Here is a 72,089-nt window from a genome sequence, read left to right as displayed (position 1 = left end):
GCCTCGGAGCGCCAAAATGTACCTAAAGACCCGCGAGATGATGCCCTTCAAACGTAAGGATGAGAGAGGAATTGTCTTAAGACGAGAAAGCATGCATACACAAAGTAACAATTTGATCAATCTTTTTCACAACAGAAGGTCCATTTCCTGGCACTAAAATAGAATTCCACAAGTTAAGAGTTACTTGACGTACATTAATTGCCAAATCCTCAATGCATTGGTCCGGTAGTGTTGGCTAGGAGCTGGCCCGAGCTGGCCTTGAGAACTTAATACTGAGTCTCTTTGCCATCCTATGCATGTTACATTAGTACAACGGGCCCCACCGGTGCACATACTGTATTGGTACTGTACCCCCCTGAGCAAACAACTACTGTAGTCTACACAAGTCACTCCCTTATCAGTCACCTGACTCACTATCCATAAAAGATTCTATAACATCCGCCCAGCTTGCGTCCATTTTCCACCCTCCTCACCCCACTACTCTAGGATTGGCACAGTCTGACATATCTGATAAGGTAGTGGCGTCAGGGACAAACAAGCCATTAAGGTCACATGAGAGTGAGACTATTAGTATTTCAGTAGTGGGCGTAGTTTGGTAACTGGAAACCACTGCACGTGAATTCTTACGGTGGAAAGTTAGAGGAAACCTTTCACGCCAATTGGAAATGCTTCTGGCACTGGCTTTGAATCTAGGCACACAATAATATCTCTGTAGTTGCATAGTACACTGTAAAACCATGAAGCATTTGACACATTTATAACCTAAACGTCAGTGTTTCAAACTTAAACATCAGGCATTTAGATTTTCCAATGAGTCTTCTCATCTTAAACACAGGCATTTAGAATGATAGATAGTCAGCTTTTCCAGTTTTAATATCTATGGTTCCTCATACACATTAATTTATTGATCTTATTATTATTATTTATTTATTTTTACCCCCTTTTTCTCCCCAGTTTTGTGATATACAATTGTGATCCAATTACAATCTTGTCTCATCGCTGCAACTCCCCAACGGGCTCGGGAGAGGCGAAGGTCGAGTCATGCGTCCTACAAAACATGACCCGCCAAACCTCGCTCCTTAACACCCACCCCCTTAACCCAGCTGCACCAATGTGTTGGAGGAAACACCGTTCAACTGACGACTGAAGTCAGCCTGCAGGCGCCCGGCCCACCACAAGGAGTCACTAGAGCGAGATGAGCCAAGTAAAGCCCCCCCCCCCGGCCAAACCCTCCCCTAACCTGGACGACGCTGGGCCAATTGCGCGCCGCCCTATGGGACTCCCGGTCACGGCCAGTTGTGACACAGCCCAGGATCGAACCCGGGTTTATAGTGACGCCTCAAGCACTGCGATGCAGTTCCTTAGACCGCGGCGCCACTCGAGAGGCCTTATTGATCTTATTCTATACAAATATAAATAACTTAAATGTTTCTAAACTAATCCAATCTCCAAGGGGTTGGACTTATTGCACGCGTTACTGAGATGGTTGTTCCAGTTTAGATGGTTTGGGTAGTCTTGATTGTTAAGTTCTTCACCATAGCAGACATTCTGAGTGCAGGTTGTGGGTGATAAAATATTCAAATTGTTGGATATCCTCCCTCTGGCTGGATTCTGATAGGAATTACTAATCACTTCACAAACCAGAGGACGGTGACTTGCAGGTCTGATGGGGCCCATGAGCCAGGATTTTAACTAAAGGCCTTATGAAGTGTATCAAATGTGGTCATAAAGGGTTTTCTTTTAATTGAAACACATTCACTTAGGCAATCACTTGATGAAGGCTTCAGGAATATAAGTTATTGAATACAACAACCATGTCTCTGTTACTAACAAACACAGACATGGGTGGGTATCCCTCACATTCACTCGAAAGGCATGCTGTGAAATATGCAAATACGGCTTTACACCCTACAGTGTTAAAACAACACCCCCAGTGTTTAGTGTTTAAAACCTAGACGCCTTGTGCTGAATAAACATGTTCATGTTTTTTTAAAGTGTTACAGCGAATAAACATGTTCTGGTGTTTACAGTCTAAACACTGTGACACATTTTCATTTGATATTCTAAATGCCTTGATGTATTTAAGAAGTGTTACAGAAAAGTGTTTAGTAATGTGTTCAGATCCTAAACACTTGGTTTTACAGTGGAAGGAGTGGAAGGTCGGACAACTTAATCTGAAGCTAAACACTGTATTTTCTTTCCCTTAGTCACACAAAGGCAGTATGTGGATCGATAATATGGTTATGTAAAGACAGGTCTTAAGCACTGAGGTACTACAATAGTGTGTGAGCAGGGATCTTTAGCTCAAACTGTGGGCGTCAGTGATGGGATTATGTCCACATGCCCCAAACACTTCAAACTGTCGGAGAATGTGTCTTAACTGGGCAGACTGCAGGTGTTTCCATAGGAAAAAACATACTCAGGGTTTCAGAGGGCAAAACCTTCTCTGTGACACTCGTCTGTATGTGGCATGGTTCTAAATTAAGGTCTCTGTCATTCTTTCCACAGTTTTCCATTACCAAGTGAAGGTGCATTTCTTCAGCAGTGAGAAACTGGCCTACACTGAGCAGCCCATGAAAATCTCTCTGTACGGAACCCATGATGAGAAGACAGATATTCCTTACACCATGTACGTATAGTCTGATATGAAAGAAAATAATAAAATAAGGAAATTATAGGAAATACAAAAACATTTTGTGCAATACTTTGTCCAGAAATGCTTGATATAATATCTAAACCAAACGTACAAATATAAAACACTGACATTGTAGCTCATAATGAACCCTAGAAATGTCACCTCGCCACCCCACCTCAGCTGGGTACTATATACAGTACAGAAGGTGAACTGATCCACTCACCTTTGACCTGTGTGTGACCCCTCAGGCCCTTTCTGAACACCAACAGCACTGTGTCATTCCTGCTGACCACCGACGTGGATGTCGGGGAGTTGCTTATGGTCAAGCTGCGCTGGGAGAAAGATGCCTATTTCAGCTGGTCTGACATTTGGGGCAACAAAAACTTCCACATCCGCAAAATACGTGTCAAGGCTGGGGAGACTCAGTCCAAGTAAGTCATGATAATAATGATGAGCTGCATTTCTGTATGTAAACTCAGCAAAAAAAGAACGTCCCTTTTTCAGCACCCTGTCTTTCAAAGATAATTCGTAAAAATCAAAATAACTTCACAGATCTTCATTGTAAAGGGTTTAAACACTGTTTCCCGTGCTTGGTCAATGAACCATAAACAATTAATGAACATGCACCTGTGGAACGGTCGTTAAGACACTAACAGTTTACAGACGGTAGGCAATTAAGGTCACAGTTATGAAAACTTAGGACACTAAAGAGGCCTTTCTACTGACTCTGAAAAACACCAAAAGAAAGATGCCCAGGGTCCCTGCTCATCTGCATGAATGTGCCTTAGGCATGCTGCAAGGAGGCATGAGGACTGCAGATGTGGCCAGGGCAATAAATTGCAATGTCCGTACTGTGAGACGCCTAAGACAGCACTACAGGGAGACAGGACGGACAGCTGATCGTCCTCGCAGTGGCAGACCACGTGTAACAACACCTGCACAGGATCGGAGTTGACAGTGAGAGGACGTTTCTTTTTTTGCTGAGTTTAGAAGGGGTATTCAAATTCACGGGCCTCAAGGTCAGCAGCATTGCTGGTTTCACTCTAAGGCCAATTAATTACATTCATCAATCAAAACCCAACAGTACTGTGGACAGTATTTGAATACCTTTGACACAGCACATCACCTTTCACATTGCCAGTCTTTGGGGTTATACGTTAAAGGTGTCGAGGGTTTTATTGATAGTCTTTACTGTCTGACTCCAGGGTGATCTTCAGCGCTAAAGATGGAGAGTTTGCCTACCTCGTCAGAGGAAAAGACGACGTAGTCTTTGTCAAGTCAAAAGAGGACAACATGAGCCGGAAAGAGAAAATGTAAGAAAACCTGAACATTTGGCAAACTTTGAAACTTTGGTCATTTGAATATAGAAAAATCTATTAAACCAAAGATGGGATTCAGAACTTATTTTCTCATGTTCTTCTTTTGATTTATCTTCATCTTCAGGATGCACAGACTCAAGATGCAGGGAAGCCTCTTCAAGAAGAACATTGCATGAAGCAGCACTTGAATAGAGTTCACACTGAACCACACAGCCAAAGCTGAGCTGGATGGAGCCTGGGAGAATACGCTGGAGAGAAGATAGGGGATTTAAGTCTCTGACCTGTACTGTATGTTCTGCCTCCCAACCTGTGTCATCTCATCTCCACCCCCAAGCACAATCACTTTTCTTCTATTAACCATCATCATGGAGAGTGTTACAATTGCTTTTTTATGGTTTTGACTTGGTCTAACGTTGCTACATTATCTTTTTAATCCTTCATCTCAACTGTGTTTATGTATACCTACTATATCAAATCAATTAATTTCTAACCCTATACTAGGTAGTTCCGATTCAAACTTCCGATTCAAAGAGATTGACGTAGATTCCACTTTTATAAAATATTTTTGCCACATTCAGTATGCACACTATAATAATCATGTCACTAATGCTGTCATGCCTAAACCACTAATTGCCACCATCACAGGGACGAAAGATGGTGACACTGTCTACTGAATTGAATATTGCAGTGATCCGTGTAAATAGCTTTTCGATCAGTATTATATATATGAGTTATCATTGTAGATTAATTCCCTGCTTGTTCTTTGTGTGCATTTGGTTATTGTGTTTGGCACTGGTCACTTTAAGGGCGTTAGTCCCTGTCAGTCAATTTGATCATTCATCAACTAGTTAAACTGGATTGTTATGTTTAGATCATTCTTTAATTGGTCACTGGACTTCTGAAGAATAGAGGTCACAAGCAGAAGTTAGTATGTCCTTAATACTTCTATTACTTCCTTTATAGGTCAAAAATCATGTGGAAACAATGACCTTAACCCTATTGGTCAAGCATGCCCTCTAAAACATGCCATTTTCTTTTAAAAGGTCAAACAAAATGCTACACTAAATGTATAACTTATGTGAGACTTTGCAAACATGGGTTGGCAGCCCTACATAATAGCCATAATACATCCCAAGAATGTTTCATATTCTATTTATTGAATGTACCTGTATATATTTGTATATTAACCTGTAATATATTTGGGCAGATTTCCATAGCTGTCACTGTTTTTATAGATGAAGCAGTGTGATTTTATGTGTGTGGCTTTGGACAGACTGATCAAATTGGTCTCCATGCCAGCTGATGAGTGCATTTATTTTTCTGAACTGAAATGCAGTGCACTCTATGAAGACAAAAAAATTATACTTTAATCAAGTGAATACATTATACATTTTGGTATTCTTTGATTTTTTTTACCACCCTAAACTACATATTGTGTTCTTGAATTCCTTCGATATTATTCTAACCCTAGAACATATAAACAGTAAATAGATACAACATGTAGCTATTCTTAGGAATTAACCTTTCTATATGACCAAAAAGAAGACATTATTCAAATCTCTGTCAACATAACTCAATAGCATGGTGTGAATTACAGTGGAGCCGGCGTGGGGGGAGGGCTCAGCTCCCCTGAATGAGATGTTAGCTCCCCTAAATGCAACAAAAGTACAACTTTGGGGGGTCTCTAAATAATGCTAATTCAACCATTCTCCTATTTGTTTAACATGAAGTGTTAAATATGTTTTACAGTGGTAAATATGAAATAAAATATTCAAATGAAACGTGTGGCAACGCTGTCCATCCAGTAGTGCTGAATTTTGGCCTTAGATGAGCTCCTTTATGCATAGATTTTCCTTTGTACTTCCTAATTTTCGCCATTTGTTTGAAATGTGTCCTCGATAAAAATAGCCTTTATTCCAATTCATTAGATATATCCGTTGATTTATCATTGTTTGCTTTTGGCAGTCAGCTGTTTGTGTAGGTACTGGTGTTCTCTGTGCCAGAAGTAGTAGACTATTTATTTGGCTTTATTATTTTCTATCAATATTTGATTCAATGTTATGTAGGCATAGTTACACTTACAGTGCATTTTCCGAGATCTCCAAGATCCATGATTCTACAGGGTTTAAGTTCAATGTTCTAATTCGATTGTTAAATGCTTACTAATTAAGTGATAATGCCAGAGAAGCCGGTGTTTGGAGGATATATTGACACAGATGTTGTTAGGCCGGAGACGAAGTCGAGAGCCGGCAAACAGTGCCAATATATCCAACAAACACCGACTTCGAGGGCATTATCACTTTTAGACAACGGGTTACCAACATATTAAAATAAAGATTTACATATTTTCATTAAAAAAAGTATTAACTATTGTAACTATTTCATCCTTCCACAATATACATTTCCGACACAAATCTAGGGTTGCTACCCAAGCCGGCTGGTCGTTCATTCCCTATCGGTTCGGTTGCCAGAGACGCGACCCAGTCGTTCAGTCTTTTTGTTCTTTATCTATGGACGCGACCCAGTCGTTCGTTCTAAATGTTCCATTGCCATACTGGCTGGCTGGCATTGTTTTTATCCCTTGCTTGCTAGCTAGCCAACTACGGCTAACTTACAGTCACGTAAAACAGTGCTGCCAGAATAACAACAGTAGCTGCATTTGTTTAAGCTGTTTCCTAGTGACATTTAATTGGATACATCCATAACAATGAGTTAATGAGGCGCAATTTCGCCTGGCATAGTAAATGTGCTCTCTCATCAGGAAACTGTTGTTCAGAGGAGCTAGCCAACAACACAGCCAACACAAGCACTTCATTTCTTTTTTTTTTGCTTTTTCAATTGACATTTCTTTGTATATATCCATAAACATTTTGCCAACTGATTCATGATTTTGACTGGCTGAGAATGCTGCCTGCCTGTCCCTTCTCGACTCCCGACACGTTCATTACTATCGGACAGCTGGAGATCTAATTTGAATATTGAAACAATGTTGCAAATGTCTGAGAGACAGACAGCAAGGTTTCTACAAATCTCTGCTGTTGAAAACTAATGTGAGATAATTTCTAGATGCTTTTTATGGTGGAGATCAAGTTTATAAATTGCCTGGCTGGGCTGATGAGACAGTGGATTGCGCAGTCAGATGGAACAGTATAAATAGGCATTTTAATGTCATAGATTTAGCCGGTGGTAACTTGTGGAATAAACACCGGCTGGAATGTGGTTTTAACCAATCAGCATTCAAGATTAGAACAAATAACACTGTCATAAATGTCATTAATGTAAGGAAAGAAAGGTAGTGTTTTATGTCACATGATCTGTGAAGCATTAACTCATGAATTATGGACAACTCATGGACTAGGGTGTAAAACATGTTTTGATTAAAATCATGTATTATTTTTTTCTTACTTTAATTTTTTTTTAGCAGACGCTCTTATCCAGAGCAACTTACAGTTAGTGCATACATTTTCATACTGGCCCCCCGTGGGAATCGAACCCACAACCCTGGCATTGCAAACGCCATGCTCTACCAACTGAGCTACACGGGACTATTATATTGAATGTAGGCTTTTCTGTGTATGTTAATGTATTGAAAATTGCCTTGGCTGAGAGGGTAGGCTATTTCAAGTTCATGGTAACACACATTTTAGCCTAGTCTAGTAAGTTTACTGCTTGTGTTAGGGCGACCATCCCGTTTTTCCGGGGACAGTTTCAGCCCCATTTCAGGTGTCCTGACTTTTCAGGCTACAAAAAAGGTCAATTTGTCAGCAAGACGCATCAATTAATGTAGGCCTAATCAATGGCAATCGCTGAATGTCATTAGGCACACTTTTGGTGTTTTGAACAGATGTCTATTTCCATTCATCAAATGGCGCGAGTATACATGCTGGAATTATGTTGGAGTGGACAAACAGGCCTACTTTTGAAGTGACTTGTTTGACAATCAGATGAAAATATCATGACTGGTTGTGTTCATGCCACATTAAAAGGTAATACGCTTTTACCGTTTAAATTACGTCATTATTATTAGGCCTATAAAAAAAATACAGAGACCCCCGAATGTCATGGTGTAATTCGCACTCTGCTCAATAGTGTATATAATCGTTGGAAATAGAAATCTCTTTCAAGACAGACCATAAGCATATGACCACATTCTGAGCAACATGCCATCAATATAGAGACAGTTGTCATTCACAGGTATCATCAACATTTTCCTACTTGTGTAAGAGACACATACTGTAACACTAATATTGTTTGACGTGGATGGCTACTGCTGTTCTGCCCCTGACTGGTGAATTGCTGGCATAACTCATAACATTATTATTACTCCTGTGCTTTACACACAGTGGTCTCATTGTTCCTAATCTGACACCTGACATGTACTAGTAGCACAACATACACATTAGAGCCTATCATCACAAAGCCCAGTACACTAAAATACCAAAACAAGTTGTGTAACACACAGTGGCAATACACTAAGATAACAAATAGCTTTGTGATGATTCTTGGAATTTGGAGCGTCAAAAAAAGAGGAGGGAAACATGATAGGAAAGGTATTTTTTTTATATTACTCCCTACTGTAATCACAGGATAGTTACTGTACAAAAGTACATGAGATACCTAGCACATTTTGTCAACATTAATTAAAGTTGGTCAACTTTAATTAATGAATAAATAAATATTAAGAACATATATCTTAAAAGTATTAGGGAAAAACAAGAAAACCATCGGTCATCCACATTCAGCAAGTTACAGTCAATCGGGTAATGTGAGGGTTGAGGAAATACACTGTGTTTCAGCAATCCGGTCCTCAATTGCCTGTAACTTGCTGAATGGGGATGACAGATGTTTTTACTTAGACCAGGGGTGATGGGTCTAAGTAAGTACTGGACAGAGATATGTTGTGTGTGTTGGTGGGGTGAGTGTTGCCTGACAGTGGAAGGGTACTGTGATGTGTCATCCCATGAACTTGCTGGTGTTTGTGTTGGTGGATGATCGCTGACCCCACAAAGATGACCTTTAAAACTGTACTGTTCACTGACCCTATTGACCCAAACCTGATGTCCCCAGAATGCCTCTCTATGATGTTATTGTAATTTTCCACAAGAAATCTTATGAAAAGCTCCCAAAACAAAACAAACAACATGAGATTAATTTGGCAGTGAGGATAGAAAAGTTAAATGATGTTCCTCATGGGAGAAAGCTCCACTTCCTGGTAATTTAGTTACACAACACACACTGTACATCACATCAGAACCACACGTGTTTTTCTTAGAAAGAACCCTAAAAAGAAGCCTCGGAAACCCTTGGAAAAAACATTCCAGAACAATGTGTCACCTTCAAAACATTGGGGAGCAGCTCTTGTTACGTTGGCTTCCAAACCAAATCACTGTCTCTTGCAAATCTCTACAGTACAACTTCACTGTTTCTCTAATCAAAACAAACTGAATCAAAATCCCACTTAATGAGATACTTCCCTCCAAAAGCGAATCAGTTTCTCTTTCAAAAGCAAAGAGAATGGCAGCACCGTAGCGATGGGGAGTGATTGCATCTGTTTAATCTAATACTGCTGTTCCTGCTTTACAGGGAAACTCTGTTATGTTCCTAGAAAAGCAACATTAGATTGGATGCCAACTGGACCGCTACAAGAGCTGCTTCTTCTGGTGGGAAGCAGCAGGAGGGATGTGTGTGTTGAATCTGGCAACAGTGCAATAAGAGAACTTCCGCTATGTTTTTTTTTCTCCCCTTGTGTCCCACCTGTCACATAACAACAGCGGCAAATACCAGCATTGGAGCCAAACTTTGTTTCCATCTCATTCCGAGCAACCAGGGGGACCAGGGGCCTCTGATAGGTTTGTCAGGGCGTCCGCTGTGGACTTTTCCTTGGCGCTCGACATCAGTGGTCAATCATAGAGGCTAGACACACTTGATGTGCACATTCCTGAAGGAAAGCATGTGACCGTAGCAGGTGACATTATTCTTAGTCCTTCACACTCACTGGTGCACTGCTCAGATAATGTCGCTTGCAATGCCAGGGTTCTGGGTTTGATTCCCACAGGGGACCAGTACGAAAATATATGCATTCACTACTGTAAGCTGCTCTGGATAAGAGCACCTGCTAAATGACTAAAAATCTATATTTTTTAAATATGTAAATGTTGGGAAGATCAATGATCTTAAGTGAGGAAGAGGGTAAACTAGGCCTATGTCATGTTGGTTGTAGGCCTATTCCTCCTTCAGTAGTAATACTAATGGATCAGTGGAGGCTCCTCAGAAGAAGCAGGGGAGGACCATCCTCCTCAGTGAATTTCAGAAAATAAAAATAGTGAAACATAAAAAAAGTTATAATTCTTAAATAAAACTATACTAAATATTTTCACGTCACCAAATAATTGATTAGAACACACTGTTTTGCAATGAAGGTCTACAGTAGCCCCAACAACACTCTGTAGGGTAGCATCATTGTGTAGCCGGAGGACAGCTAGTTTGCATCCTCCTCTGGGTACATTGACTTCAATACAAAACCTAGTAAGCTCGTGGTTAAGGAGAAGCAAGAGAGAGAGAGAGAGAGAGAGAGAGAGAGCTAGCTATATTTCATATTTATTTCACTTTTCACTTAGCTAGCAAATGAAGATAGCTACCTAGTTTAGCCTACTCAAACACCCGGCTCAAACAGAGAAGGATGCTATGTTACCTAGCTGGCTATGGCTATCCAACACTGAAACTCTTCCAAGTCAAGGTAAACTTTTGGTTTGATTAATTTATTGCCACCGGGGCCCACCGGTGTAACTGCTAAACTGCTTGCTAACTTTACACTGTACTGCATGATTGTAGCAGGTTTACTAACGCGTTAGTTCTAGTAGCTATGTTGCTGACTTGACGTTAGCTAATATGGTGACAACGATGTAGGCTGTGTGTAGCGGTTAGCGGTTATGATATGAAGGTTTGGCTTGGAAAGTTATTTTTGCCTGGTCACAGACAGCTGATGTGTTGTGCACTGAAGTCCATAAGCGAAGGGAAAAGGTGAGAGGAGGAGAGCGCGTAGATGCGAGAAGGAATTAAACAACGATCTGGCAGCTATGAATGTAAACTGTGTTTGTGTGTGATCAGGGGTGTATTCATTCCACCGATTCTGTTGAAAAACGTTTCTTAAATGGAAGCAACTGGAACGAAACGGGGATAACAAAATACCTGTATTTGTATTTGGCTTCTAAACAGCTTCTATCCCCAAGCCTGAACTTCTAATCAAATGGCTACCCAGACTATTTGCATTGCCCCCCCACCCCTCTTTTATGCTGCTGCTACTCTCTGTTTATTATCTATGCATAGTCACTTTAATAACTCTACCTACATGTACATATTACCCCAATTACCTCGACTAACCGGTGCCCCCGCACATTGACTCGGTACCAGTACCCCCTGTATATAACCTCGCTATTGTTATTTTTACTGCTGCTCTTTAATTATTTGTTACTTTTATTTCGTATTATTTTATATAGTATCTTTTTGTGATTTTTGGGGGGTATTCTTTCTTTAAACTGTAAGGTCGACACCTGTTGTATTCGGCGCATGGACAAATAAAATTGGATTTGATTTGATTACACCAGTCAAAAGTCTGGACACATTTTTTTACATTGTAGAATAATAGTGAAGACATAAAAACTATGAAATAACACATATGGAATCATGTAGTAACCAAAGAAGTGTTAAACAAATCAAAATATATTTTAGATTTGAGATTCTTCAAATAGCCACCCTTTGCCTTGATGACAGCTTTGCACACTCTTGGCATTCTCTCAACCAGCTTCACCTGGAATGCTTTTCCAACAGTCTTGAAGGAGTCCCCACATATGCTGAGCACTTGTTGGCTGCTTTTCCTTCACTCTGCCGTCCGACTCATCCCAAACCATCTCAATTGGGTTGAGGTCATAGGATTGTGGAGGCCAGGTCATCAGATGCAGCACTCCATCACTCTCCTTCTTGGTAAAATAGCCCTTACACAGCCTGGAGGTGTGTTGGGTCACTGTCCTGTTGAAAAACAACTGATAGTCCCACTAAGCCAAAACCAGATGGGATGGTGTATTGCTGCAGAATGCTTTGGTAGCCATGCTGGTTAAGTGTGCCTTGAATTCTAAATAAATCACAGACAGTGTCACCAGAAAAGCACCCCCACACCGTAACACCTCCTCTTCCATGCTTTACGGTGGGAACTACACATGCAGAGATCATCCGTTCACCCACACCGCGTCTCACAAAGACACGGAGGTTGGAACCAAAAATCTCCACCGGTCTAATGTGCATTGCTCGTGTTTCTTGGCCCAAGCAGGTCTCTTCTTATTATTGGTCTCTTCTTATCCTTTAGTAGTTGTTTCTTTGCAGCAATTCGACCATGAAGGCCTGATTCACACAGTCCCCTCTGAACAGTTGATGTTGAGATGTGTCTGTGACTTGAACTCTGTGAAGCATCTATTTGGGCTGCAATTTCTGAGGCTGGTAACTCAACTGAACTTATCCTCTGCAGCAGAGGTAACTCTGGGTCTTCTATTCCTGTGGCGGTCCTCATGAGAGCCAGTTTAATCATAGCGCTTTTTTGTTTTTGCGACTGCACTTGCAGAAACGTTAAAAGTTCTTGAAATGTTCCATATTGACTGACCTTCATGTCTTAAAGTAATGATATACTGTCGTTTCTCTTTGCTTATTTGAGCTGTTCTTGCCCTAATATGGACTTGGTCTTTTACCAAATAGGGGTATCTTCTGTATACCCCCCCCCCCCCCCCCCCCCCCCCCCCCTTGTCACAGCACAACTGATTGGCTAAAAATCATTAAGAAGCAAAGAAATTCCACAAATTAACTTTTAAGAAGGCACACATGTTAATTGAAATGCATTCCAGGTGACGACTACCTCATGAAGATGGTTGAGAGAATGCCAAGAGTGTGCAAAGCTGTCATCAAGGCAAAGGGTGGCTATTTGAAGACTCTAAAATATATTTTGATTTGTTTAACACTTTTTTGGTTACTACATGATTCCATATGTGTTATTTCATAGTTTTTATGTCTTCACTATTATTCTACAATGTAAAAAATAGTAAAAATAAAGGAAAATCCTTGAATGAGTAGGTGTGTCCAAACTTTTGACTGGTAGTGCACATTTACATTTTATATTTTAGTCATTTAGCAGACCGCTAATCCAGAGTGATTTACAATTAGTGCATTCATCTTCAGCTAGCTAGGTGAGACAACAACACATCACAATCGTATCAGATACATTTTCCCTCAACATAGTATTTATCAGCAAAGTCAGTGCTAGTAGTAAAATAAAAATGCTAAACATCCAGTTGATATTTGCATTGCAACAGAAAGCAAGTTTGGATTAGGTCAAAGACAGCTTTTCTTAGAGAACTGGGGAGAAATGTTATTGATACAATCTTGCATCATTACTAGACCACAATATCTCTCTCTAGGTCTAGGGGAAGGGTCTATGGATGTATAGAGTGGTGAATGGTGGCTAGGGAAAGGGGCTTGGAAAAGGGGGTAGAGGGGTGGTTGGTTAGGATTTGGACTATGATTTATACTGGCCCATCTGGCCTCCTCCACTCAGGGCAGTCTTCTGGAACTAAAGCCAGTAATGTTGATGACATCACAGGTTCGTACGCAGCTTCTCATAACATGATGTTCCACTCTAGTTGTGCTCCTAATCCCCACATGACCCACTTAACACATTCTGTACCTGCTGTGAGAAACAGTCCCCTCTAGCTGACCTTAGGTGGGCTGAGGTGCCCCTGGCATGCAAGTACCATAAAACCCTCTGAAGAAGAAAAACATGATCATATGTCCAATAGTTATGGTGTCATGTTATCATGTCATCAATGTATCAATTTCAAGGTTTACTTTGCATTCTGGCTGCAACTACTACTACTCTAATAGCCTAAATATACTGTAAATTAATTGACCAAATAATGCAAAGTGTTAAGTTAACATAATGTAATGCAGGCATGCTAAAAAACCGTTATGCTTAAATATCCCTCACTCATGCATTCAAGAGCAAGGCCATTTGTTGTGATAGGCTACAACAAAATCAATCTAGCCAGATCAGACTCAACATTTGACAGCCTGGTCTCATAGACTAGCCATAACATTGTAAATGTAAATCCGGCGGCCTCAAATTAGTATTATATGTTATGTTTGGTATGGTTACATAAGACAGAAGGTTACTTAAAACAAATACTAAGTAGGGTGGTTAGTCGGGGTCGATGGGTAGGCGTATAAAGCGAAGATTTAATTGTAATTCGTAACATGTCATACAAAATGGATGATGGACATCCACAAATTAATACATACCATACGAAACATGACATTCATAATAAATGGAAGGAGACAGATGTATATGTACTATGTTACGTCTACCGCTGAGTCCAGGTTGCATTTGAGAGCAGATTCAATCAGATCCGCTTTAGCTTGGAGATGTCCGCATGGTCCTAAAGCACACCATCGCCTCGTTTTGTATCACATGGGGGACATATCCCCCCCAGTGAAAGTTGTGCCCCTGTCAAATTCACAAGCGGCTCACTATACCTAAAGCCGGCACTGAATCACTGTTGTCGCTAGCTTCCACAGCCACAAAATCATAAAATCCGCCTATTTCTACAATTTATCTTCTAAAATTTTGATTATTAACCTTAACCACACTGCTAACCTTATGCCTAACCATAACCTTAAATTAAGACCAAAAAGCTAATTTTTGTTTGTTTTCATGAATTCTTACTATTAGCCAATTTAGACTTTGTGGCTATGGTAATCTCACACATTGTAAATAAATAACACTAATAACGTGAATACAACTCATTGCCAGTTATCAACGTGATGTCTTATTATAATTAACTTTAACCCCCCCCCCCCGTGAATAAAACTCATTGCCAGTTATCAACGTGATGTCTTATTATAATTTACATTAACCCCCCCCCACCACCATCACCCCACCCCGTCCACCAACCCACTATCACCCCACCCCGTCACCCCTGGGGAAAGGGAAAACAACCAATGGGTTTACGACAAAGGGAGAGGTCCTATTTAAAGAACTGGGCAGTTCAAGGTGGCTCAGATATCAACACTACGCGCCAGAGAACGCACGGGAAATATTCTAACCGGTGGAAAATTGTCACGGTTTTACGTTAGATTTCTTTTCTGGGCTGAGATTGCAAACTTTACATACATTTTCCAAAAATACGATTTATTACCTAGAAAAGAAATGAAAGGGTTGCAAGTGCAATGTCTTTACTTTCTTGTGTTAAATGCAGTATTTTATGTGACGTCTTTGGAAGAGGGGAACTCTGTTTCTACGCTTGGTGAGTAGCCAATTGACAAAAAAACGTTTCTGCATTGTTTTGCGGTCTGATAAAATCTGTTTGCATTTGTGCTGCTTAAGTGAAATATTTTTTGAAGAATCGAATCTTTCAAATAATTCATTAATGTAGTTGACAGCCTACATATACTGCCACTTATAGTAAGGCTACTATAAACAGTACATTTTCGGGAAGTGCTATAATAACAGACTACAAATGAGTTTGTGATGACTTAGACTACATTGTTAGTATAGGATATGATGACTAAAGTATAAGGCTGAACGCCCATTCATTCATACTCTATTTGAGTAATGTTACTATAGGGATTGAAGAAACGTTGTGTTCTAATGTTGATGCATATTGGACATATAAGAACAGACAAAATTGATAGGCTACATAATCTCAAATATATATGTATTTTTTCCCCTTAAAAAAAATAATAATCTAGGTTTTCTTCAGCAAAGCTGAAGTATGACATAGATGTAGTCAGTTTATGCATATGAATACATAGTCTATTGTTTATTTTCATTATTAGAAATATAATGTAGTTATTATGTCTGCTTTAACCTTCATGGAATATGCAACCTCCATTCATTACAGTGCAGTAGCCTTGGTTTAGGAGTCAGCTGACCCATTGGGAACACAGCTACTTTGAATCCATGTGGGATTTTTCAGAGCTAGAGGAACAAAGCTGGGAAAACTTGTGGTTTCTATAGGGTCTGTCTGACCGACTGAACCCTAGTAGCCAGGGCCTGATTAATGCAGGGGCTTACAGGGGCTGAAACCCCGGGGCCCAAGCCCGGAAATGTATATGATTTGTTAATCTGACCCTGCTAGTAACCCCCCAGTCAGACGTTCCCACCACCACCTATGTGGTTAAAGATTAGAAACAGCACGGATGGATCTAAAGATCTAACAATCCATTGGCCGTCAGCTAGAGGCTTCCATTCTCTCTTTACTGCAATAGTATCTTCAAACACTTAGTAATGAATTTTCCAAAATTTCTTAAGCATATGTTTTGTTTACTTTCCTCTCTCAGATAATTTCATGGACAACCTCAAGGACTTGATTCAAAACAAGGAACCCACCCCTCATGCCCATGCCAAATTCTCCCTCCGGAAGCCTTTGATGCCGGAAGATGACATCTGCTACATCATCCCCGGCAACCCGGAATCTCTCAAAGAATGCACTTTCAACAGCACCTCCAAAACCTTCCTTGTGATCCACGGCTGGACGGTAAGCCCCTCCAACCTGTAGCAGCATGTCTGTGACATTAAGTCCTTAACAACTATTGCTCAAGGAATTGGATTCCCCCGTCAATAACACCATTCGTTCTTTCCATCTGCCTCAACAGGTGAGTGGCTTGTTTGAGAGCTGGGTGGCCAAGCTGGTGTCGGCGCTGTACAAGAGAGAGCAGGAAGCCAATGTGATCGTGGTGGACTGGCTGTACACAGCCCAGAACCACTATCCAGTAGCCGCCCAGAACACCAAGATGGTGGGAGAAGAGATAGCTCGCTTCATTGACTGGCTGGAGGTTTGTACAATGACTCAACATCTAAGACACTGCAGTGTTTCTCAGATAAAGCATGAATAACATATTTTAAACAAAAGGTATAAAGAGTTACAGTATATTGTTAATATGGCAATGAACTTGACACTTTACTCCAATGTGTTTCCAAGGAGGCAACCAACATCCCTCTTGAAAACCTCCACCTCATTGGCTACAGTCTGGGTGCTCATGTGGCAGGATTCGCTGGGAGCCACGCCTCCAATAAAGTGGGCAGAATAACTGGTAAATATAACGTCTTATAGAGAAACATAGACAAGATGATAGCACTGTTGCTAATCATTGATTGACTCTTTGGCCTGTACCAACTTTCATTCATTGGCCCTTGGCTTGTTCTACTCCTCACTGATTGGTCCCCTTCTCTTTACAGGTCTTGACCCTGCCGGTCCAGACTTCGAGGGGGAGCACGCTCACCGCCGCCTGTCCCCAGATGATGCCCACTTTGTGGATGTTCTCCACACGTTCACGCAGGGCTCTCTGGGCTTTAGCATCGGCATCCAGCAGCCTATAGGCCATGTGGACATCTACCCCAATGGAGGCAGCTTCCAGCCAGGCTGCAATCTGCAAGGCACCCTGGAAACAATATCCAAATTTGGCCTCTTTGGTGAGAATCACATCTTGATATTTTAGTGTGTCATTCTATACAATTGGTTAAATATTAGACATATAACAACATTCACAATCACTTTCCACACAATGACTCTGTTGTCAATCTGGGTACTGAGTTATCATTGGCTAAGTCAGACATGTAATTGTCTGCTTGCAACTTATTCGAAGATGGCAGGGCTTGTGAACAAGGAACAATAGTGTGGTCAAGTCGGTACAACCTGACGTACATCAACATGACATCAGTTGCAGTAACTGTGCAGCTAGTCACTAATCTGACTTTACGTCTAACATCAGCCTGACAAAGGCCTATTCAGGACCGCAAACATCACGGCTAGAGAAAATCCCTTCAGAAGGTCACCAACAACATCACTCCTATTGTAGCTCCCCAGATAAAAGGTTGATATAACTCTATCTATAATGGTAATGCTAGGGAATGGAACTTTATCAGGATTAGTGATATACTACTAGATACATCTACTTGTTATCATTTGATTGCCTGTCCTCCAATTGAGATAATCTCAACTCTGGTTTTTAATGCGGACCAGTGATGCAACTATCCCCTTTATGTTCCTAGCTATCAATGATGTTCCCAGGTGTTCCCACGAGCGCTCCATCCACCTGTTCATCGACTCCCTGGTTAACGAGCAGGAGGCCAGCATGGTGTACCGCTGCGGGAGCAACGATATGTTCGACCGAGGAATGTGCCTCAGCTGCCGCAAGAACCACTGTAACACCGTGGGCTACGATATCAGCAAGGTCCGCAAGACACGTAGCATCAAGATGTACACCAAGACCAGGGCCTCCATGCCGTTCAGAGTCTATCACTACCAGGTGAAGATCCACTTCTCCAGCAAGGTGAACAGGTCTGAGATGGAGCCTTCACTGACAGTCTCTCTGATTGGAACCAAAGGAGAGGTTGAAGACCTCAAACTGACACTGTGAGTACCTGCTCCAACAAGCAGTTAAACCCTAAACCATACAACAAACCACATGCTAGTACATCAACATGATAAGACACCTGATACAATTTCTCATGTTTATGATAACATTAATCTTTACGGTCTATAGTTCAAGTTCTAGTGCTACTGTAGTCTATGCTTAGACATGACACCTTCACTCAGAGAGGTAAATGAGTTCTTATGAAGTGAGTTGACAATAATCAGTTGAGCCTCTATGCTCTTTCTCATTGGCAGAAAGGAGAAGATAACAACCAATAAGACCCATTCCTTCCTGCTGGTAGCAGAGAAAGACATTGGTGACCTCCTAATGGTGAAATTCAAGTGGGAGGAGTCTACTAGCTGGTCTGCCTCGTTCATGCTCAACATGGTGTCTTCCTGGTGGTCAGGTGACAATGCGGAGTCTGAAGTGGAGGTCCACAAAATACGCATCAGAGTCGGGGAGACGCAAAAAAAGTTCGTTTTAAGAGGCCTAATTTCTTTAATATCATGAAACAGAGACAATTTTTATCCATACAAACATCAGAAATATAATAGTTTTTGAAATAAAGTGCAAAACAATTATCTATTATTTATTAGTTGACTTGCCTTTTAATGTTGTTTCTTGTTTGACCCTTTTCCAGGATGGTGTTCTGCATTAAAGATCCTCATGCTCTGAGCTTACAACAGGAAGTTACGTTTGTAAAATGCAAGGACGAATGGAGGAAAAGTTCAAAAAGGTGATTTTTTTTTTTTTTTATCTAATCAACTATTATTTTCTTCGTGCAATACTTTTTTCCTGGATTATTGCCAGTCGGGTCCATTGATTAGACAAATATTAACCCTGTGTTTGCTTTACAGAGTGAACCTGGGGAACCACTAACACTGAATGTACGGAGCAACAGACAAATGTCCTCCTTCCACTTCCGCAGCTCTTAGAGAAATTATTTTTACAGCTGTAATTTATTTTGTCTTTCAAACTATACAAAGACATTATCACATTGTATATCGTGTACAGAACTAGAACTGTGTGTTATTTAAAAATGTTTGTGATTATGTGAACAATCTTTTTTGTAAGCACTGCTTTTGTGGCACATCAACTACGGTGTGGTGCTAAAGGATAGTAAATGCCATCGTCTTTGCTGGTTTTCTGGCAACCCCAAAGAGATGGTTCTTATACAAAGTCTTTGGTGCCTCTGATTGACAGAGACCCATTGACAGGCTGAGTAGAGGCCTCGAGGTACCTGCAGTTCAAACCTCATGTGTTTCCTTACTTTATGCTTAACAAAGCATTCACCATTGTCGTCCTCAATACTATGTGATTGTAGGATCGGACTCCGTGTGCCTTAAAATAACTTGTTGTCAATGAACTTGTCTTAACCTACTGTATGTATTTTTTGTTGTTGTTGATGACAGTGTACGTTTTTTTTTATAGTGAGTTGTATCTTTTACCTGGTCTTTGAGACAGTAATATTCGTGAGGTCCGAAGTGCACATTATTTCCGAGAACTTTGTGAATTTAGTCAAGCACTTGAGCAATAATGCAATGGCTGCTATTTTTACACAGTATATTAATTTGAAACCAGCAATAGTGAGGCCTTTGCAGCAAAATACGGTGCATATCAGTGAGAACCATTATTTTTGTAGTTATTACAATGTTATAAATATGTTATACTAGATTTTTTTTTTTTTTTACAATGATTCATATGGAACTGTTACCTCTAGCAAGTGCTTATGTGATGTATTTTGACTAACATATCCATGGTTGCTGCTAAACTATAAAACTATAAACTAACTATAATGCTCATTTAGCTGTGGATGTCATTTTATAATTGTGACCAGGTAGCTTCACTCAAAGAAGTCAATGAGTGGTTATTGTGAAGTGAGCTGACATCAGCAATAGAAACATGACAGCCTTCTTCAGTAGACTGTGCACAGTGGACTTGCATCATCGTTACAGTTAATAATTGCCTAGTAATATATCTGATTGTCAGACTATTTTAACAGCAGTAGAGTAGGCTATTTATAACTAATATTATACATTTAGAGATCGGTATTGTAATCATTGTGACTTATTTCATTTCTGCCTGTTCTATTGAGCCTGTAGAAAAGGTGGAGATGTAAAACTTTTGCACTGAAAACAGAGGAAAGGGTTACTAAACCAGTTGCTAAGTGCACCATGTGTAAATATCCTATTAGCATATGATTCTATGGTAAAGAATATTACAATATATTTTTTACCCTCTTATCTTTTTTTATTATATCTGCAATCGGTATACTGTATATACACCTGTAAATATGTGACTATATACATACTTTAATAAATTGGAACTGCTATTTTGAAGTTGAATGAGTGTTTTTAATGGAAACATAGTTGTAAAATTGTCCAGGATCATGCTTAGATATACTATACAATTTTAACCCATTCACACATTCAAGAAGAGACAAACTCAGCAATGTATTATCCATGATACACAATCTACATTCCATTTTAGAACATACAGTGCCTTCAGAAAGTACTCACACCCCTTGACTTTTTTCAAAATTTGTTGTGTTAAATTGAGATTTTGTGTCACTGGCCTACACACAATACCCCATAATGTGAAAGTGGAATTATGTTTTTAGAAATTTTTCTAAATTAATTATAAATGAAAAGCTGAAATGTCTTGAGTCAATAAGTATTCAACCCCTTTGTTATGGCAAGCCTAAATAAATTCAGAAGTAAAAATGTGCTTATTAACAAGTTGAATGGACACACACTGTGTGCAATAATAGTGGTTAACATCATTTTTGAATGACTACCTCATCTCTGTACCCCACACATACAATTATCTGTAAGGTCCCTCAATCGAGCAGTCAATAAGTATTCAACCCCTTTGTTATGGCAAGCCTAAATAAATTCAGAAGTAAAAATGTGCTTATTAACAAGTTGAATGGACACACACTGTGTGCAATAATAGTGGTTAACATCATTTTTGAATGACTACCTCATCTCTGTACCCCACACATACAATTATCTGTAAGGTCCCTCAATCGAGCAGTGAATTTCAAACACAGATTCAACCACAAAGACCAGGGAGGTTTTCCAATGCCTCGCAAAGAAGGGCACCTATTGGTAGAATAAAATAAAAAAAAGCAGACATTGAATATCCCTTTGAGCATGGTGAAGTTATTAATTACACTTTGGATGGTGTATCAATACACCCAGCCACTACAAAGATACAGGTATCCTTCCTAATATGAGGCCAATGGTGACTTTAAAACAGTTACAGAGTTTAATGGCCGTGATAGGAGAAAACTGAGGATGGATCAACAACATTGTAGTTACTTTACAATACCAACCTAAATGACAGAGTGAATAGAAGGAAGCCTGTACAGAATAAAATGTTTCTAAAACATGCATCCTGTTTGCAATAAGGCACTAAAGTAAAACTGCAAAAAAATTGTGGCAAAGAAATTAACTTTATGTCCTGAATGCAAAGCATCATGTTTGGGACAAATCCAACACAACACATCACTGAGTACCACTCTTCATATTTTCAAGCATGGTGGTGGCTGCATCATGTTATGGGTATGCTTGTCACCGGCAAGGACTAGGGAGTCTTTTTGGATAAAAATAAACGGAATAGAGCTAAGCCTAGGCTAAATCCTAGAGGAAAAGCTGGTTCAGTCTGCTTTCCAACAGACACTAGGAGCCAAATTCACCTTTCAGCAGGACAATAACCTAAAACACAAGGCCAAAAATACACTGGAGTTGCTTACCAAGACGACATTGAATGTTCCTGAATGGCCTGGTTACAGTTTTGACTTAAATTGGCATGAAAATCTATGGTAAGACTTTAAAATGGCTGTCTAGCAATGATCAACAACCAACTTTTTTAAATATAATAATAATGTGCAAATATTGTACAATCCAGGTGTGCAAAGCTCTTACAGACCTACCCAGAAAGAATCACAGCTGTAATCGCTGTCAAAGGTGATTCTAACATGTATTGACTCAGGGGTGTGAATACTTATGTAAATGAGATATTTCTGTATTTCATTTAGAATAAATATGCAAAAATGTCACTTTGTCATTATGGGGTATTGTGTGTAGATGGGTGAGAAACAAAATCAATTTAATCCATTTTAAATTCAGGTTGTAAGACAACAAAATGTGGAAAAAGTCAAGGGGTATGAATACTTTCTGAAGGCACTGTACAACAATCACAAAGCTTTCAGTCACTTCCCTCTACTCAATCTCATTCAAGAAGTGGTCATCACACATTTTTACTGGAACTTTCTCTCGACAATAGAAACACTGCCCATTGTGTTCTAATCCTGCACTCAAATAAACCTGACTGACTCCATTTTGTCCCTGATGCCATTCCATTTGGCTGCCAAGGGCAAGGTGACCCACCAATATCAAATGGTCTCTTGTTTTTCAATGGCGCTCTCTTTTCGAGCTCCAGTATAATGGCTGATGAACAGCAACAGCCCCAAGTAATACTGGACTATTCTGCCTGGTGTACCATGTCTGTCTACACAGCTTATTTTAGTCCTCACCTCACCTAGATACCTCAGTACTCTAGTGGACAGACATACACAATACAGGTAACTAGAGGCAATCCTTGTGTCCTTCAAACTGGTCCAAGCTGGTCCATTGTGTCAAATGAGACACAATGCCACTACGGTGGAAAACTGGATGATTGTTAAGGATCACATTAGCCTTCAGGTTCAAATTGCTGAGTGAAGGTCACTGATGGAGGGCCATGGACAGAAGGAAGAATGGTACATTAAGTGCATGAATGGACAGGTGGTTCTAAAAAAGAACATCCCACTCGTAGATCAGTGAGGGCAAAACAAACTTGGCAACACCCCCTTTTCCACCACACGTGCATTGAGGAACACGGCACAGAGTTGTGACGTACTTGTTAATATAGATAGATAGTTAACGGTTACAGTCTTTGTCCTAGTCAGAGACAGAAATGGAGCTACGGCGGGTTACTCTGGGTCCCCCATGTCCAGGGTGCATTCACACAGACACACAGTGCTGACCATCACGGCAGACAGAGTCATGATGGCCAGGAGAATAGCCTATCAGTGAGCCTGCGGACGACAAGAGCACAAGTCAAACATTTGCCCACTCTAGTTCAAGTCTGCTATAGTCAGCTGTTTAATAGCCAAAACACCTCCAATTCCATTTACTTTCATTCACATTGACTTGAGGTGACATTATCTTTTCTTCAGGAAGCCATTTGCTACAGGATGTTAGTCAGCTAACATTCCAAATGTGTCACACTCAGTTAGATGGAACCAATGGGCATGCAATAGTGGTTCAGCTGTGGTGTGGAAACACTACTGTTGCCATACCACAGCCTAATAACCTTTACCTTAGCTGGCATGGCTCCCAAACCAGTTATGTGTAGTACTGTCCTCGAATTAAATAAAAAATAAGACATAAACTATGAGCTGGGGGCCTCCGGAGTGGCGCAGCGGTCTAAGGCACTGCATCGCAGTGCTAGAGCCATTTACATTACATTTTAGTCATTTAGCAGACGCTCTTATCCAGAGCGACTTACAGGAGCAATTAGGGTTAAGTGCCTTGCTCAAGGGCACATTTACGTCATTTAGCAGACGCTCTTATCCAGAGCGACTTACAAATTGGTGCATTCACCCTATAGCTAGTGGGATAACCACTTTCCAAATTTTTTTTTTTTTTTTAGAAGGATTACTTTATCCTATCCCAGGTATTCCTTAAAGAGGTGGGGTTTCAAATGTCTCCGGAAGGTGGTGAGTGACTCCGCTGTCCTGGCGTCGTGAGGGAGCTTGTTCCACCATTGGGGTGCCAGAGCAGCGAACAGTTTTGACTGGGCTGAGCGGGAACTATGCTTCCGCAGAGGAAGGGGAGCCAGCAGGCCAGAGGTGGATGAACGCAATGCCCTCGTTTGGGTGTAGGGACTGATCAGAGCCTGAAGGTACGGAGGTGCCGTTCCCCTCACTGCTCCATAGGCAAGCACCATGGTCTTGTAACGGATGCGAGCTTCAACTGGAAGCCAGTGGAGTGTGCGGAGGAGGGGGGTGACGTGAGAGAACTTGGGAAGGTTGAACACCAGACGGGCTGCGGCATTCTGGATGAGTTGTAGGGGTTTAATGGCACAGGCAGGGAGCCCAGCCAACAGCGAGTTGCAGTAATCCAGACGGGAGATGACAAGTGCCTGGATTAGGACCTGTGCCGCTTCCTGTGTAAGGCAGGGTCGTACTCTCCGAATGTTGTAGAGCATGAACCTGCAGGATCGGGTCACCGCCTTGATGTTAGCGGAGAACGACAGGGTGTTGTCCAGGGTCACGCCAAGGCTCTTCGCACTCTGGGAGGAGGACACAACGGAGTTGTCAACCGTGATGGCGAGATCATGGAACGGGCAGTCCTTCCCCGGGAGGAAGAGCAGCTCCGTCTTGCCAGGGTTCAGCTTGAGGTGGTGATCCGTCATCCATACTGATATGTCTGCCAGACATGCAGAGATGCGATTCGCCACCTGGTTATCAGAAGGGGGAAAGGAGAAGATTAGTTGTGTATCGTCAGCGTAGCAATGATAGGAGAGGCCATGTGAGGATATGACAGAGCCAAGTGACTTGGTGTATAGGGAGAAAAGGAGAGGGCCTAGAACTGAGCCCTGGGGGACACCAGTGGTGAGAGCACGTGGTGCGGAGACAGCTTCTCGCCACGCCACTTGGTAGGAGCGACCGGTCAGGTAGGACGCAATCCAGGAGTGAGCCGCGCCGGAGATGCCCAGCTCGGAGAGGGTGGAGAGGAGGATCTGATGGTTCACAGTATCAAAGGCAGCAGACAGGTCTAGAAGGACAAGAGCAGAGGAGAGAGAGTTAGCTTTAGCAGTGCGGAGAGCCTCCGTGACACAGAGAAGAGCAGTCTCAGTTGAATGACCAGTCCTGAAACCTGACTGGTTTGGATCAAGAAGGTCATTCTGAGAGAGATAGCAAGAGAGTTGGCTAAAGACGGCACGCTCAATAGTTTTGGAAAGAAAAGAAAGAAGGGATACTGGTCTGTAGTTGTTGACATCAGTGGGATCGAGTGTTGGTTTTTTGAGAAGGGGTGCAACTCTCGCTCTCTTGAAGACGGAAGGGACATAGCCAGCGGTCAAGGATGAGTTGATCAGCGAGGTGAGGTAGGGGAGAAGGTCACCGGAGATGGTCTGGAGAAGAGAGGAGGGGATGGGGTCAAGCGGGCAGGTTGTTGGGCGGCCTGCAGTCACTAGTCGCAAGATTTTATCTGGAGAGAGAGGGGAGAAAGAAGTCAAAGCATAGGGTAGGGCAGTGTGAGCAGGACCAGCAGTGTCATTAGACTTAACAAACGAGGATCGGATGTCGTCAACCTTCTTTTCAAAGTGGTTGACGAAGTCATCCACAGAGAGGGAGGAGGGGGGGGGGGGGTGGGGGGGAGGATTCAGCAGTGAGGAGAATGTGGCAAAGAGCTTCCTAGGGTTAGAGGCAGATGCTTGGAATTTAGAGTGGTAGAAAGTGGCCTTAGCAGCAGAAACAGATGAAGAAAATGTAGAGAGGAGGGAGTGAAAAGATGCCAGGTCGGCAGGGAGTTTAGTTTTCTTCCATTTCCGCTCAGCTGCCCGGAGCTCTGTTCTGTGAGCTCGCAATGAGTCGTCAAGCCATGGAGCTGGAGGGGAGGACCGAGCCGGCCGGGAGGATAGGGGACACAGGGAGTCAAAGGATGCAGAAAGGGAGGAGAGGAGGGTTGAGGAGGCAGAATCAGGAGATTGGAGGGAGAAGGATTGAGCAGAGGGAAGAGATGATAGGATGGAAGAGGAGAGAGTAGTGGGAGAGAGAGAGCGAAGGTTGCGGCGGCGCGTTACCATCTGTGTAGGGGCAGAGTGAGTAGTGTTGGAGGAGAGCGAGAGAGAAAAGGATACAAAGTAGTGGTCGGAGACATGGAGGGGAGTTGCAGTGAGATTAGTAGAAGAGCAACATCTAGTAAAGATGAAGTCAAGCGTATTGCCTGCCTTGTGAGTAGGGGGGGACGGTGAGAGGGAGAGGTCAAAAGAGGAGAGGAGTGGAAAGAAGGAGGCAGAGAGAAATGAGTCAAATGTAGACGTAGGGAGGTTGAAATCCCCCAAAACTGTGAAGGGTGAGCCATCCTCAGGAAAGGAACTTATCAAGGCGTCAAGCTCATTGATGAACTCTCCAAGGGAACCTGGAGGGCGATAGATGACAAGGATATTAAGCTTAAATGGGCTAGTGACTGTGACAGCGTGGAATTCAAATGAGGAGATAGACAGATGGGTTAGGGGAAAAATTGAGAATGACCACTTGGGAGAGATGAGGATTCCTGTGCCACCACCCCTCTGACCAGATGCTCTCGGGGTATGCGAGAACACATGGTCAGACGAGGAGAGAGCAGTAGGAGTAGCAGTGTTTTCAGTGGTAATCCATGTTTCCGTCAGCGCCAGGAAGTCGAGGGACTGGAGGGTAGCATAGGCTGGGATGAAGTCAGCCTTGTTGGCAGCAGAACGGCAGTTCCAGAGGCTGCCTGAGACCTGGAACTCCAGGTGTGTGGTGCGTGCAGGGACCACCAGGTTAGAGAGGCAGCAGCCACGCGGTGTGAGGCGTTTGTGTAGCCTGTGCGGAGAGGAGAGAACAGGGATAGGCAGAGGCATAGTTGACAGGCTGTAGCAGATGGCTACAATAATGCAGAGGAGATCGGAATGAAATGAACTAAACATCTGGGAAAGGAGAGAGCAAGGCCTCCCTCACCAAAAAAAAAATATAACTCCCAACTTCCACTTCAGAAACTATAATTGTTTCACTGAACCACCCGAATAAAACTCTCCCAACTTCCACTTTAGAAATTAGAATTGATGTAAACTACAGCGGTTCAATGTTTCAAGGACTAGACTCAACTTACTTTATTCAGCTAGCTAACTATGACGCCATAGCTAACTAGCATGCTGGCATCCAATAACACACAGTTTAGCACCAATACTTGGTTACAACAAACTACCAATAGTGTGTTAACACACTAAACAGATAATTCGTGTCCGTGTCTAGTTCTTTCATAACGCAGCAATGATTAAACGTTGGCTAGCTAGCACAAAGATATTGTATTTAGCTACCACAGTACAGCCAGCTGGTAGTGTTGGCTAGCTAGCAATGGCTGCTGTGTTGACTTTGTTTGAAAAACAGCGTCGCGGCGAACGACTGTAGCTGGCTAAAAGGATATTGTATTTAGTTGCTACCGTTGCTAATAGCTACTAGCCAGCTAGTCCAGGAGGTGAGTTAGCTAGCTAGCTTCGTGCTACACCCGGCACCGCCGAACACAAAAGTAACCTACAATAACTACATACAGCAACTACCCACAACAGCCCACGATGCCTACCTATAATACCTAATAATATACAGCCCACGATGCCTACCTATAATACCTAACTACAATCTAAATACATAGTTTAAGCCTTACTCGACAAAGCCCAAACTAAGTATAAAGCCAAACTTACCCAACGCCAGCTAACTGGGTGGCAGACTGCAATCAGTAGCTGTAACTAAGTACAGCTACCAACCACCTAACGTTAATGCCTCGGATAATGAGGTTAGAAAAACAGCTGAATGGTAGGTAGCAAGCTGGCTCAATTACAGGTACTCTTAAGCGTGAAATAACATTGGAAACAACTAACCACAGTTGCTAAAAGTTACCAGTAGCTACCCGCTAGCTAGCTAGCTTTGTTGGTCCAAGTAGTGGGTTAGCTAGCACTCGTGCTTCGCCGGGGTCCGCCAAATACAATACTTACCTACAACCTAGTTATCCATGGTTAGGTCAAAAGAGGAGAGGAGTGGAAAGAAGGAGGCAGAGATAAATTAGTCAAATGTAGACGTAGGGAGGTTGAAATCCCCCAAAACTGTGAGGGGTGAGCCATCCTCAGGAAAGGAACTTATCAAGGCGTCAAGCTCATTGATGAACTCTCCAAGGGAACCTGGAGGGCGATAGATGACAAGGATATTAAGCTTAAATGGGCTAGTGACTGTGACAGCATGGAATTCAAATGAGGAGATAGACAGATGGGTTAGGGGAAAAATTGAGAATGTCCACTTGGGAGAGATGAGGATTCCTGTGCCACCACCCCTCTGACCAGATGCTCCAGGTTGTGTCGCAGCCGGCCGCGACCAGGAGACCCATGAGGCGACGCACAATTGGCCCAGCGTTGTCCGGGTTAGGAGAGGGTTTAGCCGGCCGGGATGTCCTAGCGACTCCTGTGGTGGGCCAGGCGCATGCACGCTGACTTTAGTCACCAGTTGTACAGTGTTTCCTCCGACACATTGGTGCGGATGGCTTCCGGGTAAAGCGGGCAGTGTGTCAAGAAGCAGCTTGGCAGGGTCGTGTTTTGGAGGATTCATGGCTCTCGACCTTCGCCTCTCCCAAGTCCGTACAGGAGTTGCAGTGATGGGACAAGACTGTAACTACCAATTGGGGAGAAAAAGGGGTAAAAAGTACAATACAAAAAAAGATATGAGCTGGAGCAGATATGAATGCGCAGATACGGACAATAGAAAATCAATTAACACTAGAAAGCCCTGGTCAGTGAGTGAGCGGTACATCTAAGCGCTAGAAGGGGTCACCGTCTCTCTAACTCAACCTGATGTGTGACCCGAGTAGCTCTTTTAAATCCCTGTGGGCATTCCTGATTCGCCGCACTTTAAAGCGAGGCCAAAGCTCAAAGCCAACTGAGGCTGGAACATCTGAACGAAGAACATCAAAACAGGAAGCTTTCCATACACACACTGAGCTCAACATGCATCTCAACACACTACATCTTCTAGGATCCTCTGGCCTGTTGTAAATGAACACCCTGAATACATCATAGGGTAGATAGATAAACAAACCTTCATCCACTCAGCCAGGTTGTCAAACTCATCCAGGTCTACCAGGTGGAGGAAGGAGTTCTTCAGCCTGGCGATGGGCCTGTCAGTGTCCAGGATGCCTGGAACACCAGGAACTGGTCGCAGTAGATCTGCTTGGCTGAACACGGCTTCCCGGCAACCAAGGCTACACGCTTCCCCTGGAATTGCTTAGTCAGGACAGAGGAAGTAGTGCTGGCGCAGGTCGCAGGCTTGTCTAAGGTTTAAGAAATCCATGGGAAAATACAAGTGATAGGTGAAAGATTGAGTTTACTGAGTGAAAAAGCACATGCACACATTGGTAACCAAGCTCCTTATCCTTGTTAAATTCTGCTTTTACACAGCCCACCACATCAGATGCCCTTTTGGTTGTTTGGGGAAAGTCTTGTTTGTCCCCAAATCATAAACACATTCCCCAGATTTAAGCGCAGCGGGAGAGGAGACGAGGGTGAGGGAGGAGAAGAGGGATTGTGGTTACCTGGCTGCTGGCAGCATGTGGCACTTCTCTTTCTTGGACTCTCCCAGACAGTCACACTGCTCCAGGCCGTACCTCACACACAGTGACTCACAGTGACAATCCTGAGAAATAGATGGAGAAATGGACAGAGAGAGAAGGATAGGGGAGAGGGAAGGAGGGAGAAAGGGAGAGAGAGAGAGATGGAGAAAGGGAAAAGGATAGGGGAAGAGGAGGGAAGGATAGTGAGAGAGGAAAAGAGGGAGGGTGAAATACAGGAGAGAGGACATAGAGCGAATGAAAGGAGAACACGAGAAAAATAACACCAAAGCCTGGTTGAGAATATTATGGCCCCTCAGTGAAGTCTCACAGAAAAAAATGTCTGCTAGACACTGCCAGACAGGCCTGCTCATTCCCACAAATCCTAAACATCCGTGTTCAGTTAACTTGTTCCTTGTTCAAGGCTGTGTCAGAAATGGGTTCTGGCCCAAATCTTATATTTCAGGATGTATGCCCCCATAGAGAGCCATACATATGGAATTTACATTGAAATCTTCCCATTCAGAACGACTCTCCAAACTCAGAACCACATTTATCATCTGAAAGGGTAAAATAATGGAGGAAATTCACTCAAGATGGCAACCAAGGACAACATGAAGACAGATCCTGTGAAAGTGGATACTGCTGACGTTGGAATGTCATCTCATTGAGACAGTGTGTGCAATGAGTGAAAATGTTGAGTCATTATCTGACCCTCCATTGAGACACACCCGAGTCCCCAAACTGCATACGGTCATGTTGGCCTTGGCTGTAGGCTCAGGGCAGACGGGGGAGAGACCAGAGCACACACTCTCCAGCTGACAGTCCGACTCCTCATCACAGCTGTCCCCTGACAGCTTATGACACACTCTTGGCCACAGCATAGTCCCTGACTGAGACTGAGGGGACAGACAGATAGATAGACAGACAGAAAGAAAGAAAGAAAGAAAGAAAGAAAGAAAGAAAGAAAGAAAGAAAGAAAGAAAGAAAGAAAGAAAGAAAGAAAGAAAGAAAGAAAGAAAGAAAGAAAGAAAGAAAGAAAGAAAGAAAGAAACAGGTGGGTGGGCAAACAGGCAAAGAGACAACTTGTGTTGTTTACTGTTTTGTTTTGAATGGTATGAAAAGCGGTAATTATCCCTTTAGCCACAAAAACAACTATGCTTTGCCCAAAATGTTAACAATCTTCTTATTAAGAGCTCCATGGGAGATGTTATGTAAACTTTGGACAGAAATTAGTAATTACCCATAGAAACAGATCTAGGATCAGCAAATCGCAAAGGGACTTTTTCATTCTACTAATGATCCTACTACAAACTTTTGACCAGAAGTTACCTGCAATGCTTGCCATGTTTCAGGCAACACTTGGTGCCCATGGGGTCTGTCTTGTTATGGCCCACATCACACTCCTCCCCCTCCTCCATGATCTGGTTCCCACTGATTGGCTGATCAATTGCTGACAGAACATGTATACCCACACACATTAGCTAATCTCAACACTGCTAACTCATATACACTGAGTATACCAAACATTAGGAACACCTTCCTAATATTGAGTTGCACCCCCCCCCCCCCCCCCCCCTATCTATCTGTGTTGTCCTTGGTGTGTTGTTTGTTATGAGAACATTGTATTCCTCTTCCAGAACCATGGGCATCAGTAACACAGCACATTTGTCTCTCGTGTCAAATGACCTTCATCTAAGTTAACAAGCATTTGTATCCAGCAATAAAGAGGGGAATGAACTCTTTAAAAAAAAAAGGACTTCAGTAGTTGCTTTCCCAAAATTGGGAACCTGGGTTCTTCTGGAGTGAAAGGCAGGTTCCTGATATTCCCTCATACCACTAATGAGGTCCGGGAGAACAACGATAAGTTCTCTCCCTGCAGCATCAAGCATATCAGCCAAGTCCTGAAGATCAAAAAGGATGACTGCTTCGTGGGTAAGGCGCTATAGGTCTGAACAAAAAATACCTCCTCTGTCTCTATCTCTCGCTCTCTCTATCTCTCTCGCTCTCTCTATCTGCAACTGAGTAATTCCAGTAATTTATGAAGATACTCGATGTACACTGAGTATACAAAACGTTAAGAACACAGTTGAGCAGTTGCAGATAAAGTAAATCAAAAATCAATCTGGTTTATTAAAAGTTGCAACAGGAAACATGAAGCATAGAAAAACAGACAGCTTCTGACATGAAGCGCAAAAAATGCCCCATACACTGAGTATACAAAACATTAGAAACACCTGCTCTTTCCATGACATAGACTGACCAGGTGAATCCAGGTGAAAGCTATGATCCTTTATTGATGTCACTTGTTAAATCCACTTCAATCAGTGTAGATGAAGGGGAGGAGACAGGTTAAATAATTATTTTTAAGCCTTGATACAATTGAGACATGGATTGTGTGTGTGCCATTCAGAGGGTGAATGAGCAAGACAAAATATTTAAGTGCCTTTTGAATGGGGTATGGTAGTAGGTGCCAGGCGCACCGGTTTGTGTCAAGAACTGCAACACTGCTGGGGTTTTCACGCTCAACAGTTTCCCATGTGTATCAAGAATGGTCCACCACCCAAAGGACATTCAGCCTACTTGACACAACTGTGGGAAGCATTGGAGTCAACATGGGCCAGTATCCCTGTGGAACACTTTCGACACCTTGTAGAGTCCATGCCCAAATGAATTGAGGCTGTTCTGAGGCCAAAAGGGGGTGCAACTCAATATTAGGAAGGTGTTCCTAATGTTTTCTACACTCAGTGTACGTTTGTCACTAAAGATCAATCTTTTTAACATCCGGCGAAGTGAAGTGGATCATTCGCAAATCCCCGCCTTATCTTAGCTCATTGGTCACCATAGCAGCACCCACCCGTAGTCTGCGCTCCAGCAGGTATATCTCACTGGTCATTCCCAAAGCCAACACCTCCTTTGGCCGCCATTCCTTCCAGTTCTCTGCTGCCAATGACTGGAACGAATTGCAAAAATCTCTGAAGCTGGAGACTCTTATCTCCCTCACTAACTTTAAGCATCAGTTGTCAGAGCACCTTACCGATCACTGCACCTGTACACAGCCCATCTGAAATTAGCCCACCCAACTACCTCATCCCTATATTGTTATTTATTTTGCTCTTTCGCACCCCAGTATCTCTATTTGCACATAATCTCTTGCACATCTAGCATTCCAGTGTTAATACTAATTGTAATTATTTTGCACTATAGCCTATTTATTGCCTTACCTCCATAACTTGCTACATTTGCACACACTGTATATATATTTTCTGTTGTATTTTTTGACTTTATGTTTTTTTTACCCCATATGTAACTCTGTGTTGTTGTTTTTATCGCACTGCTATGCTTTATCTTGGCCAGGTCGCAGTTGTAAATGAGAACTTGTTCTCAACTGGCTTACCTGGTTAAATAAAGGTGAAATAAAAAAATATTTTAAAAAATGTTCTGGAACAATGCAAACAGCCATATAGGTTTTAGGGTGCCCAATACGTGGGAAATGCAGAACTGGCAGATCATTGGGATTGATCATACTACATGTACACACTCAAAACAAATCCTGCTTGACCACAAGCCAGGACATGATATTATCTAACCTTATGGCCTGATGTTTCCATTTGTTATAGTTACACACTGTGGCCGATACTGTTTCAATTTCAAGAGATAAGAACGCTTCTGCCCATAGGGTTAAAGTCCTGCAATGAATTAACACAGAGAGCTGCAACAAGACCTGTACAATAAAAAGAGGTTATGTAATCAAATGGCATATAATGACATATAAAACATCAACTGGGTGTAGTTCTGCAGCGTGTGTCTTGAACAAATCCCTCCCCAGTTCCCTTAAATATAAGGGAAAGGTAAGGAGAGCAAAGGTAAGGTAAAAATAGAGTCTTGAGCCTCTTTAGGTGAAAGGGCAATTTGCTTGGCAGAATGTGTACAGTAGAGAACAACATGTACAGGACAGTGACAATAGAGTGGGAGAAACCTCAGCTGTGCTGGGTTGCTTAACATCATGAACGTGTTAGGTGTTAGTGCAGGAGCGGTATATAGCTCTACTTATACATTCTACTTGAATAGCCATGTTAATGCTGTCTAACTGTCCAACAGAGGTCCCCATGGACTTTTTTCCACCCTACACTATATTGTTTGCATTCTAGGTTGCATAAGTGACCACTGTGACCTTGACCCTACCACATCCTTTCAGTAAATACTTTCACAAAACAGGGCAGTTTTTTCCAAGAGTTTTAAAGAGGTTGTCCCCATTCCTGCATATTAGTGGAAGTGTGGACAGGTCATCAGGCAGGCTGAGGTCTCACAGTGGCAGATGAAAGCCTCACAGCCAGTTGGGTCTGTATCGGTGACCTCCGATGCCTGTTGGCTTATATAACACTCCTGCACTGCAGGCGATCCCACTGCCACCAGTTACAAACAGCTGGCCTTTTTCTCACAGAATATAGTACTGTGACATCATCCCTCAACTAGGCCACCACTCATTTCAGAGAGGTCCATTTTGTTACAGTATGTGGATCATTGAACAACCTTGGTCATGGAGCTGACATGGGCTTTAGGAGTTGGGCAGTGACCTCTCACCTTGGCTCAACAAAGGGTCAGCCCTGCTTCTCGGGGGGCACTGACAGACACTTATTGATCAGATACATGCGGTAAAGAGATCAATGGAACGCAGACCGTTGGGGGAAAGAACAAGGACCCAGTCATTGGCGCACTTTCAAAACAATCTGATCTTACAAAGTGGATATATTTGTCAAATCCGTCATGATTTTTGTGTTCAAACAGGCCCACAATGTGGTTACTAAAATCCGATTTGGATACATTTGGCTGTTTTTGCTGCATAATATTTAGAAATAGTCATTTTTGGGGTTAGAAAGAATGTCTGCTAAATGCTAACTCCCATTCGTATAAGCTGGTAGCATAGCTAGCCGTTTTTTAAGTGGAATGCAGTTGATTGGGGACGATGACATGAACATGTATTGGAGTTGACATCCATAAAAGCATTATACTCTGATTTGTACCCCAACATAGTGTGCAATACACATACAAACAATAGCCTACATGTAGGCACATTTTTATGGGGGGGAATGAAGAGATTCTGAGGTTGTGACTAGAGGGAGTACAGCTACGACCGGAAGTGACTTTTTTCGTAGCAGTTTAGGAGATAATTTTAGCTAACCCTAAACCTTTTCCTACCCTTAACCTAAGTCTCCTAACCTGCAACGTTAGTTATCCTTAACTGCTGCGTAAATTCTCCTTACCTGCTACGAAAAAGTCAATTCCGGTCGTAGCTGTTCTCCCTCTAGTCAGAACCAGATTTTGAATCTTTCTCCCATGGGGGCATGCGTGAGTGGCGTTGCTATTGCATTTCCATTGTTTTGGTCGAGTTCGATTGGTCTCTTTACCACATCTAGGAATTCTGTTTGGAATTCAGGGCATGTCGGTGTGGCGTTTAGCCTTTTCTACCTGTCTCAGACAAACAATATTTGCACTTTATACAAGCAAATAGTGAGGACAGGAAATATAACCACTACTAGCATTAAACCTCCCGCTACCACTGCATAACCACTATAGTCATCAACAACATCACCACCAACAACAACAACAATGAAGGACAATGTCTCATTTGATTACTGTATAGATTTAGCTAATAATAAAGAAGAACAAGGAAACTCCCCTCACACACATATACAGTCTGTCCCCTTTCCGGTATATCAGTCCCATGCCTTATGTGTATGTTTTGGGTATCAGGGCCTGTCAAGCACATGCAAGTGCTACCTATGTCTTTTATATAACCCCTCTGTTACACAATTACATTTACTTTTGATATTTAAGTACAGTATATTTAAAACCAAATACTTTTTTACTTTTACTCAAGTAGTATTTTACTGGGTGACTTTCACGTTTACTTGAGTCATATTCTATTAAGGTATCTTTACTTTTACTCAAATTTTACTTTTACTCAAGTATGACAATTTGGTACTTTTTCCACCACTGCACTGGAGGACAGTAAAGGTTGAGCTGCAAAACAAGGCAGCCCTCTTTCCCCTGCTTGCCCAACCCAAAGTAGGGAGGAGTTGCCCCTAATTGATGATATATAGAGTCAGGTATTATTTAATCAAGGCTATGTAAGGTTAATATTGGAGATATGATAATCTGATCCTAGATCTGTGGGTTAGGGCAACCTCTAATTTGAGCATCTAATCCATGCTGCTTTGTGGATGAGGCTGTTTTTACTGTACATTAATCCAAAAGTGTTCATCCCAATGGGATTCAGCATCACAGGACTGGATTAGAAGTCCTAGAGATTGCCATGCCTTTGAGGCTGATCAAAAAGGCAATTAAGAATCACCATCAAAACGAGTCACTGCTTGAGTACGCATAGCCAACCCAGGCATGCTTCGCTTGGGGAATTCACAACACACGCCAGGCTGCATGCCAACACAGACATCTCCAGGCTAATCAAGAATGCCATACGCATCCCCACTGACTCCCTGAATTGACCCAAAGGGGCTATTTAGAGGGCTGAGTTTCCTAGAAAGAGCATGGCTTTGGCACCAGTGTTGTGATCTTAGGTTGTGGTTTGGCCAACTGCAATCAGCTCTGTTTATGTTATGTCCCCCTCCTCCTCTCTGCCTTATAAAGAGCCCTGATGAATGCCTCCTATTATTAGTCTTCTAAACTCACCACAAACACATAGCCCCCACACACTAACACTGCAGTTACTCTCTTTCTTTCTTTCTTTCTTTCTTTCTTTCTTTCTTTCTTTCTTTCTTTCTTTCTTTCTTTCTTTCTTTCTTTCTTTCTTTCTTTCTTTCTTTCTTTCTTTCTTTCTTTCTTTCTTTCTTTCTTTCTTTCTTTCTTTCTTTCTTTCTCTCTCTCTTTCTCTCTCACAGACAGACACACACACACACACACACACACTCTCTCTCATGGTCTTGGACAAACAAACAAACAATAGTAGAAGGAGGACCTGACTCAAGTGAGGCTCTCATTTGAATGAGGACGCCCGGCAAACAGATGGGTGGAAATTAAGTGGAAATGGACCGTGTGCTACTTTAGACTGCACGGTTAAAACAACAACACCTTCACATCATTTATCCACTTCACATTAAGCAGCAAAAGTGTAGGTTGTCGAGAGGTGCCACTGTACCGTGTGAGTACAGTGATGTGTGTTTGGTTTCAGTCTGGTCCAAGCTGGAGCTACAGTACCTTGCAAAAGTATTCATCCCCCTTGGCGTTTTTCCTATTTTGTTGCATTACAACCTGTAATTTAAATTGATTTTTATTTGGATTTCATGTAATGGACATACACAAAATAGTCCAAATTGATGAAGTGAAAAGATAAAAATATATTTTCAAAAAATTCTAAAGTGGTGCGTGCATCTGTATTCACCCCCTTTGCTATGAAGCCCCTAAATAAGATCTGGTGCAACCAATTACCTTCAGAAGTCACATAAGTAGTTAAATAAAGTCCACCTGTGTGCAATCTAAGTGTCACATGATCTGTCACATGATCTCAGTATATATACACCTGTTCTGAAAGGCCCCAGAGTCTGCAACACCACTAAGCAAGGGGCACCACCAAGCAAGCGGCACCATGAAGACCAAGGAGCTCTCCAAACAGGTCAGGGACAAAGTTGTGGAGAAGTACAGATCAGGGTTGGGTTATAAAAAAATATCGGAAACTTTGAACATCCCACGGAGCACCATTAAATCCATTATTAAAAATGGAAAGAATATGGCACCACAACAAACCTGCCAAGAGAGGGCCGCCCACCAAAACTCACGGACCTGGCAAGTTGGGCATTAATCAGAGAGGCAACAAAGACACCAAAGATAACCCTGAAGGAGCTGAAAAGCTCCACAGCGGAGATTGGAGTATCTGTCCATAGGACCACTTTAAGCCATACACTCCACAGAGCTGGGCTTTATGGAAGAGTGGCCAGAAAAAGCCATTTCTTAAAGAAGCCAAGTGGGAGACTCCCCAAACATATGGAAGAAGGTACTCTGGTCAGATGAGACTAAAATTGAGCTTTTTGGTCATCAAGGAAAACGCTATGTCTGGCGCAAACCCAACACCTCTCATCACCCCAAGAACACCATTCCCACAGTGAAACATGGTGGTGGCAGCATCATGCTGTAGGAATATTTTTCATCGTCAGGGACTGGGAAATTGCTCAGAATTGAAGGAATGTTGGATGGCGCTAAATACAGGGAAATTCTTGAGGGAAACCTGTTTCAGTCTTCCAGAGATTTGAGACTGGGACAGAGGTTCACCTTCTAGCAGAACAATGACCCTAAGAATACTGCTAAAGCAACACTTGAGTGGTTTAAGGGGAAACATTTAAATGTATTGGAATGGCCTAGTCAAAGCCCAGACCTCAATCCAAATGAGAATCTGTGGTATGACTTAAAGATTACTGTACACCAGTGGAACCCATCCAACTTGATGGAGCTGGAGCAGTTTTGCCTTGAAGAATGGGCAAAGATCCCAGTGGCTAGATGTGCCAAGCTTATAGAGACATACCCCAAGAGACTTGCAGCTGTAATTGCTGCAAAAGGTGGCTCTGTTTTTTTGACTTATTTCTTGTTTGTTTCACACCCAAAAAATATTTTGCATCTTCAAAGTGGTAGGCATGTTGTGTAAATCAAATGATACAAACCCCCCAAAAGGCAACAAAATAGGAAAAATGCCAAGGTGGGTGAATATTTTCGCAAGCCACTGTATGCTTTCTAATGTACAGTGCCGTGTACTTAGACCCCTTGACTTTTTCCACATTTTGTTACATTACAGCCTTATTCTGAAATTGATTTAATTGTTTTTTCCCTCATCAATCTACACACAATACCCCATAATGACAAAGCAAAAACAGTTTTTTAGAATTTTTTGTTAATTTATAAAAAAATACATTGAAATATGACATTAACATAAGTGTTCAGACCCTTTAATCAGTACTTTGTTGAAGCACCTTTGGCAGCGATTACAGCATCAAGTCTTCTTGGGTATGACGCTACAAGCTTGGCACACCTGTATTTGGGGAGTTTCTCCCATTCTTCTCTGCATATCCTTTCAAGCTCTGTCAGGTTGTATGGGGAGCGTCGCGGCACAACTATTTTTAGGTCTCTCCAGAGATGTTGGATCAGGTTCAAGGCCGGGCTCTGGCTGGGCCACTCAAGGACATTCAGAGACTTGTCCCAAAGCCACTCCTGCATTGTCTTGGCTGTGTGCTTAGGGTCGTTGTCCTGTTGGAAGGTGAACCTTCGCCCAGTCTGAGGTCCTGAGCGCTCTGGAGCAGGTTTTCATCAAGGATCTCTCTGTACTTTGCTCCATTAATCTTTGCCTCGATCCTGACTAGTCTCCCAGTCCCTGCCGCTGAAAAACATCCCCACAGCATGATGCTGCCACCACCATGCTTCACCGTAGGGATGGTGCCAGGTTTCCTACAGACGTGATGCTTGGCATTCAGGCCAAAGAGTTCAATCTTGGTTTCATTAGACCAGAGAATCTTGTGTCTCATGGTCTGAGAGTCTTTAGGTGCCTTTTTGGCAAACTCCAAGCGGGCTGTCATGTGCCTTTTACTGAGGAGTGGCTTCCATCTGGCCACTCTACCATAAAGGCCTGATTGGTGGAGTGCTGCAGAGATGGTTGTCCTTCTGGAAGGTTCTCCCATCTCCACAGAGGAACTGTAGAGCTCTGTCAGAGTGACCATCGGGTTCTTGGTCACCTCCCTGACCAAGGCCCTTCTCCCCAGACTGCTCAGTTTGGCCGGGCGGCCAGCTCTAGGAAGTGTCTTAGTGGTTCCAAACTTCTTCCATTTAAGAATGATGGAGGCCACTGTGTTCTTGGGGACCATCAATGCTGCAGAAAGGTTTTGGTACCCTTCCCCAGATCTGTGCCTTGACACAATCCTGTCTCGGAGCTCTACGGACAATTCCTTCAACCTCATGGCATGGTTTTTGCTCTGACATGCACTGTCAACTGTGGGACCTTATATAGACAAGTGTGTGCCTTTCCAAATCATGTCCAATCAATTGAATTTACCACAGGTGGACTCCAATCAAGTTGTAGAAACATCTCAAGGATGATCAATGAAAACAGGATGCACCTAAGCTCAATTTCGAGTCTCATAGCAAAGGGTTGAATGCTTACGGAAATAAGTTATTTCTGTTTTTTATTTTTAATACATTTGCAAACATTTCAAAAAACATGTTTTTGCTTTTATTTATGGGGTATTGTGTGTAGATTGCTGAGGATATATATTTTTTAAATCCATTTTAGAATAAGGCTGTAACGTAACAAAATGTGGAAAAAGTCAAAGGGTCTGAATACTTTCCAAAGGCACCGTACATCAGGCTAGTTTTCCACTGAGCTCAGACAATGCTGTTTTAGCTCTGCGAGGCTCTGTGTGCCAAACATTGTTGATGCAGCTCCAATGGAATAAGCTGTTGCTCCTCATCACTATGGACACCCTTCCACTGAGTTCATTGCCAACAGAGGAACAACTGGGGCAGTGTTTGTGTGTGTGTGTGTCTGTGTTTCTGTCTGTCTGTGTGTGGGTGGGGGTAAGTCTTGTGTGTTTTGATTTGCTCATAGTGCCCTCACTCCAAATAAATTCCCTTCCTAAACTGTATGCCTGATTATCAAAAGTATTTTTATGTAAAGGCCATTGCCTACCCTTTTTGTAAAGGCTGGATTCTATTAATTTTATTCAACTTAAGATGTATTGAAATTTCCATTCATGAATTGAAAAATAGCATTCAAATTCAATGACGTTCTTTCAATTCTTCAATTGGAATTTCAATTTACTTCCTGAATTGACTGAACTGAATAGAATTGACCCCAACCCTGTTGTTCAGTAAAACATAAAAAGGTAGTTAACCATTATGCTACCACAGTGCTTTATGGAGTCATTTAAACAACCTCCCATATTGTTAACACCCATACCTTTGCAATCAGCTTGTCAAAAGGAAAATTAATTTTGGTGGTGTGGGGCTGGGAAGTGGCACCAGGTACACCAGTGGCACCAGAGACACCAGTGGCACCAGCGACACCAATGTCTCTGGGTTTATAGCACCATGGCATATAGTTCATGTTACCCAATCTCTCAACCTTGACCAATAAAGAAAGAAGATTTGGCTGATGGCGGTACTGTGGATTTAGGCCTTGTATCTAGACTCAGGTCAAACATTCTCGAGATCTCACATTGTGGTAATTCTTTGGGTTGTCACATGTCAGTGGTCCAAGCCATTCAAAGTCACAGCAATGTCATCGAGACTGTGTGTGAGTGTGCATGTTTGCATGTGTGAGTGTGCTCCTCATGTGAGACCTCACCATGGTAACCAAACTATGCCTCTGCAGGGGCTGTGGAATGCGGTCACCCTGTGTTCAGTGAGGTTAAGGCGTCTGGGGGTGGGGGAGGGGGGTAGCTGGGGCCAGGGTTCAAAGCATTCTGGTCACGTGACCATGAAAGTCTCTCTCTCACACCCCTCCGATTAGCCAATCAAAAGGCGGCCTAGCTGACAATGTGATGGAAAAGGTGCTCCACCCACTGTGGGAACATGTCCGGCTTCCTCCAAAACAACAATAATAAAACAGAGAAGGCTTTGTCACCGGCCTGTGAAACCGCGGTGACATTAAGAAACGCCACATTGTCCATAGAATGGCAGCACTGTGTGTTTTATTGATGACATTCCTGAGGTGTTTTGCAAAGATGATCAGTTTCCGTAAAACGCTTTACCCACAAAACCTGTGGTATTCAAACAGGTCGAGTTAGGTAAAATAAGATGCATATCATATGTGGACAAGTTCAGATGTGAATTTGACTTGTAGCAAATACATTGGACATGCAACTTTGATTTAGTATTTTTATTTTATTTATTAGGATCCCCATTACAGCAGCTACTCTTCATGGGTTACAAGCAGGGTTAAAACAATTACATTAAAACAAAACACAATAACAGCCTACATCCGAAATAACATAATACATCATACAAGTCATTATTACATTATTACTCTCTTATTACACATTTACAATATACAATCCACAATACCACAACAGTACAATGTGTGTGTGTGTAGAGTGTGTGTGCGTACGCGTGTGTGTGTTTTTGTGTCTCTTCACAGTCCGCGTTGTGCCGTTTTGTTTTATCTGGGGGTTTTTTAATCTGATTTTACTGCTTGCTTGAGTTACTTGATGTGGAAGAGAGTTCCATGTAGTCATTGCTCTATATAGTACTGCGTGTTTCCCAGATACTGTTCTGGACTTGGGGACTGTAAAGAGACCCCTGGTGGCATGTCTTGTGGGGTATGTATGGGTGTCTGAGCTGTGTGTTGTTTGAACAGACACTTTGGTGCATTCAGCACGTCAATACCTCTCACAAAGAAAAGCAGTGATGCAGTCAATCTCTCCTCTACTTTGAGCCAGGAGAGATTGACATGCATGTTATTGATATTTTATGTCCATGTTGTGACTGCTGAGGGGATTCTGTTAGATCACGTCCCATAACAAGAGTGCTTGTGTCAGAATCAGAATCACCTTTATTTGCAAAGTACATTTACACATACCTGGAATTAGCCTCAGTGAGAAGGTTGCTGCCAGCAATAGACAATATACAAACAGAATACAGACAAGTCCACACAGACGTCATACAGAATATAGCAATATCGGAACAGTAAACATCAAACATAACACTCTGGAGTATAGGCTGATTACAGTGGGAATATACAATTTACAGAGGGAATATATCTAAGCAGATGCAGGGATGCTGCCGTGGTGAATATGTACAGTGCATCTACAGTGTTGTGCAGAAGTGTACATAGTGCAAATGCAGTATAGTGCAGGTTAGTATTACAGGCCATTGATGACAAGGTGGTCGTGTGTGTCGGTGTGTGTCTGTCTTGCCCTCCCAGGCCAGCCCCAGGACTCCACTGTAGTCCCTGTTGGTCAGCAGGTAGGGCAGACAGTAGTTTTCCCAGTTTCTCTCAGAGAACAGACTGAACAGCTTCTCTGGGCCGATGAAGGTCCGATGCAGAGGGTTGGTCTTGTCCTCTTCCCTCATGACCTATGGGAGACACATCGGCACCACCTGAGAACACTGCATTATTTCTATAATAGCTCTTCCTAAAATCTGTCATAAAGGTGCCTTTGAGTTTAAGGAAGAGAGAAAGAAAGGGAAAACATAACTAGTTTGTGAATTGCACATCAAGTTGAAGCTAGGGGTTATCATACTGTAGTATCAGCACATCTAAATTGGATAAGCCCTGAAACACGAAACGTTGCAGCCATTGTGAGTCTAGGAGTTCTTACACAAAGGTATTTCACTTTGAAGTTGATTAGCTTGAGTCCGTCAAAGTCGGCCTTGTCATAAATATCATTCACCACTCTCTCGTAGGAGGCAACCTACGGGAGGAGGACACAGAGGCAAAAGGGGGAGAATATTCAACAACAAAATACGCTCACCGTGTACAGTATGTGCACTGCTTCTCTAAAGAGGTGATTCTATACTTCTCTGCTTGAGGAGACTCACTACAGTTAGGGCTGGCACAATTACCATATAACCGACGGTTGTGGATGAAGACATAACTATTTTGATAACGAACAGCTGACTGAAGACAGGACTGCCGGGCATTCATGTTGTTGAGTCCGTTTCTGCGATAACATGGACTCAACAACGTGATTAATCTTTGTTGCCCCTTGTTGAAACAAGCAAGGTGTTGTAGAAAACAATTAATAGAATGGGTTAGGAACCTCTAACTCTGGCAATTTGACTGATAAACTCATGGGTACACTCACAATTGCGGCCTGGTAGAGTGATGCAATCATTTTCATGGTAATGTAGAATGTTCTTTCAAATGATGTTAACTGACGTGGATCATGCAATGGAATGTATTTTTTGTAATGCCAGTTGAATTAAATCAACAAATCACAGCACTTATTGATGGGTACACTTCCTGCTTTTACTTCCTGCTTTTACTTCTTGCTTCGCTCCTATGAATACAGTCGCAATGGCCGCCAGTCCACCCATTATGCCATCATTGACTTGAATGGGAATGCCTGTTCTATTAATTATATTTCTATGGTAGCACATGCGGTTAGGAGCGGAGGAAAGGAGAAAACTACTGTACAGTGGATATGGCATTAATACAATTCATAATCTCCTCCACAAAGCTTTTTAAGCCACTGTATTCACTGAGGGCCCAATCCTGATTTAGGAGTTTATGCCTTTCCTACGCACACCTTTCCTACGCACTTCTCAGTATTTGGTATTCAGACTTACAGTGAGGGAAAAACGTATTTGATCCCCTGCTGATTTTGTACGTTTGCACACTGACAAAGAAATGATCAGTCTATAATTTTAATGGTAGGTTTATTTGAACAGTGAGAGACAGAATAACAACAAAAAAATCCAGAAAAACGCACGTCAAAAATGTTATAAATTGATTTGCATTTTAATGAGGGAAATAAGTATTTGACCCCCTCTCAATCAGAAAGATTTCTGGCTCCCATGTGTCTTTTATACAGGTAACAAACTGAGATTAGGAGCACACTCTTAAAGGGAGTGCTCCTAATCTCAGTTTGTTACCTGTATAAAAGACACCTGTCCACAGAAGCAATCAATCAATCAGATTCCAAACTCTCCACCATGGCCAAGACCAAAGAGCTCTCCAATGATGTCAGGGACAATATTGTAGACCTACACAAGGCTGGAATGGGCTACAAGACCATCGCCAAGCAGCTTGGTGAGAAGGTGACAACAGTTGGTGTGATTATTCGCAAATGGAAGAAACACAAAAGACCTGTCAATCTCCCTCGGCCTGGGGCTCCATGCAAGATCTCACCTCGTGGAGTTGCAATGATCATGAGAACGGTGAGGAATCAACCCAGAACTACACGGAGGATCTTGTCAATGATCTCAAGGCAGCTGGGACCATAGTCACCAAGAAAACAATTGGTAACACACTACGCCGTGAAGGACTGAAATCCTGCAGCGCCCGCAAGGTCCCCCTGCTCAAGAAAGCACATCTACAGGGCCGTCTGAAGTTTGCCAATGAACATCTGAATGATTCAGAGGAGAACTGGGTGAAAGTGTTGTGGTCAGATGAGACCAAAATCGAGCTCTTTAGCATCAACTCAACTCGCCGTGTTTGGAGGAGGAGGAATGCTGCCTATGACCCCAAGAACACCATCCCCACCGTCAAACATGGAGGTGGAAACATTACGCTTTGGGGGTGTTTTTCTGCTAAGGGGACAGGACAACTTCACCGCATCAAAGGGACGATGGACGGGGCCATGTACCGTCAAGTCTTGGGTGAGAACCTCCTTCCCTCATCCAGGGCATTGAAAATGGGTCGTGGATGGGTATTCCAGCATGACAATGACCCAAGGCTCAAGAAGAAGCACATTAAGGTCCTGGAGTGGCCTAGCCAGTCTCCAGACCTTAATCCCATAGAAAATCTGTGGAGGGAGCTGAAGGTTAGAGTTGCCAAACGTCAGGCTCGAAACCTTAATGACTTGGAGAAGATCTGCAAAGAGGAGTGGGACAAAATCCCTCCTGTGATGTGTGCCAACCTGGTGGCCAACTACAAGAAACGTCTGACCTCTGTGATTGCCAACAAGGGTTTTTGCCACCAAGTACTAAGTCATGTTTTGCAGAGGGGTCAAATACTTATTTCCCTCATTAAAATGCAAATCAATTTATAACATTTTTGACATGCGTTTTTCTGGATTTTTTTGTTGTTATTCTGTCTCTCACTGTTCAAATAAACCTACCATTAAAATTATAGACTGATCATGTCTTTGTCAGTGGGCAAACGTACAAAATCAGCAGGGGATCAAATACTTTTTCCCCTCACTGTACCTTATTCAGTCACTTAATGTGCTCTGCAGGTGTGGCTACCTTGCAGGCTCTGAATACATTTCATTCAACTGCTGAAAACCTTCCCACTTGCTGGCCAACAGTACATTTATCTTAAGCCATCATTTTAAGTAAGGGGCACCTTTAATTAGAATTTTGTCGATAGACTCAATAGAATACACTGAGAGAACGTGTTCAGATCCCGACCAAATTCACATATAAATGTGTGCTATAGATCTGTCATTCTCATTAAACGCAAGTCTAAGAAGCGGTAAATGTGTTCCATCTGTGCTATTTCTATGCTTCCCGTTCTTAAGTTACATTTTAAAGCGCATACAACAACTCGGCAGGTTCAGCCCTACAGAAGCCTATAGCTTGGGTCTCCTAATTTAAATTCTGAATAAAGGAACAGCTATTTATATCCTATTTCACAGTGGAAAAGGGGCCGCAGTACATGTCATGTTGATATCATTTTCAGTTTGCTTCCATATGGCTGGTTTCATATTAGTCTCCAGGGATCATCAGGAAAAATAATCTAAAACAATTGCTATGTGTATTTACAATCCCCTTCTCCAAACAGATTACTCATTTACCTATCTCTTATCAATAGCTCTTATCAATTTATAAATTGATTATTTGTGTGGATAATGTTCTATACACAGATCTTTACAAGAAACCCATTGATCGTAACAGTTTGTTGAAGGCTGATAGATGTCACCCACTTCCTTTGAAAAACTGTTTGCCCGACAGCCGATTCTGTCAAATCAAAAGAATTTGCAAAAAACAATCAAACTTCGACAGAAAAATGGCTGGGATGCAAAGAAAATTCAATGAAAGCGGGTACAAAAATGGAAAGATCAACACTCAACAAAATCGAGATAAAAATAATAATAATTGAGTTCTCACTATGCGCTATTCAAAATGCTCTGAACAAATTAAGGGAATCCTCCACAAACATTGGCACATTCTAAGATCCGATGACAGTATCGTTAATGTGTTTTCGGACCCTCCCTTGGTCCTATTCTTGCGGGGCAGAAATCTCAGAGATCAATTGGTAAACTCTTATTTAACACAACAAAATACCCCCCCACAACGCCTCCTTGCGCCACTACCGTATAGATCAGGGGTGTCAAACTAATTTTAGCTCAGGGGCCACATGGAGGAAAATCTATTCCCAAGTGGGCCGGACCGGAAAAATCATGGTATATATAACTTAAAAACAACAACTTCAGATTGTTTTCTTTGTTTTAATACGATCAACATACAACATAAAGCTGGAGCCTGAGGACAGTGTGTCCAAAATAGTACAAGCACAACATCACTATTAATCATAAAACACGTCAAGTTTATTTGAAAATTCTAAAGAAAAAGAACACACCAACACACAATGCCTCAGTGATTAACAGAACTGTTTCACAGATCACAGAACTATATCAGGGTGTCATTTCTCAGGCAGAAATGTAGATAAAAATGATGAAATCCTGTTCCCCAAACAAGTGCAAGAACCACAGAGTCAAGAATAGGTTAAATATACAAATAAAATAAAATCAATTAAAAACAATAGCACATCAACATAAAAACATATAAACATAAAGCTGGAGCCTGAGGACAGTGTCCAAAAGCACAACATCACTATTAATCATAAAACACCTCAAGTTATTTGAAAGAACCACAGAGTCAAGAATAGCCTGCCGCTTTTCAGGGCACACAATCTCCAAATGGTTTTGAAGCCACTGCGATTTCATTAGCAATGAGGTAGCTAGCTTTCACTGCAGCGTCACTGATGTCTCGGCTGTGAGTAAACACAGACTGCTGTTTCTTCAGACCCGCCAACAGTTCATTCACCTTCTCTCATCTCCGCTGTCCTTGAAAGTTGTCATATTTGTCGGCATGAAGACTCACATAGTGGCGACGAAGGTTATATTCTTTCAGCACTTGCAACATGCTCTGAACACACCAAACATACAGCTTTCCCATTCAATTCCGTGATTAAATAGGATGACCATTTTTCTTGGAACACTCTGCACTCTGCGTCCACTTTTCTCTTTTTTGACAGAGACATATTGGGGCAATGAGGGTGCCAAAGCACATAATGTTAAAAGTAGAAGCCGTAATAAATATCGCGGGCAAAACAAAGTAGCTCATTGGCTGCACGTGCTTGACCTACTTGCTCTGCCCCGGTATTAACAGTTTGCTTGCTTAACACAATTGCTATTGCGCCATCCAGTGGACGCAATTGGAACAGCAGTTTATTTAATTGAAAAATTGCAGCCCATTTTTATACTTTAAAAAAAAAAACTTTTTTTTTTTTCCAGAATCATCTCGCGGGCCGGATTAAACCCGTTTGCGGGCCTGATCCGGCCCGCGGGCCGTACGTTTGACACCCCTGGTATAGATACTGCAAGTGTAATGGCTGCGCTCAATGCAATGGCACTTACAAATGTCGATCCTTCATACACCCCCAAACAGGGAAACAGATCCCAATGAAAGGTGTTATCAAGTGCTCCATTAAGGCAGTTATTTATCTAATAACTTGTCTGTGTGGTAAAAATTATGTGGGTAAAACGAAGCGAGAACTAAATGTAAGAATCTCTGAGCACTGTAGCACCATTAGGCGCAAACACTTGACGTACGCAGTTGCTGCCCACTTTTTGGAAGCGAACCACCCTATTGCGTCCCTTCACTATATTGGCATCGAACACGTCACCCTCCCTAGGAGAGGGGGTGACCTTGATAATTCTTTGTTAAAACGAGAGGCTGCCTGAATCTTTAATTGAAAGACCCTGGCTCCCTTCACTCTCAACGTAGAGTTTGAGCTGAAGCCATTCCTGTGATTATTGTGTTTTTGCTATCTGTTGTAAATCATATTGTGTTTGTAGGCCTATATGATGTAGTCTAATTGTATCGATGATTGTATGTTATTCATTCATGCATTTTTATATGTACTATTGATATTTGTAAATCGACCAATGAAATCATGCCACAGCCGGTCATAATTACCAACACCTGCGTGTGTCCTCTGAAACGTTATATAAACTGGTGACCTGCAGTGTTTGTCAGTATACCCCGATGAAGACAGCGTGGCTGTCGAAATGGTGGAAATAAATGATTGCATCAGAGCACTTAGAGTGTGAGGCTTTTCCTTTTCTTTTTTAAGATGAAGTTATGTCACCAGACTCCCGGGTCAATGTGTGACAACCTCTAATCCAGACCATCATACAGTACATTCTGACCCACTGTTTACCATTGTTCCATTATGGGACATTTTCCACACAGACACTTAAATCACTGCCATAGGGACATTTATTGCACAGCATCCCAGCCAGTCAGGCAGGCGGCGGGTGGACAGGCAGGCTGGTCGGTGGGCAGGGTGGTGAGCCTTTGACCCAGTCAGTCCGCCAGTTATGCCAGAGTTCACTACAGGTCTCTGGGGCTGCAGGGACTGGGCCTGTGTCATGGGCATGGCGGCTCAAAGTCACACCAACACCCAGGGGAATCTATCCTGGAACAAGGATTTGGCTGCAGCCATCTTGGCAGCCCCAGCAGCCATATTAATAGTGATGGGCAAGGCAGTGGTGTTACTACATACTGATGGGTGTAGCTGGCACATACAGGCCCTGTGGAGGGGAAGGCAGCCAAATGGCACTTGAACCTGTGTTGATATCCCCTTAGCATTGGGTTAACTTGTGGGGTAGCTAGCGCTTATGCCTGACACACTGCCTTGACACTTATGGCACCATGTGCCCTGAAGCTCTCTCCTAATCCCTGCCAGTGTGGTGCCACAGTAGCTGTGTAGTCAAGAGAGGAGAGGGCTTGCCAGTTGGCACAGAGAAGGTGGGGTGTCTTTAACACCCATGCGTAATGCAAACAGGCCTGAAAGTTCAACATCAAAAGCGAATGAATTAACTCATACTGAACATACCAAAATGAAATTCCAACATGTCTCCTTAATAATCTGACTGAATAGCAGCATTTATCCAGTCATCTGACTGAATAGCAGCATTGAACTGTTGACATTTATCTTTTATTTAATCTACCTAATCCTGAATAACATCAAACACTATTAGGATTGCTTTGATGTCGGGTTTATGTAGCAAAGCTTTTAAAAGAATAATAGCCTTCTGTATTAAATAACTTGTTTGACAGACAGTTCAGATACAAAAGCTCTAAAGTTATCAAAAGTTCTCATCAAATTATGAAACAAACCTACCATTCCCGAAAAGGAGTTCCGATGTCGATAGACAACAATGATTAACCCAAATGCAAATGACCCAAAACAAGTCAGTGAGCTTTTGTCCAGATGTATCCGACATCGAGAAGTACCTCCAGTTCTGGACACAACTTCTGAGAACAAAGCTGGTAAATAGAACGGATGGGCTTACTGAGAGACAGGGAAATCCTGATGCCTTATCTCTGGCATACTAATACTACATAATGATGGCATCTAGCATGCTAGGGTTTCAAATGTACTGCATGTTCTCTGCTTCATGAAACATACAGTGGGGAAGAAAAGTATTTAGTCAGCCACCAATTATGCAAGTTCTCCCACTTAAAAAGATGAGAGAGGCCTGTAATTTTCATCATAGGAACACGTCAACTATGACAGACAAAATGAGAAAAAAAATCCAGAAAATCACATTGTAGGATTTTTTATGAATTTATTTGCAAATTATGGTGGAAAATAAGTATTTGGTCAATAACAAAAGTTTCTCAATACTTTGTTATATACACTTTGTTGGCAATGACACAGGTCAAACGTTTTCTGTAAGTCTTCACAAGGTTTTCACACACTGTTGCTGGTATTTTGGCCCATTCCTCCATGCAGATCTCCTCTATAGCAGTGATGTTTTGGGGCTGTCGCTGGGCAACATGGACTTTCAACTCCCTCCAAAGATTTTCTATGGGGTTGAGATCTGGAGACTGGCTAGGCCACTCCAGGACCTTGAAATGCTTCTTACGAAGCCACTCCTTCGTTGCCCGGGCGGTGTGTTTGGGATCATTGTCATGCTGAAAGACCCAGCCACGTTTCATCTTCAATGCCCTTGCTGATGGAAGGAGGTTTTCACTCAAAATCTCACGATACATGGCCCCATTCATTCTTTCCTTTACACGGATCAGTCGTCCTGGTCCCGTTGCAGAAAAACAGCCCCAAAGCATGATGTTTCCACCCCCATGCTTCACAGTAGGTATGGTGTTCTTTGGATGCAACTCAGCATTATTTGTCCTCCAAACACGACAAGTTGAGTTTTTACCAAAAAGTTCTATTTTGGTTTCATCTGACCATATGACATTCTCCCAATCCTCTTCTGGATCATCCAAATACACTCTAGCAAACTTCAGACGGGCCTGGACATGTACTGGCTTAAGCAGGGGGACACGTCTGGCACTGCAGGATTTGAGTCCCTGGCGGCGTAGTGTGTTACTGATGGTAGGCTTTGTTACTTTGGTCCCAGCTCTCTGCAGGTCATTCACTAGGTCCCCCCGTGTGGTTCTGGGATTTTTGCTCACCGTTCTTGTGATCATTTTGACCCCACAGGGTGAGATCTTGCGTGGAGCCCCAGATCGAGGGAGATTATCAGTGGTCTTGTATGTCTTCCATTTCCTCCCACAGTTGATTTCTTCAAACCAAGCTGCTTACCTATTGCAGATTCAGTCTTCCCAGCCTGGTGCAGGTCTACAATTTTGTTTCTGGTGTCCTTTGACAGCTCTTTGGTCTTGGCCATAGTGGAGTTTGGAGTGTGACTGTTTGAGGTTGTGGACAGGTGTCTTTTATACTGATAACAAGTTCAAACAGGTGCCATTAATACAGGTAACGAGTGGAGGACAGAGGAGCCTCTTAAAGAACAAGTTACAGGTCTGTGCGAGCCAGAAATCTTGCTTGTTTGTAGGTGACCAAATACTTATTTTCCACCATAATTTGCAAATAAATTCATTAAAAATCCTACAATGTGATTTTCTGGATTTTTTTCCTCAATTTGTCTGTCATAGTTGACGTGTACCTATGATGAAAATTACAGGCCTCTCTCATCTTTTTAAGTGGGAGAACTTGCACAATTGGTGGCTGACTAAATACTTTTTTCCCCCACTGTAGAACAAGTCAGATTTGGCAGACTCCCCGGGCCCCGACCCTTCCCATTGAAGCAACTCACAAATGGCGCACGGAATGGGCAGAGGTTGCTTATCAGTCCAAAAATGAGATAAATTCTCTCTCCATTCCATAAATGGACATTAATTGGGGTACAAACTTTGGAAAGTAGCATTTGACCATTGGGCTGAAAGGACAGGCACAAGAAACCCCCTTACATAGAGATGGATAATCCTAAAAAATATATATGTTTTAAAGGCATCCATACAGACCACCTATTTGGTATTTTTGGGTTCACATTTCTTTAGACCAATCACCTGAGCCACAACAGCTTCAACGCTCTTGAACTTCCTGTAGTAGAAGTGGTCGGCAGGAAAGAGCAGGCAGCAGGATTTAGAATTGTCCGATATTCTCTTTGACCTGTACACTGGAACTTCCAGTCATAACCTTTCAGCAAGAACAAGCTATTTAGTTTTACGGCCTTGTGCATTCTCACACCACCACAAATGTGTGGTTATTACCCTGTTGGGTAAAGCTAAGGTTTGTGGTTAAAATCACATTGTCTGGTAAAAACAAAAAGGTACTACATCTGCCGCTAGCAAGGCCACATAGACAGAGAGTGACCTCAGGGCCAGTCACCTGTGGGAACGTGTCTGAGGGGGGAGAACGGGGTCGGCAGGATGGAAAGTTCTTCATGGAACAACATCTGCTCAATCCATTTTATAGCTAATGTCAAAATAAAGGAAATTATGTATGTTTCCAAGCATGTGGCTATAAATAAATAACTTTACATGATGTTCTGTACATGTTCATATCTCCCTGTACCCATTGTTGATCAAGATATAGAGACCATAACCCAACTAGCCTGGCGCCTTTAGAGACAATGGCCTGCCTACAATAGATTAAGGAAATACATGGAGCTGGCACGCAAAGCCATACCTGCTGTTTATTGAATCAATTTACAGGGTAGCTTATATCGCTAAACATAATAAGACCTGCAATAGCTACTGTATCTGCAGATCATCTACAGAGGAAAAACAAGCAAATCAATACTATGTGGGCACTCTTTTCTCTTATCTTTTATCTTAACTGCCATTTTATCATGAGTTCTGTCAAACACTACGCCATACTGGTGCCAATACTGATACCAAACACTGTGCATGTGTGTGTGTGTGTTTGTGTACAAATATATTTATATATACAAATATATAAATAGAAACACAAAAACATTGACTTTCTCAATTGCATATACTTTTAAATGTTTATTTTTAACACAAACCAACCCTAATGACTCAATTCATAGTATTTATCACAAGTCTATACTGATGTTTTCCCGTAAAAAAGCAAAGACTCTTTCCAACAAATGCAGCAATCTGAATTCATCTCAAACAGTCATTGCAGTAGGCCAAAGGTAAGGGGCCTTGTACTACAGTGGCTTGCGAAAGTATTCACCCCCCTTGGCATTTTTCCTCTTTGTTGCCTTACAACCTGGAATTAAAATGGATTTTGGGGGGGATTGTATCATTTGATTTACACAACATGCCTACCACTTTGAAGATGCAAAATATTTTTTCTTGTGAAACATACAGGAAATAAGACAAAAAAACAGAAAACTTGAGCATGCATAACTAACAATTACAGCTGCAAGTCTTTTGGGGTATGTCTCTATAAGCTTGGCACATCTAGCCACTGGGATTTTTGCCCATTCTTCATGGAAAAACTGCTCCAGCTCCTTCAAGTTGGATGGGTTCCGCTGGTGTACAGTAATCTTTAAGTCATACCACAGATTCTCAATTGGATTGAGGTCTGGGCTTTGACTAGGCCATTCCAAGACATTTAAATGTTTCCCCTTAAACCACTCGAGTGTTGCTTTAGCAGTATGCTTAGGGTCATTGTCCTGCTGGAAGGTGAACCTCCGTCCCAGTCTCAAATCTCTGGAAGACTGAAACAGGTTTCCCTCAAGAATTTCCCTGTATTTAGCGCCATCCATAATTCCTTTAATTCTGACCAGTTTCCCAGTCCCTGCCGATGAAAAACATCCCCACAGCATAATGCTGCCACCCCATGCTTCACTGTGGGGATGGTGTTCTCTGGGTGATGAGAGGTGTTGGGTTTGCGCCAGACGTAGCGTTTTCCTTGATGGCCAAAAAGCTCAATTTTAGTCTCATCTGACCAGAGTACCTGTTTGGGGAGTCTCCCACATGGCTTTTGGCGAACACCAAACGTGTTTGCTTATTTATTTCTTTAAGCAATGGCTTTTTTCTGGCCACTCTTCCGTAAAGCCCAGCTCTGTGGAGTGTACGGCTTAAAGTGGTCCTATGGACAGATACTCCAATCTCCACTGTGGAGCTTTGCAGCTTCTTTAGGGTTATCTTTGGTCTCTTTGTTGCCTCCTTGCCTGGTCCGTGAGTTTTGGTCGGCAGCCCTCTCTTGGCAGGTTTGTTGTGGTGCCATGTTCTTTCAATTTTTAATAATGGATTTCATGGTGCTCCGTGGGATGTTCAAAGTTTCTGAGATTTTTTTATAACCCAACCCTGATCTGTACTTCTCCACAACTTTGTCCCTGACCTGTTTGGAGAGCTCCTTGGTCTTCATGGTGCCGCTTTCTTGGTGGTGCCCCTTGCTTAGTGGTGTTGCAGACTCTGGGGCCTTTCAGAACAGGTGTATATATACTGAGATCATGTGACAGATCATGTGACACTTAGATTGCACACAGGTGGACTTTATTTAACTAATTATGTGACTTCTGAAGGTAATTGGTTGCACCAGATCTTATTTAAGGGCTTCATAGCAAAGGGGATGAATACATATGCACACACCACTTTTCCGTTATTTATTTTGTATATATCATTAAGTTATTTTTTTCATTTCACTTCACAAATGTGGACTATTTTGTGTATGTCCATTACATGAAATCCAAATAAAAATCCATTTAAATTACAGGTTGTACTGCAACAAAATAGGAAAAATGCCAATGGGGATGAATACTTTTGCAAGGCACTGTATGTTCTACTCCTCCATTTGAGCGTAGGAGGTGGTCACATGATTGTTGATAATCCACCAGTATTGGCCCTAATATGGCGTTGTTTAAAATCAACACACTGATGACCGTCACACCCACTAGTCTAGGTTAATGGAGGATGGATTGCTGAAATATGGGCCATGGCGAAGAAGGTTACTGACTCACTGTTTGTGTTTCCTGATAACTTCACGTGTACAACAGACTGGATGATGTGGAAAATCCCCAGGTTGTATACAGAGATCTATAATCTACTATATGTCTCATGAGGCTATTACTTACTATTATTAACTACAAAGGTGCATAGTGTCACGTTCGCTTAAGGAGGAGGACCAATGCGCAGCGTTGAATGCGTACATATTATTTATTAAACAGATCACCCGATCAAAACAACGAACGAAACGTGAAGTCCTTCGATACACACAAACCAAAAGGAACAAGAAACCACAACACAAAGTGAAAAGACCGATAGTTAAATATGGCTCCCAATCAGAGACAACCAGCTGACACTCGTTGCCTCTGATTGGGAGTCACTCAGGCCAACATAGATATACAAAACATAGACTTACACACCCTGGCTCAACATAACATAGTCCCCAGAGCCAGGGCGTGACAGTACCCCCCCCCCAAAGGCGCGGACTCCGGCCGCGCCAAACAACCACAACAGGGGAGGGACCGGGTGGGCACTCCGCCTCGGCGGCGGATCCGGCTCCGGACATGACCCAGGCACGGGTTGTGCTGGACTGACGACGCACACCCCTGGCTTGATGCGTGGAGGAGGAACGGGCCGGACCGGGCTGACGAAGCGCACCCCTGACTTGGTGCGGGGAGCAGGAATGAGCCGGACCGGGCTGACGACGCGCACCACTGACCTGGTGCGGGGAGCTTGGATGGGCCGGACTGGGCTGGCGACGCGCACCACAGACTTGGTGCGGAGAGCAGGAACGGGCCGGACAGGGCTGACGAAACGCACCATAGACTTGGTGCGGAGAGCAGGCACGGGCCGTGCCGGACTGACGACGCACACCACTGGCTTGGTGCGGGAAGCTTGGATGGGCCGGACTGGGCTGGCGACGCGACGCGCACCACAGACTTGGTGCGGAGAGCAGGAACGGGCCGTGCCGGACTGACGACGCACACCACTGGCTTGGTGCGGGAAGCTTGGATGGGCCGGACTGGGCTGGCGACGCGCACCACAGACTTGGTGCGGAGAGCAGGAACGGGCCGGACAGGGCTGACGACGCGCACCACAGGCTCGGTGCGAGAGGCAGGAACAGGCCGAACCGTACTGGGGACACACGCCACTGGCCCTATGCAGGGATCAGGAACGGGCCGGACCGGACTGGTAATACACCCCAGTACCTCTCGCCGTGCCTCCACACTTTCCCTCTCCTCTGTGACCAGTGGCCCCCTTAACCTGGCGGCCTCCTCTGCACACCCGCTGGACCGCTCCATCGCGGCCTCCGGCTGCCCCGTCGTCCACGTCGTGAGCCCCCCCCTAAAAATTTTCTGGGGTTCTCTCCTCCCCGTGGACCAGGCCTCCCTAGCTCTCGCCAGACTCTCGATCCATTGCTTCATAGACCAGCCTCTCTCCTCTTCACTTAGCGTGGCCCAGCCGAAACTCCTACTCCCCTGATCCCAGGTCCTTCCACTCTCCTCTTCACGCTGCTTGGTCCTGTCGTGGTGGTTTCTTCTGTCACGTTCGCTTAAGGAGGAGGACCAATGCGCAGCGTTGAATGCGTACATATGATTTATTAAACAGATCACCCGATCAAAACAACGAACGAAACGTGAAGTCCTTCGATACACACAAACCAAAAGGAACAAGAAACCACAACACAAAGTGAAAAGACCGATAGTTAAATATGGCTCCCAATCAGAGACAACCAGCTGACACTCGTTGCCTCTGATTGGGAGTCACTCAGGCCAACATAGATATACAAAACATAGACTTACACACCCTGGCTCAACATAACATAGTCCCCAGAGCCAGGGCGTGACACATAGGCCACTTTAATTGCTTTAAGTCCCAAAAGATACATACCACCTAATTGATAAGTAAGTTTCTGTTTTATTTTGCTCACAGTATTTTACATAGGATATACTGTTCAACACTCTACAACACAACCAACTCAACTTTTTTGTTTTGTGTAACTCTTATACCATTCTATAACTTGCCAGTGCATAAAATAATGCTAAATATTTAAGTTGTAGTTGTAGGCCTATCTCAGAGTAGAAAACATGTATTTATCCAATCACCATAAACTGACTGTGTAGCCTTTGTGGTTGTTCTTGTGTGGTTTCCCTGAACCGCAATAATAAGTCTGAATTTGAATTAGAACTCAGGGACCATGAACACTCAGAACTTTTTTAAATAATTGAGTAGCCATGCTGGCAAGGGAGACATTCTGTTTCCATAAATTGGTGCATACAGGTGACTGCCAAAATAAAGGAAACATCAACATACTGTCTTAATAGGTTGTTGGGCCACCACGAGCCAGAACAGCTTCAATGCACCTTGGCATAGATTCTACAAGTGTCTGGAACTCTATTGGAGGGATGTGACACCCTTCTTGTAAGCTGACATATGGAATTGTTTTAAGATGGTCATACTGTGGATCATTTAGCTATTTGATTTAGAATTTTAGGACCCCTTTAGGTATTAAACAAATATATATATATAAATTATTTGATAAAATATTGAATTTGGCCTACAATAGCCTAGAGAAACGCATTGAATAACACCTTCATTAATGGCAAAAAAGGCAGTCAAAAAATAAATCATCTTTTTTTTTATTTAACCTTTATTTAACCAGGTAAGCCAGTTGAGAACAAGTTCTCATTTACGACTGCGACCTGGCCAAGATAAAGCAAAGCAGTGCGATAAAAACAACAACACAGAGTTACATATGGGGTAAACAAAACATAAAGTCAAAAATACAGAAAATGTATATACAGTGTGTGCGAATGTAGTAAGTTATGGAGGTAAGGCAATAAATAGGCCATAGTGCAAAATAGTTACAATTTCGTATTAACACTGGAATGATAGATGTGCAAAAGATGATGTGCAAATAGAGATACTGGGGTGCAAATTAGCAAAATAAATAACAATATGGGGATGAGGTAGTTGGGTGGGCTAATTTCAGAATGGCTGTGTACAGGTGCAGTGATCGGTAAGCTGCTCTGACAACTGATGCTTAAAGTTAGTGAGGAAGATAAGAGTCTCCAGCTTCAGAGATTTTTGCAGTTCGTTCCAGTCATTGGCAGCAGAGAACTGGAAGGAATGGCGGCCAAGGGAGGTGTTGGCTTTGGGGATGACCAGTGAGATATACCTGCTGGAGCGCAGACTACGGGTGGGTGTTGCTATGGTGACCAGTGAGCTAAGATAAGACGGGGATTTGCCTAGCAGTGATTTATAGATGACCTGGAGCCAGTGGGTTTGGCGACGAATATGTAGTGAGGGCCAGCCAACAAGAGCATACAGGTCACAATGGTGGGTTGTATATGGGGCTTTGGTGACAAAACGGATGGCACTGTGATAGACTACATCCAATTTGCTGAGTAGAGTGTTGGAGGCTATTTTGTAAATTACTGTTTTACGAGGGCATGTTTGGCAGCATGAGTGAAGGAGGCTTTGTTGCGAAATAGGAAGCCGATTCTAACTTTTGATTGGAGATCTAGGAAATATAAGAAAGCTCAGGAAATATGTTTTGTTTTTTGTACACATACAGTATTGAACCTCTTTTTTGGTGAGGCACAAAACTACATTTACATTTACATTTACATTTACGTCATTTAGCAGACGCTCTTATCCAGAGCGACTTACAAATTGGTGCATTCACCCTATAGCCAGTGGGATAACCACTTTACCAAAAAAAAAAGTATTTTTACTTTTATTTTTTTTATTTTTTTTATTTATTAAATTACTTTATCCTATCCCAGGTATTCCTTAAAGAGGTGGGGTTTCAAATGTCTCCGGAAGGTGGTGAGTGACTCCGCTGTCCTGGCGTCGTGAGGGAGCTTGTTCCACCATTGGGGTGCCAGAGCAGCGAACAGTTTTGACTGGGCTGAGCGGGAACTATGCTTCCGCAGAGGAAGGGGAGCCAGCAGGCCAGAGGTGGATGAACGCAATGCCCTCATTTGGGTGTAGGGACTGATCAGAGCCTGAAGGTACGGAGGTGCCGTTCCCCTCACTGCTCCATAGGCAAGCACCATGGTCTTGTAACGGATGCGAGCTTCAACTGGAAGCCAGTGGAGTGTGCGGAGGAGGGGGGTGACGTGAGAGAACTTGGGAAGGTTGAACACCAGACGGGCTGCGGCATTCTGGATGAGTTGTAGGGGTTTAATGGCACAGGCAGGGAGCCCAGCCAACAGCGAGTTGCAGTAATCCAGACGGGAGATGACAAGTGCCTGGATTAGGACCTGTGCCGCTTCCTGTGTAAGGCAGGGTCGTACTCTCCGAATGTTGTAGAGCATGAATCTGCAGGATCGGGTCACCGCCTTGATGTTAGCGGAGAACGACAGGGTGTTGTCCAGGGTCACGCCAAGGCTCTTCGCACTCTGGGAGGAGGACACAACGGAGTTGTCAACCGTGATGGCGAGATCATGGAACGGGCAGTCCTTCCCCGGGAGGAAGAGCAGCTCCGTCTTGCCAGGGTTCAGCTTGAGGTGGTGATCCATCATCCATACTGATATGTCTGCCAGACATGCAGAGATGCGATTCGATACCTTCATACTTCCATAAATTTTTTTAAACCGGTACCGGTTACCTTCAGACAATTCCCGTGACACTTATGGGGGTCGTAGAGCAAAATGGAGCCCACCATCGTGTTCGTGTTCATGAGAGTCTCCCCTTTTTCGTGAGACTCATCTTTCCATTGATGGGTCATAATAATTTGTAGGTCAAACGGTTCGGACGCTACAGACGTTTTCATGAGAAGACCGATTTTCAGGATGTCTCATTGTCTGACAAACATCGCTCTAGCTCTGCCACCTTTCACGGCAGATGTGGAAATCCGACATAGGCGGATGCAGTGGTTTGAGACGCCTCCAATCTCTAGCTTAAACTGACTGATTTTGATGGGGATTCTTTTATTATGTTACTTAGATTGACGCACCTGTGCGTTAATCGACTCTAGGGGGTTAACTCAGGAACCACACCTGTGTGGAAGCACTTGCTTTCAATATCCTTTGTATTACATTATTTTGGCAGTTACCCGTATGATGCATTGGCAGGGAACTTGATTTTGCAATGGATTTTAAGGTAATTCGGTTCAAGGATGGGACCGCATGCATAATAATGACTGTCTAATGAGTGATTATTCATAAGGAAAACTTTGAAAACTGATAATATCATATGATATATACTTCAGCTTGGGGAACTGAGGATGACATCCTAAACAAAACACACAAAATCAAAGAGAAACATTGCTTTTCCAGCAATATGTACTAACCAAAGGCATATAGACATAGGTTCCAATTAGCAAATATTTAAGTGAAGCTATCTCCCTACAATATTTACACAAAATAGGCTCCACTGTGGCACACAGTGAAATATAGCTTCTCACAGGCCTTTGCATCCACACACCAGACACCAAAAACATTGCAGAGATGTTGTTGGATATTCCCCCCCCAAATTATTGCTATTCCTTGACCTTATCAACAAGGTATTCTTCAATGGCAGTGCAGACCATCATGGCCTAATATCAGACCGCGTGGGTCTTTTACAGAAAAGAACTGCAGTGAACTCATTTTCATAGCTTACTATTGGTATAACAATGCATGCTCTATAACTTCAACTATAAGTCTCAGTATATCCCCCCAGCCAAACCAGAAGATCTGGGGATTATTCAATAGCAGACCCCATGATCTCTCTGAGCCTACTCACTCAAACCCATCAGAGAGAACAGAACACGCTTTAACTTGAGAGATGTGACTGTTCCAATTAAATCAATGCATAACGTTACCCAAATTGTCATTAGCTTCAATATTATACAATAATGTCATACAGATGTAGGATCTTAATTTGATCAGTCTTTTGTTGCTGATAATTTTTTTTTCAAGGTTTTAAAAGTCTTCTAAAGTTTTTAATTTCCACTTTAAAATTTCAGACTTGATTTGCCGTAACAAAAAATGTATCAGCCCCTACAAAATAATGTACATGAATTATAATCCACATAATAATTCACATTTCCTGTTGCTGCAAACTGGCTCAAATTAAGATTCTACATCTGTATGACATAACAATAATCACTTTCACATGTGACTTACTGGAATAATTCTGCCATGTTACTAATTGGCGAACCCAGATTGAAGGGCTGACAGAGGAAGACTTGATGGTTGAACCGTGGAGGACTGAGAAAACACTGCTGTCATGCTGCCGCCTGGGCTCCATCAAACACTCAGAGAGACAATGCGTTATTGGGTCTATAGATGGCATTGGTGGGGATGTTGGACCGGGGAGAGGGGGAGGGGGTTAAATGCCGGGCGTTGACCCATTGACAGAATTATTTCCAGATGTCTGCCATGTGCTTCTTGAGCCTCAGAGCTGGAGAGTTGTGCTCTCTCTCAACTATGCGTGCATGGGGAGACAAAAGTAAGCAAACGCTCTAGAAATTCCTGGACCGTGCAGCCAAACTCTTAAAAAAAGGCATAGTTCTTCGCCAACTTAAATAACTAAACTTGATCTGTCTCACTGCAGTCTAGTTAATTTAAATATCCCATACATAGTTTAAACAGTCTATTACACTTTTCATGTGTAACGTGCACGTTTGAAAAGCATAGGTGGATTTCCTGTTTGGTTTACCTGAAGATTAAACCAATTCAGGGCTAAAAGTGTATTCCATAAAACGTGCACTGAGACACTGTGCCATACTCAGCCACAGATTAGATCAGAACCCCCAGTCACCAGATATATTTTTTGAGTTAAAGTTAAATCCTATAGGAGAACATGGCCACATCCCCTGAATGTGCTAATTGACAAGTTCTGTCACTGTAACGGAGTAATTTGCTAAAAGTAGCCCCCCTGAGATGTCATCCATGGTGGGCTACAAATCATGTCATCAACCCAGGCGAAGACCCTGTGTGGGTGTTGCAAGCATGGTCACAGGGACTATTTCCCAACACAGATTCTTTCTGCGAAATCCTCCATGAAGGGACTGAAATCAGTCTTTGAGGCTGGATGTAATTCAACAGCTGTCCCTTTACAACACATATTTATTTTTTAGCCATTTAGCAGAGCGACTTACAGTAGTGAGTGCATACATTTTTCATACTTATTTTTTAATACTAGTCCCCCTTCGGAATCGAACCCACAACCCTGGCGGTGCAAGCACCATGCTCTACCAACTGAGCTACACGGGACTACAATGTGAACGATGTGTGAAAGCACTGTGTGAGGATCTTTTGAATAGATCTTAAAGCAAAAATTATTTCACACATCTGGAATACATATTCTTCACTGTTGTTTTTATTTTGTTTTTCACTTACAAGCAGAACTAGAGACATTGTCAATCTGAAGGTTGTGGGCGGGATGTCTAAGTATGTTTTCATGAGTGAGCCTCTTAACTAATGACTCCCAGAGCGGAAGGAGAGCTAGCAGGCTGAATGACAGAGCCCCAGCGAGCATGAGAAATGCTCGATAGTTATCCCTCTCTCACACCATGGTGGTGTGACTTCAAAAGAGAGGTCACGTGACCAGGGGTTACCACAGAGCGCTCACACACAGACACAGTCGGACACTCCTCTCTCTGGTATTGTTTAACTTTGGGTTGTCTGCCAGGACTCTACACAGCATGGGGACCTGTCAGTACTAGCCTGCCCCCATCTCTCTTCTCCTCCATGCACACACACACACACACACACACACACACACACACACACACACACACACACACACACACACACACACACACACTTCAAAAGACTACTCTTATCCAAGTCATTGGAGATAATCTCAATGCTTTATGACCCCATGTGTGGTAAAACTTATTCCACGGTGTTATGAGCTTGACCTTCATGGTGTAAATCTATACGACACTAGTCAGACAGTCTGTTGATAAAAGTAACGTTAGTAAGACGTTAAGCATGCAGTCGGTCTGTCTGGAGTGCTGTGCCTAAAGGCCTATTTACAAACAAACCTGGTCCGTACCACGTCTGGGGACCAGGAGACCTTAATCCTTATCCAACAAAAAGCTTGAGAAAGCTCCAGTACAAGCAGTCGGTTTTGGCTTTGTGTGCGTAATATGGTTCCAGGGAGCTAACCTCTTTCCTGGAATTCATCTTACACTGACACACACACACACACACAGACGTACGTTAAATAGGATGACGGCTCTTTCCAATGAGTGCCACCTGGCCAAACCTCTCTAGTCAGGCCCTCTCAGAGGCCTACCCAGCTCCAAGGGTTCCCAGCCTTGGGAGGAAGGTCACCTGACACTCCTCCTCCCTCACATCATCTCAGGTTTTTATTTTATTTGGCTGGAGTTCTGAGTGAGTCTCCACCTCCTCCCACCCCCCAGAGCTCCATAAGAGGACTCTGTTAACCCGTTACCTCCTTTCTGCTCTGAAAAGCACAGGGCATGACTGGATCAGTGACCCACCGTAACTTCGGCCCACAGCCTGCTGGTTTAAAACTGGGTTAGGATGAAAGAAGAGATAGGAAACAATTGCCAGCCATTAGTCTGGCCCTGGTGCAGGATCCTCTCTGCTGGCCAATGCCATGATCTGCTCTGCTCTGGTCTGGTGTGGTAAGGAGGCATCAGGGCATTGCATTGAGCGTTAGTCCATTTCATCTGACCATGATGTCATAAAATATGTCAGCCTGACCCTTGGTAGATGAGGTCATGGTCTTTTTATAGGTTTATATTAATTTCCTCATTCCAAAAATGAGGAAGGGTGGATACATACCCATGTGACACAATGGCAGATATATTTTGAGAATCGTTTGTAATTGTCACCATCGTCTAATGAGGAGGACCAATGCGCAGCGTTGAAGGTGAACATATTATATTTATTTAATGATCACACGATCAAAACAACAAACGAAAAACGTGACGTCTATGGTACAACACAAACCAACACGAACAAGAAACCACAAACACAAAGTGAAAGACAGACAGTTAAATATGGCTCCCAATCAGAGACAACCAGCAGACACTTGTTGCCTCTGATTGGGAGTCACTCAGGCCAACATAGATAGACAACGACTAGAACCTAAACAAAATAAACACCCTGGCTCAACATACGAGAGTCCCCAGAGCCAGGGCGTGACAGTACCCCCCCCCCAAAGGCGCGGACTCCGACCGCGCCAACCAACCACAACAGGGGAGGGACCGGGTGGGCACTCCGCCTCGGCGGCGGATCCGGCTCCGGACATGACCCAGGCACGGGTTGTGCTGGACTGACGACGCGCACCCCTGGCTTGGTGCGTGGAGGAGGAACGGGCCTTACCAGGCTGACGACGCACACCGTAGGCTTGGTGCGTGGAGCAGGGACAGGCCGGACTGGGCTGACGAAGCACACCACTGACTTGGTGCGGGGAGCAGGAACGGGCCGAGCCGGGCTGACGAAGCGCACCACTGCCTTGGTGCGGGGAGCAGGAATGGGCCGGACCGGGCTGACGAAGCGCACCCCTGACTTGGTGCGGGGAGCAGGAATGGGCCGGACCGGGCTGACGAAGCGCACCCCTGACTTGGTGCGGGGAGCAGGAATGGGCCGGACCGGGCTGACGACGCGCACCACTGACTTGGTGCGGGGAGCAGGAATGGGCCGGACCGGGCTGACGACGCGCACCACTGACTTGGTGCGGGGAGCAGGAACGGGCCGCGCCGGGCTGACGAAACGCACCACTGACTTGGTGGGAGTGGCAGGAACAGGCCGGACTGGGAACACACACCACTGGCCCTACGTGGGGATCAGGAACAGGCCGGACCGGACTGGCAACACACGCCAGTACCTCTCGCCGTGCCTCTACAACCTCCTTCCCCCTGGTGACCAGTGACTCCCGTAACCTGGCGGCCTCCTCTGCCAACCCGCTGGACCGCTCTATCGCGGCCTCCTGCTGCCCCGACGTCGTGAGCCCCCCCCTAAAAAATTTCTGGGGGTCTCTCTTCCCCGTGGGCCAGGCCTCCATCGTTCTCGCCCAACTCTCGCTCCTCTGCCCCCAATTCCAGCCATTCTGCTCTTCATTAGGCTTGACCCAGTCGAAACTCTTCCTCCACTGTTCCCAAGTCCATCCACTCTGCTCTTTACAAGGCTGGACCCAGTCGAGGTTGCCACGGAGATCTGTAAGCGATTCCCCAGGCGATGGCTCCTGGACACGCTGCTTGGTCCAGTTTTGGTGGTTTCTTCTGTCACCATCGTCTAATGAGGAGGACCAATGCGCAGCGTTGAAGGTGAACATATTATATTTATTTAATGATCACACGATCAAAACAACAAACGAAAAACGTGACGTCTATGGTACAACACAAACCAACACGAACAAGAAACCACAAACACAAAGTGAAAGACAGACAGTTAAATATGGCTCCCAATCAGAGACAACCAGCAGACACTCGTTGCCTCTGATTGGGAGTCACTCAGGCCAACATAGATAGACAACGACTAGAACCTAAACAAAATAAACACCCTGGCTCAACATACGAGAGTCCCCAGAGCCAGGGCGTGACAGTAATAGACCATATCATTTTGGGGAAGCAATATAACCATTGATATACATTTAAGAAGAACACTCATTAGATGTTCAACAATCCTCTTATCCATGTCGTCCTCATGGTAGATGATGGAGTGGTGTTGTGAGGGCTGGCTGGTGTATCTGTGGATGGCCTCTACCTGATACGTCCCACTGGTTGTGAGGACGGAACCCTCAAACTGGCCCTGGATGACAGTGCTGTGGCAGGAGGAACACCTCTCATCTGGTAAGTGACAGACAGGTGGGAGTTAGAGAGAGATGGAGGGGAGAGATAGATAGACAGGCAGACAGATTGTATTTTTGAGGGGAGGCAGTATGTTGGATTATGACGTCACGAATCCTTGAAGTGTCATACCTTCAAGTTCTTCAGAATATAGATGGAAGAGGTCCGCTGTACTGGATCTGTTTTCAGAGAAGACTTTAAAAGGCTCCGTGAATCCCATCGTGTCTCGCCTCAGACGCAAGCGGAAGGTCCTAAAGTGAACAATTGTAAGACACAAAGCACAAAGGTGGAAACAACCGTTGACAATGATATACTTCATTAGAAAGGCATTGAAACAGCATCTCCTGGACTTGAGCTTGTACCTGTGAAAAGCTCTGGGGTCCAGCTGTAGTGTCTGGTCCTGAGGCTGTGTCTCTCGTTTGGCGAGCTGGTGTCTCCTGTGTAATGCCTCGCGATCAGAAGATAAGCCTTCGAATGGGCTAATACCATTCAGAGCTCCTAGGGAAGATGACATAGGAAAATAGATACAGTGGCTAGATACAGTGGGGAAAACAAACAATGTCTATAGATAAATGACCTACACTGAACTGAGGTCTATACTGTGTAGAGGCTGGCATCATGAAAATGAGGACTTTTTGTTTCTTGTCCATTACAACGTTCCCACTGAGATTGATTTAGATTATATCAGTCATTTCCCTCGTTCTATTATAGACAGCAGATAAAAGTGACATGCCGTCACCATTGTTATCCTGCTGCATTGTTTTCTCCTTTATCAAAGACCATGACAAACAGATGGTCAAGGGCTTACACACATTGCCCACATAACACCCACACAAAGCTTCAATTAAGCAGTAAGGCCAGAGGTTGTGGTATATGGCCAATATACCACGGCTAATGGCTGTTCTTAAGCACGACGCAACGTGGAGTGCTAGGACACAGCCCTTAGCTGTGGTATATTGGCCATATATCACAAACCCCTGAGGTGCCTTATTGCTATTATAAACTGGTTACCAACGTAATTAGAGCAGTAAAAATAAATGTTTTGTCATACCATGGTATATGGTCTGATATACCACGGCTTTCAGCCAATCAGCATTCAGGGCTCGAACCACCCAGTTTATAATAGAGAATAGCTCATACTGTGCATCATATCTAATCAAACAAAACACAGCATCAACATCGCATGAAGGCCTTTGCATCAATGTTCCACTGGGCACACACTGGTTTAATCACAGTTGTTTCCATGTCATTTCAATGAAATTAAATTGAACCAACGTGGAATAGATGTTGAATTGAGGTCTGTGCCCAGTGGGGTAGGCCTATGTGTTTGTTGGTCAAAGCATTCCACAGAGGACAAGCTCAGGCAGATCCCCTGTCTTGTTTGACAGTTCCAAGCTAATGGGAGGCCAACGAATGGAAACAACAGTGCAAGATCCCCCTGCATCGCATGACGTGTCACACCTCAACAGTAACAACGGTGTCAAGTATCACACATGACTAAATAAAAGCCATTCTACCTGCATTTATTTTATTTAACCTTTATTTAACCAGGCAAGTCAGTTAAGAACAAAATCTTATTTACAATGACGGCCTACCCCGGCCAAACCCAGACGACGCTGGGCAGTCCGACAGAGTAGATAAGCAACATATTGGGGTGTATTCATGATGTCTGTCTCACTGTGGAATGTGACTAGATAGCTCATGCCAGGACATACAGTATGTATATATTATTATTTATTTATTTATTATTATTTGTATTGTTTTATTTCATTTGGTCCCCACACCCCCTCAATGGTCATTTAGTCTGACTGCTGTTCCCCCTATGGTCAATGTCCACCCCAATGGACATGTATTTATTCATCACTGCTACAGTTGTTATTATGTATTGTATATAGTACTATTTCTATTTTTCTTATTACTATTTTCATTGTTTTATTTCTCTTAGTCCTGCATGTTGGAGCTCGGAGCTCTGCATCTGAAGATTTTACCCAATCCCAATTTTAACTCAGTCTCCCTCTCTCTAGTTTTTACATTAGTGTTGTAATGATTCTCTTATTTGGTTACATATGTGTTAACTTCTTGTTACTTATATTGTCAATTATGTTGTTAATTCGTTTTTAATGTTGTTACCAATTTAAATAAATGTATTTTATGTACAAATGTATTATTTTTCTTACGCTTAGATTTCAGGTACAATTTCACTGTAAATTTACAGCATTATCCTGGCCAAGAGTTGCCAGCTTAATACTGTAATTTAGCTTTACAGTACTCTTTTCCTTACTGTAAAACATTACAGCATCCCTGTAGATTTACAGCAAGGATGCTGTAATATGTCTTTACAGTAAGGAAAATAGTACTGTAAAACATATTACAGCATCTTTGCTGTAAAGCAAAATTACAGTATTAAGCTGGCAAGTGTAGTGCCAGTATAATGCTGTACATTTACATGGAAATTCTACCTGAAATCTAAATGGAGTGATGAATCACACTTCACCATCTGGCAGTCCAACGAACAAATCTGAGTTTGGCAGATGCCAGGAGAAAGCTACCTGCCCGAATGCATAGTGCCAACTGTCAAATTTGGTGGAGGAGGAATAATGGTCTTTGGCTGTTTTTCATGTAATATAAAGGGAAGTAAAAACCTGCAGGTTTGCATAATCTGGGGTTTTCAACGACCTCCTTTTACTTGCAAATACACTCGTTCAAGGAACAAACATGGACGTTTGTCACGCCCTGGCTCTAGGGACTCTGTTATGTTGAGCCAGGGTGTGTAGTGTCTATGTTTTGTGTTTCTATGGTAGTCTCTAGTTATGTGTTTTCTATGTTGGCCGGTGTGGTTCTCAATCAGAGGCAACGTGAATCAGCTGTTGATTGTTGTCTCTGATTGGGAACCATACTTAGGCAGCCTGTTTGGCACAGTGTATTGTGGGATCTTGTTCCGTGTATGGTTTGTGTTTTGTTACCAAGGACTTCACGTATCGTTTTGTTGTTTTGTTCGTGTGGTGAATATTTAATAAAGTATGTTCGCATTCCACGCTGCGCATTGGTCCAATCCTTTCGACGATCGTGACAACGTTTTAAGTTTGGGAAACTGCAATAGAGACATTCCCATCCCAAACAGAACAAGGCAACCCATTGACTTGACTGAACTATGGTGCACTCTCAGTCTCCGCATTCAGTGTCAAAGCCAGGTGCCTATATAAGGCGGCAGGTAGCTTAGCAGCAGTAGCGGTGCGTGGGTAAAATCACCAGGGAAGCCAAGACAGGGAAAAAAGCCATATTCGAACCTATGTGATAATTGTGTTGTTGGCTCTATAACCTGTTAGTTCATATTCCTTGACACCGTGATATATAGGCCTAAGGCCGAGACAATAAGAAGACACAGTGGCAGAATAAATTCAACCACACCATTGTTTCATCACAAAACCAGAGTGCAACATCTGTCCGGTGAAGTCCACAAAACATATTGCACGTAACAAACAGTCACATGACCTACAGCATGGTCAAGCAAGTTAATGTTTCCCACATTTTCCGACTACTAAACAACTATTGATTTAGAACCACAGAGTTAGAGCAAGTCGCAAAGAAAACAGGTGTTGCCTCCACTATTCCAGCACCATTTCAACTTCAACATTTCAACATTATCTAATCACATATGCTTAGTCTAATACAGCGACAACTAAAAGATACCAAAAACTATTTTGTCCAATCAATGTAAGCTAAATATGATGTGACTGTCTATGGTACTGATTTCTCTCTCTCTCTGTGTGTGTTGGTGTGTGTGTGCAAGTAGAAAAAAACATGTTGACTCACCCTACTTGTAGAGAAACTCCAATGCTATCCTCCTCTCTTTCATGTTGCCGAAACGGTCTATGACTGTCATAGAGTACACACTTCTAGTTTTTGTTGTCCTCGGCTACCTGGCTAAAATGCTTGCTCGCTAGACTAACTTCCTTTCATGGGCAATGATGCGCCAGGCCAGTTGGTTAAAATTTGCCTACTACATCTAGCTACATGTTGAACTTCCATCCTCTCAGGCCAGGGGCACAATATATGAATTTATGGTTGGATCAGAATCGCCGTTATAATCATTGGTCAGTACAGAGAATTAGGTAAAACCACAAGTCCAAATCCCTATCTCCATCCATGGCTAATTCAGGAAAGGGACGACTTTAGCTAGCTAGCTAGCCACCGGAGGACAACGACACAACAAGATGCAACAATTCACGTTTTTTTCTGTCAATGACGTTTGGCTTCTGATGTGATGTGATGTGATTGGTGTGAAGCCAAATCCAAAACTGGCCTCCCTTGACACTTTTTTGTGTGCGCCAGGACCATTCACAGCTGAGCTCATTTAGTTTAGCTCAATGCTGATTGGCTATTATTTTATTTTAAAAATTATCAAGGGAGGCCAAATGCTCGCTAGCTTCCCTTGCATTCAATGCTACGGGCGGCAACAATGTCATACTCTTTTTGACCAGACAGCATCAGATAGATGGGCTACACATACTGTTTCGTTCGATCGGATGCTTTCTCCGGTGAGATACATTCAGCCTCTTTCAAATTTAAGGACATTTATTAAATGTATTTTTTTATTGGTACATTTTTGGGGGAAGCCATCCTGCCTAGAGCCTTGGGCCAGTAAAGGAAAGGTTGCTGGTTCGAATACCTGAGTTGACAGGGTGAAAAATCTGTCAATGTGCTTTGAACAAGGCACTTAACCCTGGGGTGCCGTACTACTATGGCTGACCCCGTAAAACACCTATCCAGTGTATGTGACAATAAACATCTTTATCTTTCTTCTTTTTTTTTTTTTTATAGATTACATGCAGCAGTATAACATAAACATATTTTACTTTATGGACATTTGGACGTTGTTCAGTAGGCCCTGGTGTGTTGCATGACAAACTGGTTACAGCTGCAAAATGCATCTCCTCCGGCTACACTGTGATGCAGCCAGACTCCAGCCTTTGTCTGCTCCTGAACGCTGAGGTATGCACACTACAGAGGTGAAAAGAGTTCCAACACAAGCACATAATATACCCAGAGGGACAAAATCAAACTGATCTGAAAAGCACAATGAATTAAATTCGTTATAATTTGTAGTAGATGAAGAACAACTGCCGAACAGTAACTGTTTTAATGCCAGGGACACTGAGAGGAACTAATCATGACAGTAAGAATGTGCCTGATCACAATAGAGGCCAGACAATGTCATGTGTCTTAGACTGAAATGGAGACTTAAACCCTAATTCCACTTCTTGTCTGATCTGGTTAACCTCCACAGCTGTCACAACTAGAGGTGGGCTGAGCTTCAGCCACTTTCCTCTAGGTCAATATTTTTCTCTTCAGGGCTATAACTGATCTCTCCTGCTGCTCTTCCACTCCCATGACGGCCTCCCACAAACCTCCTGCCTTAAACCGATTGGCCAGTGTTGAACGGCCTGATCTGAAAAATGACATCACACACAAAATCCAGCCCACATGGAACCACACTCCACACAAGGTTACTTTAGGACATTGGGGGGGTTGAAACACTACCTCTCCCCGTGCAATGGGACGTGATCTCAACATTTAATGAGGTCTCTAAAGTTGTAAATGTACCCATCTAGTCCGGTTCTGCATACAGGGCTCTTTCCTCTCCTCCCTGCACACTCAGCCTTTAGCTCTAGTCCCACAGCAGCAAAAGGTTTTTTAAAACCAAATAATATTGTGATTGCGATTTGACTTGCGATATAGATTAAAACATTTGAGTGAACTGTTGGAATCATAGAAATCTAATTATTTATATTAAGAAGCAAAGTGGAAAAAATACATCATTTTTGATTTTGGAACAATCTGTTGAACACATCTGCCCTAACAGTATAGCGAATCTAACAGCGAGGAGTAACTGTGACAGGGGGCAGGGATTTGTGTGTAGGAGGCAGCCGCAAGAGGAGAGAGGGAGAGAGACGACAAACAGAGTAAATTATAAAAACGGAAGTTACACGCGGCTGAGTCGCGTTTCAAAAAATATTGTATGTGATATGATCTCTAGCAATATCGATATTGCACACGTCAATGTTGCGATTTCGATGTGAATTCGATTAATTGTGCAGCCCTAGTTCAAACCAACTTTTACTAGCCTTTTTGGTTGCCAGTGACACTAATTCAAACCAACATTATATGTGACATCCGAGCTGACCCTACAAGTGAGCGGTATTCAGACCCAGCCAAAAGATAGCGAGTAATTAGGGAAGGCTATGCCCTAGCTGGATTCTTTCGTTGTCCCTGGGTTTATGGGAATTATCAAACCACATTAATCTTTAGAAATACCCAAATATTAATTTATCCATATGGAAAGATATATAAGAATATTACAATATTGTTATATGTTCTATCTGAAACTTGTAAGTGGCATCAAATATGGCATCAAATAC

General features: G+C 43.0%; 2 protein-coding genes and 1 pseudogene across 3 annotated transcripts in view; 2 read left to right on the top strand and 1 right to left on the bottom strand.

Moving 5' to 3' along the window:
• The window catches only part of LOC311131287 (lipoprotein lipase-like), an 11,212-nt gene extending 5,471 nt beyond the window's left edge, over positions 1 to 5,741 (top strand). The window contains exons 6-10 of the mRNA XM_084164182.1: positions 1 to 53; positions 2,509 to 2,629; positions 2,884 to 3,066; positions 3,841 to 3,948; positions 4,079 to 5,741. The exon at positions 1 to 53 is cut by the window's left edge and continues 193 nt beyond it. Of these exons, the coding sequence (XP_084020308.1) occupies positions 1 to 53; positions 2,509 to 2,629; positions 2,884 to 3,066; positions 3,841 to 3,948; positions 4,079 to 4,130 (517 nt within the window). The 3' untranslated portion in view covers positions 4,131 to 5,741. The remainder of the gene's footprint in view (positions 54 to 2,508; positions 2,630 to 2,883; positions 3,067 to 3,840; positions 3,949 to 4,078) is intronic.
• Positions 5,742 to 15,070: 9,329 nt separating this feature from the next.
• LOC311130850 (lipoprotein lipase-like) lies at positions 15,071 to 20,750 on the top strand. Its single transcript, XM_084163656.1, has 9 exons — positions 15,071 to 15,293; positions 16,330 to 16,526; positions 16,645 to 16,824; positions 16,971 to 17,082; positions 17,228 to 17,461; positions 18,041 to 18,404; positions 18,660 to 18,878; positions 19,046 to 19,141; positions 19,263 to 20,750. The coding sequence occupies exons 1-9, from the start codon at positions 15,197 to 15,199 to the stop codon at positions 19,282 to 19,284; spliced, it is 1,521 nt and encodes a 506-aa protein (XP_084019782.1). The 5' UTR covers positions 15,071 to 15,196; the 3' UTR covers positions 19,285 to 20,750.
• An 8,309-nt stretch (positions 20,751 to 29,059) lies between these two features.
• Positions 29,060 to 66,184, bottom strand: LOC311131024 (disintegrin and metalloproteinase domain-containing protein 10-like; annotated as a pseudogene). The gene is made up of 8 exons: positions 65,803 to 66,184; positions 65,588 to 65,670; positions 43,103 to 43,195; positions 42,592 to 42,857; positions 30,506 to 30,688; positions 29,775 to 29,875; positions 29,282 to 29,513; positions 29,060 to 29,137 (listed from the first exon to the last, which is right to left on the bottom strand). The product of its transcript is annotated as a disintegrin and metalloproteinase domain-containing protein 10-like (transcript).
• Positions 66,185 to 72,089: the final 5,905 nt, after the last annotated feature.

This window comes from Coregonus lavaretus (genome assembly GCF_964263955.1).
Source record: "Coregonus lavaretus genome assembly, chromosome: 6".
NCBI lineage: Eukaryota > Metazoa > Chordata > Actinopteri > Salmoniformes > Salmonidae > Coregonus > Coregonus lavaretus.
This window is presented reverse-complemented; position numbering and strand designations above follow the sequence as displayed.

Coding starts and splice junctions, on each gene's coding strand:
- LOC311130850 (XM_084163656.1), top strand. CDS start 15,197: ATGAAAGGGTTGCAAGTGCAATGTCTTTACTTTCTTGTGTTAAATGCA. Junction 16,527..16,644: donor TTGTGATCCACGGCTGGACG/GTAAGCCCCTCC, acceptor CTGCCTCAACAG/GTGAGTGGCTTGTTTGAGAG. Junction 17,083..17,227: donor TAAAGTGGGCAGAATAACTG/GTAAATATAACG, acceptor TTCTCTTTACAG/GTCTTGACCCTGCCGGTCCA.